General features: G+C 34.0%; 4 protein-coding genes across 4 annotated transcripts; 1 reads left to right on the top strand and 3 right to left on the bottom strand.

The window, feature by feature from the left end:
* The first annotated feature begins 1236 nt into the window (after nt 1-1236).
* LOC141689364 (cell division control protein 48 homolog C-like) lies at nt 1237-3773 on the top strand. The gene is made up of 4 exons (XM_074493638.1): nt 1237-1256; nt 2285-2492; nt 2618-2752; nt 3498-3773. Exons 2-3 carry the CDS (start codon nt 2340-2342, stop codon nt 2687-2689), a joined length of 225 nt encoding a protein of 74 aa, XP_074349739.1. The 5' UTR covers nt 1237-1256; nt 2285-2339; the 3' UTR covers nt 2690-2752; nt 3498-3773.
* A 15139-nt stretch (nt 3774-18912) lies between these two features.
* Nucleotides 18913-19958, bottom strand: LOC141692751 (peroxiredoxin-2-like). The gene is made up of 3 exons (XM_074497684.1): nt 19695-19958; nt 19404-19483; nt 18913-19276 (listed from the first exon to the last, which is right to left on the bottom strand). The coding sequence occupies exons 1-3, from the start codon at nt 19847-19849 to the stop codon at nt 19023-19025; spliced, it is 489 nt and encodes a 162-aa protein (XP_074353785.1). The 5' UTR covers nt 19850-19958; the 3' UTR covers nt 18913-19022.
* An 11620-nt stretch (nt 19959-31578) lies between these two features.
* Nucleotides 31579-32897, bottom strand: LOC141691454 (replication protein A 70 kDa DNA-binding subunit D-like). The gene is made up of 7 exons (XM_074496193.1): nt 32894-32897; nt 32645-32787; nt 32275-32554; nt 32089-32188; nt 31876-31997; nt 31704-31785; nt 31579-31618 (listed from the first exon to the last, which is right to left on the bottom strand). The coding sequence occupies exons 1-7, from the start codon at nt 32895-32897 to the stop codon at nt 31579-31581; spliced, it is 771 nt and encodes a 256-aa protein (XP_074352294.1).
* A 7633-nt stretch (nt 32898-40530) lies between these two features.
* LOC141691453 (uncharacterized) lies at nt 40531-43775 on the bottom strand. Its single transcript, XM_074496192.1, has 12 exons — nt 43527-43775; nt 42824-42901; nt 42352-42586; nt 42163-42259; nt 41932-42056; nt 41744-41825; nt 41539-41665; nt 41286-41440; nt 41067-41187; nt 40768-40974; nt 40616-40684; nt 40531-40539 (listed from the first exon to the last, which is right to left on the bottom strand). The coding sequence occupies exons 1-12, from the start codon at nt 43773-43775 to the stop codon at nt 40531-40533; spliced, it is 1554 nt and encodes a 517-aa protein (XP_074352293.1).
* Nucleotides 43776-72089: the final 28314 nt, after the last annotated feature.

The following is a 72089-nucleotide window of genomic DNA, read 5'->3' as shown; positions in this document are numbered from 1 at the left end:
ATCTATTTCACACATATTCTCTCATTTAAACCCAAATCGACCATGTTATCACAAAATCAAACCAAAATCATATAAACCGAGAACTTCATTCATAAAATCAAGTAATCATTTTGATACAAATAATAACTAAAAACAACTAGCATGCAAGCCATAAAAATCAACTTATTCCTTTTAATTACAAAACCCATTCGGGTTTTTCATATACACACGCATGCACACGCCATTTTTGACATGCAACCGTTAACTCACATATTTATCTCACCAAAATCCATTATTTAATAATTCTACTCAAGAACAAACCAAGTTACAGCTTGAATACACAAAATCTTATATGCATGCAAAGAATTTTCTTAAAAATAAGATTTTATAGTCCAAACCAAACTCAATACTAAATATAAGCAAGTAAATCATGGATCATCAATCAAAACTTATTTGGAAATCAAAATCCCATTTTATTTTTCCAAAAATTCGAACGACGCCAAGTCAAAACCAAAGAAAACACAACATATAGCACACTACACTTCTCCCACTACACCATAGATTGGCTTTCGCAACCAAATTTCTTATAATTATCTAAAAGACGTTGCTATTGAAAGATGATTTCATGTCTATTGTACGGGGTTTTAAAAACATTGCAATTGAATCAATAAGATTTGGAGTTTGTTAGAAAAAGTATGTTATTGCAATGCATTCCCTAATCGTTACAATAGATTGAAATTTTGGGCCCAAAATCTAGGTGGGCAATCTGAAAATTTCAAGTGGGCTTGGCGAAAAACATTTCCCGACTTATGAAATAAAAGAAATAATTAATAAAACACTTAAAAAACTAAATGATACACACGCTTAAAAATAAAAAAACACAAAACAAGCATACACAATATTGAAGAACCAAAATACACATAATTGAAGAAAACTCAAGCTAAAATGATCTATTTAGATGTTTTCGCTCACTGCAAGCAGTTATCGATCTATCTCTCCAACTGTTCTCTCTGGTGTTGGATTCAATTTCGGTTTGTTCATCTTCCCACAACAAGTTCTGTGCTTTTGATTCAATTTAGGGTTCTTCTCACAAAATTTTAGTTGGGGTTCTTCTCACAGATTTTCAATTTAAGGGTTCTATTTTCTAATTTAGGCTGTTTAATTAGTTTTTTTATCTAAATAATTGTGAGGTTTGAGTTTGTAGTCGCCTAAAAATTTGAATCAAAGATATTAAAATCTGGTGGCGTGGGCTTTGCTTCTCCCTTCACAAGTCAAAGGTATGTTGTGGGGTTTAGTTAATATCTGATTTCTTTGTGATATATAGGTTGTGATATTTCTACTTTGTATTTAATTCTGGTTCCAAAGGTCTATCAATTTCTGATATGTGTTGTTTATGATCTTGTAACCATTCAGTTCTTACTAGATCCCCCAATCTGTAAAATCTGATAATAGATTCTCAGTAAGTAATATGTCCTAATGGATGATTATTTGAAAGCATATTAGTCTAATTATTTTTCAAAATAATTAACATATTTTAGTGTAAGATCATTTTTTTCCCAAATTAAACTACGAGTAGTAAGGTTGCATTGCAGAGCAACGTAAATTGTTAATTTTGGCCAGTTATGGAGGTGTATATAACTTACTTTTCCAGTTCAATCACTCCACTCTTCATTTCACATGCTCCCCCCTTTCCTTGTCTTTTAGATTTTAGGCAGACATTGTCGTCTGCTGCTGGTGAACATTAAAAGATACGAATCGAGTAGGGGATTGCAGGGATTTATATGCAGATACCATGTATCTTTGATTTATCGGTTCTTGTAAACCGTTCTAGGAGGAGTTCTTACCAGGATCTTATAATTTCTCATAACGTTATCACGTATGCTGATGAGTATAATAGATATAGAAGTGTGTACGCGCGCGTTGGGCTTGTATATATGTCTGGCTCCCTGTATGCCACAATGGATGTGTGTATTGCTGCTACTGCTTAGGGCTGCAAGTGTTGAGTACCAACTAGATGTATCCAACTGTTTTTCTCTTTTCCCCCTGAATTACCACGATATTCTTTTACTCGTGTTTACTTTCTCAATATATGGATTTACTCACTGAATTCTTTCTGTAAATCCTACATCTTAGATCTATGCAAACTCTGCTGAACTCGTCTAGAGTCATTGATGAACAACGATCTGGTGTTTATGTTATTGGTATTATAAATAGTGCATATTCATCAAATTTAATTTGGTGTGGATAATAGTGATTAATATGTTTGGCGTAACACGATAATCTTTAACTTTATAAATCATATCAGGCCTGAGGTGATATATCGTGCACTTTTGCGACCAGGAAGATTGGAAAACTTCTTCATGTTCCATGTCCTTCTTCCAAGTCCGGATGACAGGGGGTTAATATTACAAGCCCTTGCTAAGAAGAAACCAGTGGATGCCACAATAAACTTGGTTGCTTTTGGTAAGAATGGTTCATGCAATAACCTGAGTGGAGCTGACCTTGCTGCACTAGTATGTCACAACTGTATAAAAGAATTTAAGCATAGTCATTTTCCTTCTATTTTGGTATTCTTTTGTTGTGTACAGATTGATCTCGCTCATCTACGTCATTGTATAATTGTTACTTTTGCTTTTAGATGGATGAAGCTGCGATGATTGCAGTTGAAGACGAGTCACAGGGACTGCAATGTTCAAATGGCAAAAAATAATATGTGACCACTGAACATTTGGAGCTGGCCTTTAAAAAAGTTAAGCCATCTGTCTTAGTAGAGGTATTCCTCTTGTTGTTCTGAATGGCATGTTTGCTTATTCTTAGTATTAATAATCTTCCTGTGATTTGCATATCTTTTGTGCAGCAAGACAAGTTATATATGCTAGATTTTCACAAATAAAATATAACTTGTCAGGTGTACTTAGTGCCATATCTACTTGATATGTATGCATATTTCATGTTAATAATGTTTCCACAAAGATTCTTGATTACATGCTGTTGTACGAATATTGAACACGCGTGCCCCTATTGTTCAAGGTAAGATTTATATTTTAATCAGGCATATGCAGAAAAAAAACTAATCAGATCAGGGAATATCATAGTTGATCTAACCTGTCACACACCCCATTTAAAACCATACTGATCCTTATATTACATTAATCTCACCTTCGGTGCACACACCTACATCCAACACCATGCTTTTCATCTTCGATTCCAATATCTGACAAGTTTCTCCTGGAAGACTTCCAGTCAAAAGGTTAAAACAAAATAAAATAACTAAAGAGAATAAAAAAAGTAAGCTATTAGTTCCCTTCTCATATGTGTGTGTCAATTATATGATCCCTTTCGTGATAAATCAGACATTACTAGAGCAGAATTTTGTTTTCAAAATCTACCCAGTTTTTGCAGTGATGTTTATATACTTAAAATTTTTAATTTTCAAGGAGTTTTACATAAGAATGGTTCAAAATGATGTTCTTAATGTCACTACAAAATTTTGCATTTTTATTTGTCAAATTCTGCAGGCCATAAAATATTGAGCAGAGCACAATGATTGTGGGAACTTGCATTGGAGTATACTGTATACGATATTTGACGAGGGTGATGCGGCAAAATTGGTGATAACGGTGAAGAGGATAATTGATCGTAGTTTTTCTATATAAAAGAATTGTTAGATGTTGCTCGTGCCGAGATATATAGAGATGAGACTCCGAAAAGTGGAGAGGCAGAAGGTGTATACCTGATTTTTGAAAATGATTAACTAGGAATATTTTGGTCTATGTGTAATTATCTTAAGATGATGTGTAAATTTTGACTTTGTTTTTTTGTTGAGACTTTTGTATTTGTTTTAGACTTGGTTTGTAAGTTGGCAGAGTAGTACTAAACTGATTTGCGTAAATTGCTATATTGTCTTGTGGATATACCAATTAAATTTGGTGGCATTTAATGAAATTTAAAGGTCATGCCTTTTTTTTTAAATAATTTATGTTGCAATAGAGGGTAAAATGGTTGCCATATGTTTCAAATTTTTGAATAAATGATGTTGCAATAAACTTAAAATATGTTGCAATTAACTTAAAATATGTTGCATAAGTCCATGTATTGCAACAATTATCATAAAAAGGTTGCAAAATAATGTTGCCATAAAAAGCCTAATGTATTGCAATGTTTTTGTATTCATTGCTATAAATGTAAAAAACGTTACTATAAACCGAATTTGTAACTTTTTTACTCTGTTGCAACATGGTCCTAAATTCGTTACCATAAACCCTTATGGCAACGAGACCAAATGTTACGCCTAATTTTTCAAAAAGAGTGGCCATAAACCCTATTGCAATGGATTTGTGCCATACGGCAACATATTTTTAGGGTTGCTATAGGCAATCTATGATGTAGTGTCCTATGATCATACACTTAGAAATTGAGGTTTTCTTAGATATAATCAAGAGAAGTTGATTTTGAAACTAGCTTAAACACTTACATGGAAATGGTATATGAGTAGAAGATTGAAAATGATGACTATCGGTAGCAAGATCTTTGAAGTTGGACTAAATCTTGATGTTGCATGCAAGAGAGAGAAAGAGGGAGAATGAGAAAGAAGAAGAGATGGAGAGAGAGCCGAGAGTAAAGAAGGAGAAAGGGAAGAGATGGAAGAAGTGAAATGAATGGAGTGGGGATGGAAATGACAAGCACTTGCCTCTTTTTGTTCTCATAAGTTAGTGGAAATGGGAATTTACCAATCTACCCTCCTCTCACTACTAGCACAAAATGCATGCAAGAATGATATGGTAATTTGGTTAAGTTGAAATGAGATAGTGGGGTAGGAATTGACATAACTATCCTTCTATTATATTGTGAGTGGAAATGCATGCAAGGGCAATTATGTAATCTAATAATTATTAGCAAACTTTTCTTTCTTCTATTTTCTTTTCTCTTTTTATTCTTAACTCAAAACGAATTTGGTTAATACATAACTCTCCCAGAAAAGGTGAAAATATTACAAATAACAATTTTAGAATATAGATCTTGAAATTATCTTTCCAACCATTTTTTTAAAAAAATTTGAGCGTACGGTTTATTTTCTATGAATTTTACAAGGTTGCGCTCAAAATAGAAATATAACTTGAGAAAATCATTTTAAAATACAACGACCACAAAATAATTTCATCTATTATTTTTATAAAGTCTCTAAGACTATCTTGGAGATAATAAAACAAATTTCACATTTCGACCATAATCAAATAATTTTTATAAAAATCAATAAAGGTTCAATACACCTCAATTAAATCAAATCAATTCCATAAAATTATTTAAAATCATCCAGATCACGTAATCATGCATATAGACAGGCAAACACATTGTTAGGTAATGAATCACACAGAGGGGGGGGGGGTGATGATGTGTTTTTCTGATTTTAGGCTTTCCTTTAAAGTTAATGGTTAAACAAAGTAAATTAAATCTTTATAGAAAAGTGTTCATGCAGAAATTAAACTTGCATAAAATAAAGAACACAAATCTTCAAAACTCACTTAATTTTATATTAAAAATTAAGACTCTTTTGCTACAAAATTTTTAAGCTCTTTGATGTTAAAGAGCTCAGCTTCTTCTTGAGAGTGATACAAGAGATTTTACCTAAATTGTTACTTCTAACTAGAGGACCAGTTTTTCCATTGGCACAACCTCAATCTCATTTGTACACTTGAGCTTGTTTTTCAAATAGTCATTTTCTTGTTTCAAGGCTTCAAGATCCACTGTCAATAATTCAGCTTCTTTTTTTCACTTTCAAGCTTCTTATTTAACTTTGTTAATCTGCTAACTTCTTCATTAGCAGCAACCATGCTTGTATGAATGTGAAACATTTATGTACTCATCTTTTCAACAATTTCCTTATATTGATTCATATTTAAATCAGTGGAGGTAAGAGTTCGTACCTGTGATTTAGATGAGGATGACTCTCCTTGCTCCAAGGCCATGAGTGCATAGTTTCTCAGTTCTTCATCTTCATCATTTTTAGAGTCATCCCAACTTTTACCTTCTGCAATATAAGCTCTGCTTTGTTGTTTCTTCAGAAGAGCTTCATACTTTGTTTCAAGTTCAAGATACGCTTTATCTTTCTTTGCCTTCTTGGGTTTCCTGCATTCTGTAGCAAAGTGGCTTAGTTCATAACAATTGAAGCACCTTATATTAGATCAGTCAACAGATCCAGTTTTGTAACCACTCTTGCTATTAGAATTGTACTTCCCTTCTCTTTCCAGCTGCTATGTTAGGTCACACACACTGTAGTGGGGGGGGGGGGTGATACAGTGTATAGCACAATCAAATCGAATTCTAATAACACAAGTAACAGAAAACAAACTTTATTCAAAACAATAAACTCTGTTACAGTATGGAACTGTCCTCTCTCAGTGATGAACAAATATCACGAGAGTTGCTAGGGTTACAATGAATAATCTTCTCGATAATGATAACACTTATAGTGTAAACCCTATGTCTGTGTTTATATACTACACAGTTACAAGATAATCGCTAATTGATATGGAATATAATTCTGCTTCCTAAAATATATCAATCAGATATCTTTTCTTCCAAGTATTCTATTCTTCATAGAATTCCTTCTTCATGCATATCTCTTCTTACGTTTGTCTTGATCTTCTTTTCCTTTCAATCAACCGCCTTCCTTATCTGAACGTTTCCTTTAAGTCCTGATATTATCTTCTGATAAATATCTCCTGAACCTTAAGTACTGATAACTTAAGTTCTGACTTCAGTATAAGTGCTGATTTCAGTTAAGTACTGAATTGTCCTGTTTAAGTAAGATCTGAAAAACTAAACATAAATCATATTAGACATGACATTATCAAATATATCTAACAATATCCCCCAACTTGTAAATTAGCATAATATACAAGTTTATCATATATTTGATGATGTCAAAAACATTAAGTACAAATGCATGAGAATTTGACTAGATAACTACAACTTACAGTCCTTAAAGCTTTACCAACTTTAACTTCTGATAACAACTTCAGTCTGTATTCATATCAGAATTTAAGCTGTTGTAGATCTTGACTTGGCTTCACTTTCTGATCTCTCTGATGTCAGGAGTTGTTCTGAGATAATTCTTTAACAAACATCTCTCAGCATATCTGAGTTCATCAATCATCCTCCTTTTAGCATCTTTAAGTTATACAGAATCTTCACCAGTTTGAATGATTGCAGCCCTGAGATCATTAATTTTAGATTTCCTTATGTCCTGATCCAGTCTGATCAAATATGCCTTGTCAGACTCAAGATTGAATTCCACAGCCTTGTAACCCAGAAAGGTAGTTATAATCTTAGCAGATTTAGGCTTCATCTCAACAATATCACCCTTGTGATCTCTGTACTTTGGAAGATATGTTCTATCAGACTTTACAGAATAAAGCCTTTTCTGTCTCTGAATTTGACTCTTCAAATAGTTTGCAGTACTTTCTATTATTTTGTCATTCACTTGAAGTAAGAATAATACATGTTCCAATTCTTCAAAATACTTCAGTGAAATGGAATTTTCCCTTATATGATAAACCCTACCCTCTGTCATGAAGTACAACAAGATGTGTTCTTTCAAGTAGGTATGGTAAACCATCTGTACAGATTCTAGTTGATTCAATCTTTTAGGAGTTGCTCCAATACCTGGTTCACTTAAGGAAGTTGGATCATTGGTTGTGTTCTGTATTCTTCTTTCATCAACACTACCCAATCCCGATTTATCTCTTGCTTCCTTTCCAGTAACCACTCTTGCTTCAAAACCACTTACAACAGTCTTCAAAGGTTGAGTCTGTTTGGCTTTGGTGAATCCTGGTAGGAGTATCTTTGAAGGTTTAACATGAGCAATGCCAGAGGTTTCCTTTGATTTATCTTCTGATATCAAGTTAACTTGAGCTATGTCAGAGGTTACTTGCTTCATTGAGATATCAGAACTAACTATATCTTTACTCTGAACAACTTGAGCCATGTCAGAGGTTGTCTTATAAATTTTTCTTGAAGTCAGAGCAAGATCAGCATCTTCAACAGTAATTTCTTCATTCACATGAGGCACATAAACCTTGATAGGTTCACCAACTTTATCTTTGCCCTTGGACCTTGGATCTATCTGCAATTGTGATTTAGCCTTGGTTGCTTCAGTTTTGGTTCTTTCTTTAATCACAATGCCTTTGGCCTTTGGAAGTTTCTTTTTACCAACAGAAGCTTCAGATTTAGATTTGACTTTTTCTGACTTAAGTCTAGCTTCTTCTTCCATCAGACTCTCAAAGTCCATTCCTAAATTCTCCTTAAGAAATAAATGTCTTGATAATTCTTCATCAAGATCCAAAAGCTCATCAGAACTTATCCTTTTACCAGTAGCAAAAGTAATTCTTTTTCCAGCATCAGAACTTGTCCTGTGACTTGTAATTTCAGTTCTTCTTGATGAGAAACTTCTACCTTGACCATGACCTCCACCCATTCCAGAGTTTCCCTGGTCATCTTTTTCATCATCCTTCCCCTTCAGTGTCTGATCAGTTTTGCATTTGGATTTAATTACTTTCTCTCCCTTTTTGGCATCAGCAGGTAAGAGAAGAGAGACAAGCAATTCCACCGAGGCTTGGATTTCATCGAGTTGAGATTGCTGAGAAGATTGATTTTTCAAAATATCATCAATCTGAGACTGTTGCTTCTCTTGGGTCTTCTCAATGTAAGCAACTCTGTCGAAGGTAGGTTGGAAGAATTTTTTCTTTTCAATTTTCTTAACCGTTTCTTGCTTGAGCAATTCTTCCTGAATTTTATGTAACTCTGCATGAGTTGTTGAATGGAGACCTTGCAGATGTCTAGTACTCAATGCAGTGACTCGAAGCTGTGTCTTGAAATCATCATTAATTAACATTTCATCAGCTTTTGCCAAGTGCTCAGCAAGAATCTTGTCAGATGGAACAAAGGTGACTGAGTTCCATTTCTTAGTCCACTCCTGTCCTCTAGGAGTTTCACTCCAAGGTACTGGTGCTACTCTTGTAACAAACTTCTCAACTAGTTCAGATTTATGAACAGTTTGTTGAGGTGCATGTCCTGAAGGACCAGCTTCATTAGCATCTGCATTAATAGCAGCATCACCAGTAGTATCAGCATTTGCAGCATCAGAACTGACAGAATCAACATCTTTTGATAAAACAACAGTATGAGAAGCAATTGAGGCTTCATCATCATTCTCTAAATGCTGATCTGTTTCCAAGTTCTGATTAACAGCCACATCCTGATGCTCACCTATATTCTGATCATCAACATCTAGATGCAGAGAAGGTGTTGTAGACAATTCTGGAGTTTGAGTAGCATCAGTAATAAGTGTTGTTTTATATAGGCAATAGAATGCCAGGAGATGCAAGGAAATTTAATGCTGACAGGTAGAAATAATTCTACCTCGTCTCCCTAGACTAGGAAGAATAAAAATAGTTATTGGAAGTGTAAAACAGGGTTTAATGCGCACAAGAAACAAGTAAATATTACTGTGCATGTACGTGTTCCACAAACCCTAATTGTATTGACTGTTAATATCTCACCCGTACATATTCTGATTTAAAATAAGACTGTTTTAGATTTTAACCATAAATAAGTCAAGTAGAGGATCATAATTTAATATAAGCACTTAGACTTATATCAGAACTTAACAGTCATTAGAACATGATTTCTTAACTCAAAAAATGAATGCCTATCTCTGTGATTCTTCACACAAATTCTGATTTCGGTTCTTCAGAACTTATTTATCAGAACTTCCATCAGAACTTGTCCTCAAAATTTATGCAATCTGACACATAAACTGTTCATCTAAAACAACATTGAACGCCACAGTAATTTTCATCATTCATATGGAGTGTAAGTGTGTGCATTAAGCAAAATATCAGTCAAAGAGTAAAGTCTGATTCACTTTAGTACATCTTAGAAATAAGGCATAATTAAGAACTTTACTAAAAATCTGTCATTATTCTGAAGTTTACTTTTGAATGAGTTCATGCACGAGTCCACCTCAACTGTTTTGTGCTTATTTTATGCATCTTTTAAAATTCCATTTTACAGTGGCTTCTCAGTGTAAGTGAGTCACGACTGCTTATCAGAATTTATGCTATTATCAGAGTATTTCTCCAGTAATCATAGAGTGTGAAAAGTCACCAAGAAAAATATTATTTGCTTTTCTGATGCATATTACTTAATACCAGCAATGCACCTGGTTCGTCCCTTCCACATTTTTACTCTAGATCTCAAAGGAGTACCTGATTTTATTCTCTTTTCTTTTACTTTTTCTTTTGATTAGTGAGGTTTATCAGCACTTAGTACATCCATCAGATTTACTAACATCAGAACTTAATAGATGAGAAGCATTATTCTAGTTTTTGACTTAGTAATAAGATAGACAAAGTAAACGTGACTAAGCTCAATATCAGAATTTGCTTGTGTCAATAGATTTCCACATAAATAATTACTTCTAACATGGGATCTCTAGTATGTTAAAGACTACTAGGTCAGCATCTAGCACAGTTATCCTCATTGGATTGAATAGTCACAGAAACAGTCATATCACTATCAGAGTTTAGAAATTCACATCAGACAATAATCAGTACTTAAGCAATTTCTAATTAAGCACAGAATACACATAGATAGTAATTTCTGTAAATACTGATCATAAAGTCTGATGCATCAGAACAAAAGCTAAACAGATTTAGAGAAAGAACCTGAAACCATTCCAAGTTCATTTACCAATCTTGTAAAGTAGCTTCACACAGTGGTTTTGTGAAGACATCTGCTAGTTGTTGATCTGTTGGAACAAAGTGCAATTCCACTATACCTTCATGCACATGTTCCCTTATGAAGTGGTACCTAATGCTGATGTGCTTTGTCATTGAGTGTTGAACTGGACTACCTGTCATAGTAATAACACTTTGATTATCACAGTAAATAGGGATTTTAAAATATGTTAACCCATAATCCAGTAACTGATTCTTCATCCAAAGAATCTGTGCATAACAGCTTCCTGCAGCAATGTATTCTGCTTCGGCAGTTGATGTGAAAATTGACTTTTGTTTCTTGCTAAACCAAGAAACCAATCTGCCTCCAAGAAATTGGCAGCTTCCACTTGTGCTTTTCCTGTCAATTTTGCAACCTGCAAAATCTGCATCTGAGTAACCTATTAGTTTAAAATCTGATTCTCTGGGATACCACAATCCCAGATCAGCTGTTCCCTTAAGATACTTGAAAATTCTTTTCACAGCTGTTAAGTGAGGTTCTCTTGGATCTGCTTGAAATCTTGCACAAAGACAGGTAGCATACATGATATCAGGTCTACTAGCAGTTAGATAGAGTAGAGAGCCAATCATACCTCTGTAATCAGTAATATCTACTAATTTACCAGTATCCTTATCCAGTTTTGTTGCAGTGGCCATGGGAGTGGATGCACATGAACAATCTTGCATTCTAAATTTCTTTAGCAAATTTCTGGTGTACTTGGTTTGACAAATAAAAGTGCCTTCTTCATTCTGCTTGACTCGAAGGCCCAGAAAATAGCTAAGCTCCCCCATCATACTTATTTGATATCTTGACTACATCAGTTTGGCAAACTTTTTGCAAAGTCTGTCATTTGTAGAACCAAAGATGATATCATCAACATATATCTGAACCAGAAGTAAGTCCTTTCCATGGTTGAGGTAAAACAGTGTTTTGTCTATAGTTCCTCTGTTAAATCCACTTTTCAGAAGAAACTGAGCTAAAGTCTCATACCATACTCTTGGAGCTTGCATATGGCCATAAAGTGCTTTATCAAGCCTGTAGACATGATTATGATATTTGGGATCTACAAAGCCTGGAGGTTATTCAACATATACTTCCTCCTCCAATTCTCCATTGAGAAAAGCACTTTTCACATCCATTTGAAAGACATTAAACTTTTTGTGAGCAACATAGGCCAAAAATATCCTTATGGCTTCCAATCTAGCAACTGGTGCAAATGTTTCATCATAATCAATTCCCTCCTGTTGAGAATATCCTTTTGCAACCAACCTTGCCTTATTCCTTGTAATTATTCCATCACTATCAGTTTTTTTTCTGAATACCCACTTTGTACCAACAACAGATCTGTTCTTTGGTCTTGGCACTAGGGTCCAAACTTTGTTTCTTTCAAATTCATTTAACTCTTCCTGTATTGCTTGCACCCAATCAGCATCTTGAAGAGCTTCTTCCACTTTCTTTGGTTCAGTCTGAGAAAGAAAAGAATTGTAAAGACATTCACTTGAAGTAGCTGTTCTAGTTCTGACACCTGCATCAGGATTTCCAATAATTAAGTCAGGTGTATGTGATTTAGTCCACTTCCTTGCAGATGGAAGGTTTTCTCTAGAACTGGATGCTCCCCCATGATTCATGCTATTTTCATCAACATTTTCTGATGCTCCCCCTGAAACTATGCTCTCTGAGTTGGATTCTTCAGAATTTAAGTTTTCAGAATTATCAGAACTTGGCTTATCAGAACTTGATGAATCAGAACTAGAAGAGCCAGATGTATGTTCTGATGCTTCTTGAGATGTGGTTGTATCTTGAGTATGCTCCCCTGCATAGGTGCATCTTCCTTTGGCGTAGTCACCACAGTTTCAATAATATCAGATTTTAATCCATCAGAGTTTGCAGTATCAGGATTTAGACTGTCAGGATTTTCAGTATCAGAATTTAAGTCTTCATCTTCAAATCTCAGTTGATCATGATCATTGAAATCTTCAAGTCCAGTAATCTTCTTATCATCAAAAGAGACATTGATAGATTCCATGACCACTCTTGTTCTCAAGTTATAGACTCTGAAGGCTTTTGTGGAAAGTGGATATCCAACAAAGATTCCTTCATTAGCTTTTAGATCAAATTTGGATAGTTGTTCAGGATGAGTCTTAAGAACAAAACATTTGCATCCAAATACATGAAAATACTTCAGATTTGGCTTCTTTTTCTTCACCATCTCATATGGTGTCTTCCATTATCAAATTCTTGAACTCAGTATCATTATCACTTCTTATTATCTTCACAGAATCTTTGACCAATTTATCCAGTTGCCTGACATGATCAATCAAGATAGATGCAGTTTCACTTTTTGTGTGCAAGAAATACACCCATGTGTATCTGGTGAACTCATCCACTATGACCATAGCATATTTCTTCTTTGCAATAAACATGACATTTACTGGACCAAATAGATCAACATGTAGTAGATGATAAGGCTCAAGAATTGATGATTCAGTCTTGCTCTTGAATGAGGATTTCCTTTGTTTAGCCTTCTGACAAGAATCACAAAGGCCATCAGGAGCAAATACTGACTTTGGCAGTCCTCTCACAAGATCTTTCTTGACTAGTTCATTTATATTGTTGAAATTTAAATGAGAGAGTTTCTTGTGCCAATTCCGGCTTTCTTCAATTGATGCTCTACTCATCAGACAGATTGCAGAACCATCAGTACTTATTGAAAGCTTGGCTTCATAGATGTTACCATGCCTGTATCCTTTCAGAACAACTTTGCCTGTAGATTTACTAATAACTTCACAGTGTTCTTCAAAGAAATCCACATGATAACCTCTGTCACAGATTTGACTAACACTCAGCAAATTGTGTTTAAGTCCTGAGACCAGAGCTACTTCTTTAATGATGACATTCCCAAGATTGATATTGCCATATCCCAATGTTTTTCCAATGTTGCCATCTCCATAAGAAACACTTGGGCCAACCTTCTCCACAAAGTCTGATAGCAGGGCTTTAGTTTCTCAGTTCTTCATCTTCATCATTTTTAGAGTCATCCCAACTTTTACCTTCTGCAATATAAGCTCTGCTTTGTTGTTTCTTCAGAAGAGCTTCATACTTTGTTTCAAGTTCAAGATACGCTTTATCTTTCTTTGCCTTCTTGGGTTTCCTGCATTCTGTAGCAAAGTGGCCTAGTTCATCACAATTGAAGCACCTTATATTTGATCTGTCAACATATCCAGTTTTGTAACCACTCTTGCTATCAGAATTGTACTTCCCTTTCTCTTTCCAGCTGCTATGTTAGGTCACACACACTGTAGAGGGGGGGGGGTGAATACAGTGTATAGCACAATCAAATCGAATTCTAATAACACAAGTAACAGAAAACAAACTTTATTCAAAACAATAAACTCTGTTATAGTATGGAACTGTCCTCTCTCAGTGATGAACAAATATCACGAGAGCTGCTAGGGTTACAATGAATAATCTTCTCGATAATGATAACACTTATAGTGTAAACCCTAAAACAATAAACTCTGTTATAGTATGGAACTGTCCTCTCTCAGTGATGAACAAATATCACGAGAGCTGCTAGGGTTACAATGAATAATCTTCTCGATAATGATAACACTTATAGTGTAAACCCTATTTCTGTGTTTATATACTACACAGTTACAAGATAATTGCTAATTGATATGGAATATAATTCTGCTTCCTAAAATATATCAATCAGATATCTTTTCTTCCAAGTATTCTATTCTTCATAGAATTCCTTCTTCATGCATATCTCTTCTTACGTTTGTCTTGATCTTCTTTTCCTTTCAATCAGCCGCCTTCCTTATCTGAACGTTTCCTTTAAGTCCTGATATTATCTTCTGATAAATATCTCCTGAACCTTAAGTACTGATGACTTAAGTTCTAACTTCAGTATAAGTGCTGATTTCAGTTAAGTACTGATTTGTCCTGTTTAAGTAAGATCTGAAAACTAAACATAAATCATATTAGACATGACATTATCATATATATCTAACATGCTATCTTTGTTAAATGACTGTCCTTTATTTTTGAAGTATCTTGGCTTCCTTACTCTAATGTTAGAGAATTTTCTAGCCAGATAGGTCATTGACTGATCTAGCTCATCCACTTCTTCAAGAGTATAGAACTCATCCTTTTCCAATTCTAGTATGACTTGCTCTTGTGAATCAATTATTCTCTGCTCACTTGTTGAGGCAACTGGAGTATGAGATCTTGGTTCATCATTAGATGTTTGGCCTTCATTTACTATTAAAGCACTTGAACCATCTATAACATGTCCTTGGCTAGATCTCAATGATTGCCTTTGAATCATCTCTAGTTCATAGGTTTTGAGAATTCCATATAGAACTTCTAGAGTTATTCTGCTCAAGTCTTTCCCTTCCCTGATTACTGAGATTTTCTGTTCCAAATGGTCAAAGAGAGTAAGCAAGAACTTTAGATTCACCTCTTCAGCTTTATAGTATTTATCATGAAGTTGCAAGTCATTTATCAACTTGTTGAATCTTTTAAACACATCAGTAATGCTTTCCTTAGGCTTAGCCATGAAACCCCCATACTGTGAAATCAGTATCCTTCTTTGATTAGATCTAACCTCCTCAGTTCCTTCACAGAGTATTTCAAGCTTCTCCCATATTTGCTTGGCAGTGTCACAGTTAACAATATTGTTATACATCAAATTGTCAAGTGACTCGATCAATATCAATTGTAAGCTGCTGTCCAGGGAGACTTTCTCCTTTTCAGGGTCAGAATACTCATCTGGATCTTTAGGAGCATAATGAGCTGGTATGACCATGTCTCCATCTGTGGATTCCTCAATTCTCACCACAGGAATGAAGGGTCCATTCTTGAGGATCTGAATATAGAATGGATTGGCCATCTTGATAAACAACATCATTTTCTTTTTCCAAAGAGTGTAGTTAGCTTTGTCAAAGGTAGGAATTTTGATGCTACTGATTTTCTGTGTATTCATTCTTCCAAGATCTTGAATCTGTTACTTTCATATTTTGCTCTAATACCATTTGTTAGGTAATGAATCACACTCAGGGGGGGGTGAATGCGTTTTTCTGATTTTAGGTTTTTCTTGAAAGTTAATGGTTGAACAAAGTAAATTAAATCTTGTATAGAAAAGTGTTCATGCAGAAATTAAACTTGCATAAAATAAAGAACACATATCTTCAAAACTCACTTAATTTTTATATTAAAAATTAAGGCTGTTTTGCTACAAAATTTCTAAGCTCTTTGATGTTAAAGAGCTCAACTTCTTCTTGAGAGTGATACAAGAGATTTTATCTAAATTGTTACTTCTAACTAGAGGACCAGTGTTAACTTTTTAACTCAGTTAACTGCTGGTTTACACAGTGGATAATAAACATGCTATTAGCTTTTATAAACTGTCACTTGTTATTTCTATTTATAGAAAAGTAGATCTTCCATTTCTGGCTTAGCATATCTTTAGCATCCCGTGTTTACTTTAATCTTCCTCTGTCAGTTAATCTTTGCCATCGATCTTGCACACTTTTCAAGCTGCTTTTTGTAGACTTGTCAATCCAGCTGTTGGATTGTTTGTTCATTGTTTATCTTGGATATTGAACTGATCTGCAATTCTGTACTTTGAGACTGTACCTCGAGATCTCCAGTTTGAATTAGTAGCACACTTGACATCTCGATAAGTACATAGGCTTATCGAGATCTCTAGCACTCCATATTGAGTTTAACTTGTAGAAGTCTTCAGCTTGTCGAGATTTCTAGTTTTCATATCTTCACTATGACTTATCGATAACTCTGAGTTCTCTAGTGAAGGAATGACTTGTCGATATCACCAATCTTCAGTTCTTTAGAATTGGCTTTTCGATATCTTCTTGAGTTCTCGAGTAGCTTTTCTGACTTCTTCACTCCCGGTGGATATTTCTCATCCGTCGAGTAGATATATAGCTCATCCGTCGAGTAGATATTGCTCATCCATCGAGTATAAGTTGCTCATCCGTCGAGTAGATATTGCTCATCTGTCGGTACTCTCTGGAGTTCTCGAATGACTCCTCTATAACATTAAATCTGTGACTTGTTGAGATCTTGACTTAGAATATTTTTCTCCAAACAGATTTATTCAACTCCAAACTTCTTCAAAATTCTTCCGAGGCATGATCTTCTTGATCTTCTTCCAGATATAATTCTTAGGCTTTACTGTTTTAGAAAAAAGACTCCAGTCCGCTCCTTTGCATTTTTACAGACTTTAAGTGTTACAAGTACATAATACAAATTTAGATAACAATGCAACTTACTTAGGGTTGACCCCAAGCTTAACAGATTACTGAAAATAACTGTTCATTAATCTTCTACTCAGATCAGATGTCAGATGTCCGTTTGATTTGCTTCATACTATGATCAGAGATGCTAATGACATTGTTAGCTCCAGTAATCTTTGACATCATCTATTATATATTACACACATATATTCACACATCACAACTCATATTCGATTACAAAATTTCCCTTTTATTATTATTTCCCTTTTCCGCGTAACGGGCTGCGTCCTGTCTGACTGCCCGACGCTGATCGTTTTCAATTACGCTTCTCAATCATATATCAAACTGGAATATAATATTCTTTTAAACCTTTCCACTTCACATAATAACACATAATTCACTTAATCACACTTTTATTTACATAATTTAGAATTATAACAAAAGTATACTTTATTCACTTAATCACGTCATGAATTTCCCACTCGCTACAACTCCGATCTCTCCTTATTTTTATTATTGTTAGTTCATCTCTTAATTCATCTCCCGTTAATTTTCAATATTTTTTTTGATTTATTTAAGTTTTGTTTATCTATCCTTGTGACTAGGGTGAGCATCGGTCGGTTTGGGCGGTTTGGAGGGTACAAACCAAACCAAACCGAAATTAGCGGTTTCCCTAAAATCCAATCCGAAACCAAACCGTTATGTGAAAAAACCAAACCAAACTAATCCGTTTAAAACGGTTCAGTTCGGTTTGGTTTCGATTTAAACCATTTTTCTTATAAAATTAAGTTAGAAATTAAATTAAACTTGAATTTGTAAATAAATATTGAAAATATGTATCATATTATAAAATTATATTTTCTATTATAATCATATTCAAAAAAATATATATAAATAATGACTTTTAAAAATAAAAAAGGCAAGAAGATGAAAAAAAATGTGACCAATTCATATGCTTTTATTGAATAAAAATAAAAATAGTGAAAACATAACACATACATATATATTTATATCTTAGAATAAAATATATTAAGATTAGTTTTTTTATATGTTTTAGTTTACATATATGTTGTACATTATAATTTTAGTATTAATTGCACTTTACTAATATATGTATATTAATGTTTAAATTTAAATATTCGGTTTGGTTCGGTTATATCTGTCGGTTTGGAACTAAAAACCGAAACCAAACCGAAAAAATTCGGTTTTTAAAATGCCAATCCGTAACCGAACCAAACCGTTATTAAACCGTAAAATTCGGTTTGGTCGGTTTGGATTGGGCGCTTTCGGTCGATTTGGCTAATTTATGCTCAACCCTACTTGTGACAATTTAGTTTTATTTGATTTCTTTGCAGTTCATCGTGTCCTGGATTACAGATCTGCAAAATTTCATGATTTTGATTCACTGATAAAGATTTTTATGGTAATGTATTTGTGATCGATTGCTCAAAATAATAGTTGAAAGATTACATCAATCACTTAAAAAATCGTTTGATTGCCTATTCAAGAAGGAAGGATTGAACAACGATATAATTATGTGTTTGTTCAATTCCGATCATATGTGTAGATATCGTATGACTTTTCATTATTATATTATTTTTCTTTTTCAAAAAAAAACTCTACATTAAACTGCTTCGAAGTTAATAATTATCTATTTATAAGAAAATTTGTATTGAAGAAAATATTTTATAAAATTTAACATAAGTATTAAACAGATTTTATACAATTTTTATTTAAAAGGCGTTACATTTTATAATAATACTTCTTTTCAAATTCTTATAAGCTTTTGGGCTCAGCCCCCAGCTACCCCAACCCAACAAAAGAAAAGGCTGTCATCGACGGACCATATAGCCATGGTCAAAACACAAAAGAAGGCCCAAAAGACTTCACCCACTATCATGAAATAAAATGCCCATAAACCATTAACAATTTTCGAAATATAAAGTCAAAACATTATAGAAAATTGTACTGATTTTTAAGTAGAAATCAACAAGAACTTATGACTTAGAGAGCCTTGAGGAGATCCTCTGCGCTAGAAACTGAGAATTCTCCCCCATTTTCCAGATTTATAGTCTTGACTTTGAGATCATCAACTACCGCAGCAAACCTGCGAGAACGAACGCCCATGCCTTTCTCAGAAAGGTCGAGATCGAGGCCTAGAGCACGAATGTATTTGGCAGATCCATCAGCTAGGAACTTGACAAACTTGGTTTCTGGATAAGTCTTTGCAAATGCCTTCATCACATAAGGATCATTAACTACAAGAAAGAACATGTTTATTAAATAACCAACTCATCTAAAATTCAAACGAATCTTATATTCTTTCACATTTTCAAATGTTATTGTCCTTCTGTATATTAAGAGCTTTATTTATAGAAATCATACCAGCTATCAAGATGATCTCACTAACACCCTTAGCCTTGAAGTCCTCAGCTTTCTCAATAAATCCAGGCACATGCTTAACACTGTCACAAATATCCGCAACAATTCAAACCCAAATTAAATCCAAATAAATATAAATGTACACATGTATATGTACACGTATTTACATTACATACATGATTTCGGAACAAAGTATATATCGTAAATACACAATTAGCTTCAAATCGTAAATAAATTATTGATCACCACAAATACGTATACATGAACACGAAAATATATGACATAAAAACGTACCTGCAAACAGGAGTGAAGCAACCGGGGATACCAAAGAGAACAACCTTCTTTCCAGCGGCAAGAGAGTGAATGGAGACCTCCGCAAGCTGATCATATTCATCATGATGCAACAGTTTTCCATCGGGAATCGAGTCACCAACAGCAATCGGTGCCATTCTTTTTCAGTTTTATCAGACTGTATGTTATGGAAATAGAACCTTTCGGATGTATAAAATATGATTGATTTGGCTAATGCTCTTTGTCTCTCACAATATTTACGCTGGACAGTTGTAACTGATAGGCCTTACTGAGGTTAGTTGCTATGTTTTCTTAATTTTTTTAGAGACCGTTCAACAATACCTAAATTTAGAATGTACGTAATGAATACAAAAATTAGGTGAGTATATTTTTATTTTTTGCAGATACTATTTTTTGAGAAAATTTTGTAGTTCAATTTACATCATACATCTACCCGAATCAATTAGGTAGGTAGAAATTATATATTGGCAAGACACTTTAAACTTAGAAACTTGGAGTCACATATATTATTAAGGAAGCAAAGTTTTTTTTTGACAGTGAGGAAGCAGAGTCTTAGATAGATAAATTAATTACATTATTTTTATCGTTTACGCGGTATTATTCCAATTCCCATACCTTTCATTACCATTCTCGAATACGTTTACCGAAATGCCCTCCAAAATGCCCTCGTAATTTATTTTATGATGTGACTAATTCCAGAATTTTATAAAAATGCCTTATTCATGATATAAATGTGAGAGGATATAAATTAGAATCAGGAGAAAGGTTCCCCAGCCCGGTGAATTAGGGGTCACACTAAGCATACAGGTCTAACTATTAGAACTGCTCTAATTAAGTTTCATATGTGGATCATTCTTTATTATTTCTCAGTTCATTTCAGCAAGCAATGCCCCTACAGAGTGTGTCGTTTGTCACCGCGTTTCTCAGCAGTAACAAGAACATTGTTTTCCAGCTAAGCAACAGCTGATTTACTGTAATTCTCCATCAGAAACTAAACTTGCAAGACATTGAATAGATTTTATTGACATCAAATTAGTTTCTAGAGCTATCCTAGTACCCTGTATAATATGAGTTTTCCAGGTGCTTTATTTTTTTAAGATATAATAATGCCACGACAAAAGAGAAAACTAAGAATAACGAGCACTCTGTCCGCAATGGATACACAATTTTTTTTTACTAATTTTTATATACAAATTCCTGACAGCTTAGTATAGACAATCAATGCATCATCAATAAAATCTGGACATTAAGTAAAGAGGCTCTCAGAGCAACCCCAGTGGTGGGGTAGTTCTGAGCAAAAAACCGAAAAAAACCGAAACCGAAACCATTAAAAACCGATAAAACTGAACCGCTTAAATCCAAACCGAAACCGAAAAATTATAAATCGAAACCGAAACCGATTTGCGGTTTCAGTTATACGTTAAAACTGAACCGGAAAAACTCGAAACCGATCTGAATTATTAAAATAAATAAATATATTTTTATAATATATATTTCTAGAAATTAATACATATAATATATGTATTAATTTAATTTGGTGAGGGGCAGGCAATGGATCGGATGGATATGTGAATGTTAAGGGTGTGTTTGGTATTGCTGTTGCAGACATCAACAACAGTTTTTCGCTGAAAAACAGTTAAAAAACTGTTTGGTAAAATTTAAAAACTGCTTTTCGGAAAAGTGCTTTTAGCCTAAAAGCTGCTATTAGAGAAAACAAGCGCCCCCATACTTTTAGAAAAAAACTGCTTTTAAGCTGTTGCGGGAAGCAGATGTTGATTTCACCATCAAACCTTACCGAAAGCATTGTTATTTTTAATTTTTTGCATCAAAACATATACTTATCAAAAAAATTACCAAACAGTTATCTGATTTTTACAACAGCACTTTTTTCAGCAGCACTTTTTCTAACAGCAATCCCAAACAGAGCCTAAATGTGTTAACCGGTTCACCAAGTGAAATGTGATGATATGAACCCGTGTTTATGCTGCTATTGGCCTAATCTATTTATAATTGCCTCAAGCTTACTGTACAATTTGATTGAACTCAATTAATCTGAATGTATTAGAACATGAGTCTTAGTAGTATAAACTAATATAATACAGGCATGAATACTAATCTGTATATATTACTCTAAATGATGATATATTATTTTTGAATGTACTGCTGCTACTTTAACTATCATACAGAATATGACTTGTGTATCATATTCTAACTCTAACAGGTTTTTACAAAATTATGGATATAAAGACCTAATATGTATTCTGCTCATCTATGCTGTGTCATTTTCTGCAGTAAAATTTCTGATTCAGCCTATATATTTTCTTATTTGGCAAAAAATGTACCTTGTATTTGTTTACTTAAAAATTATAGTAATCATATTTGTGTTGTTAATTTTGTGTGATGCGGTTTTAAAACTGAAACCGATCTGATTAAAACCGAACTGAAATTTTTAAAACCAAAACTGAACCGATGATTTCGGTTGCGGTTTCCGTTTTTAAAACCGAAACTGAACCGAAACTTGGGGGTCACTTTCCCTCCACCCAACTGACAAAATTTGCCACATCATCCCCAAGTGGGTTTGTGGAAAAAATGACCCCCATCCCTCCAATGCAAAATCCATTTTCCAGATTTTGTAGGCCTCTAATATTATTATTATTATATATTTAATAAAATAATTATATAATTTGGATTTAAATTTATTTTATTAATATTAAAATTGTAAAAATTAAATTAAAGTAATTAAAAATTTTAAAAATATTATTAAATAAAAAAACATGTCCCAATAATTAAATGCATCATATTATTAAAAATCATGAAATAAAAAAGAGCATACAAGAAAATATTAAATTTTAAACGATATAATAAAAAAGTTAACGATTCTCGTGGAACTGCGAGATATGCTCAACCAAGTCATTTTGTAGCTGACGATGTGCCCATTTATCACGCATCTGCATGCTATTTTGAATATATGTTTCATACGTCATAGAAGGTTCTTCACCTAAGTTTGGTTGTGATAAGCCATTTGTTGCATCATCATAAATCGGTAATGGACCAAATCGAGTGGCATATGTGTCCCTTTCATCTTCGACAATCATATTATGTATTATAATGCATGCCCTCATAATTCTCCCAAGATCTGCTTTGTCCCAAAAGCGTGCTGAACCACGTACAATTGCAAAACGGGACTGTAACACACCAAACGCTCGTTCAATATCTTTTCTTTGGCTTTCTTGATTTTTTGAAAATAATTTTCTTTTCACACCTTGTGTACGTGGTATTGTTTTAACGAATGTTGCCCATTCTGGATATATTCCATCTGTTAAGTAATATCCCATATTATAATTGCTTCCGTTAATAGTATAATTAACCTTTGGAGCACGACCTTGTAGCACATCATTAAATACTGGTGACCGATCTAAAACATTTATGTCATTATTTGATCCAGCAACTCCAAAAAATGCATGCCATATCCATAGATCAGATGAAGCAACCGCTTCCAGTATAATTGTTGCAACTCCTTTATGACCACTCATGAACATTCCTTTCCATGCTTTTGGACAATTTTTCTATTGCCAGTGGATGCAATCAATACTGCCCATCATATCAGGAAAGCCACGAGCATCACCCATCTGTAATAGACGTTGCATGTCATTTGAGTTCGGCTTTCGTAAGTATTCACCCTCAAATATCGTAATTACATTGGATACAAATTTCTTCAAACATTCAACCGCAGTACTCTCTCCAATACGAACATAATCATCAACAGCGTCAGCAGATACACCGTACGCCAACATACACATTGCCCAGTGCATTTTTGTAAAGGTGATAAACCTTTTCTTCCCACAGCATCAATCCTCTGTTGAAAGTATGGATCAATCATCATTTAGATCAATAACATTTTCGTGACCAAAGGCCGGGACTTGCGTTTCGGGAGAATTTTGAAAATTGATAGGTGTTTGTTGAGTTTCAAATTATGAATTTGAAAACGGAGGAAATGGAAACTGATATGGAGAATTTTGAGGATATGAAAATGGATATGGAGAATTTTGAGAATGTGGCAACTAGTATTGAGAATTCGGATTTTGAGAATTAAAGGTTAAATTTTGTGGGTTTGGAAAATAAGGATTTGGATATGGATATGGAAATTGAGGATTTGAATTTTGAGGATTTGAATTTTGATTTGAAGATGGGGTATTATTTGGATTCATCTTTTGCTAATAATTTTTTAAGAAGTAAGGATTGTGAATAATAGGGGTTTGAGAATTGATATTTATAAGAGAAAAAATGTTACCGTTTATTTATAAACGTTACAATAATAACGTTAACATTACTTTTTAACAGTAAAGGAAATATGCAAAAGCTATTAGCAGGAGAGAGAAATTAATAAAAAAAACAAAAAGCAGATGAAATGGACGGGTCTGGGGTGGTGGGACGGGACCTCTTTTCTATCTTACCTCCAATGCACTGAGTCTCTCTTTTTTTGTTTCTGAGACACATTGCGAGTCCCAATGCAGCAAGTGGGACTGCATTGGATGTGCTCTTAGATTGCGGCAAGTTAAGGAAAGTCGAGAACAAAGTGGCCAACAGATGCGAAAATGAGCATGCGCTTCTCCTAGTAATTTATTGATTACATCTCCAACCAGGTGACTTTTCGAGCAAGTCCAATCCTGGCTATAGTCATTACTATAATTTGGCACCAAAAAATATTTTTAATGCTAAAATAGCGTTTGAACTCCAATGCTAGTTCTATTATACAACCAAAAAATTTCATATTTTGCTAACATTTTTTCCAACGCATTCACTTTATTTAAAAGTGGACCTCCTTACACTCCATTATTAATTATTTGATAATGTGACAAAGATGATTATAACCATCTTTGGTCCTATACTAGGGACCTTTACCCGCGCGCTACGCGTGCTAGCAAAAAATTTAATTTTATTATTTTTTACGGTTAACACCAAATAAATAATTATTACCATTTCTTTTTATAATTTGAATATTTTATTTTTCGCCGGAAATCATGGTGTTGAGTTTAGATAAAAGTATCTCAAATATTATTGCCACGAATAGTTGCGATATGATGTTAGTTAATTTTTTTTGTTGCTAATATATAAGAGAAAAATAAAATTTTCAAATTAGACAATAACATGAATTACTTAATGTGGTTTAATTTTATGAAAAAAAATGTATAGATACCAAATTGTGGCCAAATTGAAATACAATTGACACATCTCCTATTCTTTTATCACGCACCAAAAAGTTTTAGTTTTTATTTTTACTACAGCTACAGAGTAACTATCACTTGAATAAAAAACGGAGGTATTATTGTTATTCACCGGGTTAATTTTGTTACTTCCTCCTCTATATGCACCCTTACATCATTGATTTTTTTTCCACATATGGTATTACATATGATACTTATGTGTTTATCTTTAATTTTGTTGAACATTAGTGATGAGTGATTAAGTAATTGTTCGAATCTGATTTCATTCATGCATGCATGTTCTTCATATCATAAAATCAAATAACTATTAAGTAAACATATAATGATTTAACATTTATAGATGAAATGAATTATATTTAAAAATTGGGGATTGAGTTTGAGTTGATAGAATATTTTATATCAAATGTTACAATCATGCATTTGAGCAATCCATACTGTAGCGACTGGAAATTCCGCGATGTGATTAAGGGAATAAAGTTATAATTCAGTATTGTAATTATAAATTATGTGCAAAATGAATTTTGTTGGTTAATTGTCTTTATTGTATACTAGTAACTGAGAACGTAAAATGACCTTTACAGTTTGATGAGTCAGCTACGCATGCTAGCAAAAAAGTTTTTTTTATTAATTTTTACGATTCGCACCAAATAAATATTTTTACCATTTGAAGAGTTTATTTTTCACTGAAATATAATGGTGTCGAGTTTAGGTAAAAGTCTGTCAAATAATATTACCATGAATAGTTTAGACAATATCAAAATTAAGTAATGTGATTTAATTTAATGAAAAAATAGATATACAAACAATACAACACTCACATTCATTCTTAGATGACATCACATATTCTGCATCTTAAAAAGTATGTATAGCGGCAAGTTATTAAAGATTTTCTAAACTTATGTACTGTATTGATATAAAGCATAATCATAGAATTTTTTGATTTTAATTAAAATACGTTAATAAAGCATTTATATTTCTATTCAATTTATAAGGAAAAGTAAAATATGAATTTAACATTTAAAATTAGGTTTTTAGGATGGACAAAATAGTTGAATAATACACAAACATATTCCAAAAATAAAAAAAACAAATCAGCATAACTCAATTACGACTCATTTACTCTCAATTTGAAACAGACAAAACTCACTTAAAATTCACAATTCACACACTCTCTCTTTCAATTTGAAGCTGATTCAAGTAATTTATGCTTAGAGCTTGAAGTGTAGCATTCAGTACAATAACTAATCCATACCATTTCATCGGGGGTACTCATTCTGAAAGAAGTAAGTTGTTCAATTATCTTTTACGTATTCTTATTGTTAGAATAAAAATTTGATGTTCGATTGATCGTTGAATGTAAATTGATGCGGAAATGGATCTAAAAGAAGTTCTGAATAAGTTTTGTTTGTACAAATATGGGTGATTTTTACAGAAAGGGGGAATTGGTATGTATTAGAATGTAGCTCTGTACTTTGTTAAAGTTCAATTGCTCATTATGTGATAATTGTAATTGTTATATATTAGAGTATCTGTTTTGCTTACTTTGTTCAAATTATGCAGTTTCTGGCATTGCCATTTTATGTAAACTATGGGAGTCACCTCCCTGGTGAGGTTAAGTTGTTAGGACCCTTGAATATTGTTTGGCGGGAAAATATCCGAGAAACTCTAAGAGTATCAAAAATCTGCCTGATATGATGAATTTCTACTTAATGAAGCCCTACCATATGGTTCTACTGGAATATGAAGGAGGAGCACAGTTCAAATTTCAAGTATATAATCCGTATGCGGTGGAAATAAAATATACAGAAGTGGTATGGGATTCTAAATTGACCTGGACTGATACCGAGCTAGAAAGACTGAGTACCACTTTTTGCTACAACTAATTTCTGCACTGTTCAGCACATACTTATTGAAGGCAAACATTTGTTGGGCACATCATTCACAGAGGTAACAAATAGACGTCCATATTTCAAAATTTATTTTAAAACATTGTCATTTTTTTAATGTGTTGTCTCTAATTATTTTGTTCCTTCTAGGTTATCAATTCAAATACTTGCGACAAATTGGGGTTATGTGAAAAGTCTCCAGTCATTACATTTTATTTTGAGGTTCAAGAATGGCCTATACATGTAAAATGGGTTACTGACGCAGTCCTTTTTACTAATGAGTGGAATTGGTTCATTCGAGATACACAAATTAAAATTGGTGATACCATTGCTCTCTACCATACTGATGAAGTACTGAAGTTTAAAATATGTGTTTTTGATGAATTTGTCATTCCAAAAGATGGAACTTATGGAGGTATCTTGTCATTAACAGCTTCTATTTAAAAACCCGAGATTTTGAAAATGTTTCCCATGTTGTATTTTAACAGGTGAGGCAGATGATGTTCAGCATTATATCAAGTTTTTCAAGGTTATTACAGATCATACGTTACAGTTCGGGGAACTGGTATGTTTGTACTTTGTTCTTGATTTATAAGGAGTCAATCACTAAAATGAGTTCTTGCAGTAATTGATAATCTTACTATGCAGGAAGTACCACATGTGTTTTACTGTCATCATGGTACAAAACTTGCCAATAACTTAAAGATTTTTCTCGGTGGTGGGATGAGTGCAAAATTTAAATTATGTTTTGCGGAGAAGAAGATTTATGGGATGAATCAGTTTTTACGGAAGTATGTTGTACGTGAGGGTTATATTATGTTTTTTAAATATTGCGGTAATTCAGACTTCCAGATTTCTGTTTATGATACGGTATGCGTGAATCACCTTCGTCATTGTTGTGGAACATACCGCTTTGAAGATTTCATGTTTCCCTCATATTCTGAAGAAGTAATTGAGATTGATGATAGTTTCGATGTAAAATCATAAGCACTTACTATTTTCTCTGTATGATACCAAAAACATAAGAATGGTTTATGCGTTTGTGTCATAGTAATTTTCGTCATAAAAGTCTTTTTGTGTTTCATATTTGAAACTGTTTACATTTGGTCATAAATTTTTACATTTGTGAGTATTTTGATGATAAATTGGGAATTGTATGTTGGTTGTCAAAGACTCACTCACAGAGAACTGTTTATGATGAGAGTTATGGAGACTTGCGGTTACCAAAGTTGTAGGTAACTGACTTGCAGTTATTTAACTGCACATTATAGAACATGCAGTTATCAAAGTTTGATGCTTATATAAGGGAAATGTACATGACCTCACACATACAATCACATTAACACAAACACCATCTCTTACACCTTCTCTTATATAGCGTGAAAAATGACTTCACACAGTGCAAAGAGGAAACGATGGTCAGGGATAAAAAATGTGGCAATGGAGGAGTTGAACCAATTGGCTGTCACTTGCGCAGATTTCAACACTGATCTAGAAGATGCAAATGTTTTCTTCTCAGAGTTGTATGCATCCATGGAAAGAAGGCAATCTGATTTGTTTGCTTGTTCGGTTGGCCTCCAGGAACAGTTAAAGTAATCTTTATATGTCTGTTTATTTTCATATCTTACCAATTTCTGGACGTTTGCTTCATAATTTTATCTCTCTCCTTTACAGCAATATAGAAGATATTTTGCAGAATGGATCAAGGAAAACACGTGGAGAATCATCCCAAAACAGCGACGAAATTCCACCATCTTATATGGGAAATCCACTCAGATTCCTAGGTGATACGTCCACCTCCCTACGTGGTCATGAGACAACCTTGAAACTAAACGCTGCAAAGATGATGAATGGCTTTCAAAAGTTTGGCGATGGGTGGAAGGAGCATCTTGCTAATTTGAATGGCCAGGCTGGTCAGTTGATTGAAGCAATTGGTAGAATTTGCATATTAGTGGATGATTATGGTCGTAATATATGATTCATATTTCAGTTTATTATTAGAAGAATGTTAGTATGTTAATGTTTAATCAACGTTACTATAAATTAGTGACAATATTATTCTGCAGAAAGTGTTTGTAAGATTATAGGATCAAAGTGAACATTGTTGTTATCTATATTCAAATTGCATCATTGTCTTCCAATCTACATGGAAAAGAGTATCATTTATTTTGTATGCTATTCCCATTTGTAATAGCAACATCTAAAATTATATTCACATGTCATAAGTAAACATTGATTTCGGAAATGACATATAACAAATGATTAGATGAGTAAAACATTCATATGAGTCTACATTAAAATTTATTCCAATTCATAAGAGAAAGTTTGGCTGAAGACTAAAATCTCAAAACAATCATCTTTAAGATGACAAAAACTCAAATGTAATGCAAAATATCAGACATTCCAGAACACAATCTGGCTAAATCTTATTATGAATAAATTGATTGCAAATGTGTAGGGAAGACTTCACGACAAAAGTAGTTTATTTAGACAGCTCCACCAAGTATGCTGTAGACACAATAGTATACAACATGTTCATTAGAGTTTATACAATTTAATCATGTTTATATCTCTCCCAGTACTAAAAATTTACATTACCCAAAAAGTGTTTATACCTTTGCCTCAACACCTCAACATCCGGATGATTAATATTGAAATAAATCTGTGAACATGATGAACTTCTTATCTGCAGTGAACCTATTAAAAGAAATTTACCAATAAGAGTTAGTTTTTACCATGAAAAATAATTATAGTTTCTAGTAAAGATATGTAGATTGACAGTAAATGGAACCATTATGGATTAGTGGCCTCATTTTTGTCAAGATCACTATTGGAGGATACACAACATTTACTTCTTGCGTCGTTGCTACATCATCAGTAAATTGATCCCAAGCACAAATCTGAACCACGTTGCTGATATGGAAACAAAGATAGACAATCATATTGGCATTGTAAAACACTGATCGAAACTACATTTATTGGGAAAACATGGTCTTACCTGCCATCAAATAACTCAAAAAGAAGAAACTTTTTCTCACCAAATCATGTATAAACTTGCTTTACTGGTTCAATGTTTTGAGCCATGCCAACAATATCTATGCAATGTCATCTAATTAGAATTTGCAAAGGATCATTTTAAATAAAAACAATTATGTGATAAGATACAGAAATACCTACAGCATGTACAGGGACCTCATGTTCAGAAAGTGACATTGCAAGTTCAGAAATCTCAGGAATAGTCTTAAGCTCAAACTTGTATCTTGGAATGGTATTTATTTCAAAAGGAACAGGATGGACAATGGTATCATGTGCGAAAATAATAATCTTATCAGAAGATACATGTCTCAAAAGTCCTGCAGGCTCCATTACTATAAAGCTGTGAATATCATATGTGTTTCCTTCAAGTATGATATTGCTAACATCATGCCAAATCACACGATTCACAAATGTAAAGACATGACAATCCTGCATAATATTGGCTCATTAAAAAACTCTTCTATATAAACATTGATCATATACTACTACTTTATAAACTGAACGACATTACCTCAGAATCAAACAAAATTAGATTAACACCTCGGAATTGCTGACTGCCAGAAAATGAAGGCCACATCCGAGTAATACGTACACAAACCCTCCAATCAGTCCTAGTGCTATCAACTGATGTAAGATTATTTTCCATGTCGACCATGACAAAGATGAACAACAACCAAATGATTAGTAAAAGGCTACACAATTTAAACACTCATAAAACATATGTTAAACATATATGTAAAAGGATTAGTATGTCAATCATGGATTTAGGTACATGATTGATGTTAATCCAGCTGGCGTAATCTTTATATATGAGTTTGTTAGGATTTGGATTCTGCATAAGTAATCCAATATTCTGAAAAATAATTATAATAACTTCACATGGTATAACAATGTCTACGACCTTCAATTTAGAATAAATCATCTAGTACAATATTTTCGGTAGTGATTTCTTCCTAAACATCTATTGCAATAATTAAAAGCTTAACAGGAACGAAAATTAAGACAAAATATGACTAACATTTTGCTTTTAATTCTACTTGGACTTTTTAATTCGTCAATTTGATGTTACCATTTTTTAAAGTTAAAATACCAAAAGTGGAAGGCAATCAGACATGATTAAGTCTGTTTTGTTATGCATCTCGTGTCTCATTATTTTCTTTCAATAATATCTAAAACCATTTACTACGTTTATATAGTTAAACGTTGAGAAAATATTAAGCATCAAATGTTACAATCAGGGATTTGAGCAATCCATTTAAATAGTTAAACGCAGAACAAACATGTTGTGTTGGATAATCATGCGAATAATGAAGAGCCGGTTTATTTGAGTATAGAAGATGCAGTACAAAATGCTGAAAATGAACATGATGATAATAAGGCTAGTGAACTCCAACAATAAGCAGAAATCAACAAGGGCATACATTCAATCTATCTACATATCCAACATAAAGTTTTAAACATAAACAATGACTTGTCTCTAAAACTTATTAAGATATTCTTAACGAAAATTCTGATTGAAATAAAAAGTTTTCTTTCATGCGACATCCGTGCAATGCATTCTCTTTCCAAATATCAAAAACTACCTTCGACTCTCTCCTCTGGAAAATGAAATAATAAAAAATATGTTACAATATTTAATTTCATATATTTAGTCACTTGTGTTCAATCTTATGGGATATTACTTCTGTAACAAATGCTATATTTACCTTATTTAATTCATCAATCACTATCAGCACCATCATATCCCATGCCCTCAAGCCTGTAACACACACAAATGTATTAAGAGATTTATACCCAAAAACAGTTAACGTACAAAATTTTCAAAACAATATTTTTACACATACCAATGCCTAAAGTTAAAAACCTCGTGTACTCCGGGGTTAATGTAGAATTCGGAGGCCGGAGTATTAGTGATAATAGCGACGCCTTAAGATCCAAAAATAACATGTTACAAATGTACAATGTGCTTGTCTAAGTAAATAATATAATAAACTATCTTAACTCCATAAATTTAACCTTTGTACATGATAACTTTGGCACTTGACAGAACAATAATGACCGGTGCCTCTTCACCATCTTCATACAGTGAAGTCATACTTTCAGTCAATGCACCCCATATATCCACTTTGAAAGAAACACTTGTAACAAAACACATAGAAATGAACAAAATTTAAATTTAAGTAGATACATTAGTTCAATAAATTTCTACACCTGTAACTTAATTCTTACTCTGGTCCTTGAGTAACATTGAATCGTATAAGAGGCAGAGCTCCAAAATTTGTCTCAATGTTCACCCTTGGCTGAAGATCAGCAACAACTCCTATGATATCTGATAAAGAACAATGTCATATACTTAAAACAAATGCACTTTTTACATTGTTGTGTTAGTATAAAGCATATGAAATTTATTGATACCTATGGCAAATGTCCTATCGAGAGCATAAGATTCAAGATTTATAGCCAACTGAGGTAAACTGACAAATTCAAAATTGTGCCTCTCAATGAAAATCCGGTCTAAGTCGTTTGGATACATAGTTTGGACTGTGGTTAAAGGCGTGAAAACAATTTTTAGCGCAGAACGAACAAGCCTCAAGATACGAGATGCGTGGGTAGTAATGAAATTTGTTATTTCATACATCTGACCCTTAACAATAGTGTTGTCAAGAGAGTTCCATATATCAGCTCTCACAAAAGCCTGCATATGATCATTCTTACAAACATGAAAATGTATACTCGCAACTATAAACGTGACAACGTAAAACAATCTGTTTTAAACATCACTTACCCGAGGGTCCAAAAGAATCAAATTACATCCAACAAAGACTCCTTCTCTATTATTAGTATGCCACAATCTTGTGACTCGAACTCTTATCCTCAAGTTTCGGCTGTAAATGTCCAGTGAAGAAAGCGAATGAACTATAACTGGAGCTGAAAGAATTGAATTTTAAAATATATATTAAAAGAGAACATAGTAGTAAACTCCAGAATTCATAAATGTTCACCATGTAATACAAATTGTATGCAGAATACTAACCCATGATGCTTGCAAGATGTGGTATGCAACGTTTCTTCTGTAGCTCTGAGTTATAATACAGGAACAACTATGACAATATCGTAATTAAAACAAAATTCTATGTAAAAGATTTAGATGCATATCTACAACTTTAATTTAGAGATATGATCAGATTACATGTTTTATGCCGCCAAAGTTGTTATAGGTGATATGTCAGGCTATTAATATGGAATGAAGTTAGTTACTCTGAAATATGTAAAGTCAATCGTGGAGTGAGAATATGATACTTCTTGATATTTTGATTGTACCAAAATATGTATATTTTAATTGTTAATTTTCTTTAGATGATTTCATAAATCAAATTATTAGTTGTTGCACAGAATCGTGAACATAATGATTGACGATTATTGAATATAATTGTCCTATTATTGAAAAAAGGAATTAAGTGTAAAGTAGACCTAAAATCTTCCATAATTAATTAGTATCAAGTACACATATAATATATTTTTCAACCTTAGAAGTTCATAATAGGAGGCTTAATCAATTCATTTTGTAGATTTGATCAAAAGCATAATGATACATTGATTTATAACTTGGTAACTACTTATGCAAATCTGTCAAGAATATTATTTTACCAACAAAACGATTGACGTAGATAGTAGAAATTTATTATTACAATATAACATATCATATTCATATACCCATACAGTGAACACGTAAGTGAGCCGATTACTATTTTAATTTATTAACAATTTCAGATTATGCATGTCTATTAAAGTCAATGGTTATTTGTAATTTGTATTGTGATGATATTATAGTGTGAAATACAAATGTCAAAACTTCATAAGAAAAAATATTTTACATATTAATTAGCTCGAATAAGCAGTAATGTCTGTAATCCGTAGTAAGAGCATATTAAATCTTAAAATATCCACAGTTGACAGTTTAATATGTACCAAAATTTCATAACAATATTTTATTTCAAAACATTTTGTTGATCAATAATTAATTGAAATATCTACATTTGTCTTAGACGTATATTATTATTTTTAATCCAATTACAATTAAAAAAAACAAATTGCAAAAATATATATAATCCGGCTCCAAATAAAGAAAACGATACCAATTGTATATTGGAAACTATTACAAATTTAGCATGGGAAGATGAGTGAACATATATAACAAAAGGACACATAATAATCTATTAAAGTCGAAGGACCTTAATAATGTGTATAGTGAGAATATTATGCCGTAAAATACAAAATTTAAAACTTAATAAAAGAATATTAAGAAATTAAAAATCTCGAATAAATAGTAATATTTATAATCCGTAATAAGGACATATTTAGTGAAATAAACTTTTTGTAACAAAAATACGAATTGTCAACTTCTATGTTAAGATTGCAACATATTGTTTAACAAAGAATCGTAGTTTTTTTTGTTATTCTTATATGGGCATAATATTGCGATGATATTATGGCGTAGAAAATAAAAGTTAAAACTTATTCTGCATATTAATTAGCTCGAAGTAATCAGTAGTAAGAGCATATAAATTCTCAAAAAAACTGCAAAATATAGTTTACATCGAATCACAAGGGAGGAAAATTTAAGAGTTTGTCGCTTAAATGCGCTTTAACTTCGTTCACGTGGTTTGCCGGCTATTGCGTGAGCCCATAATGTTTATCCAGTGCGCACCCGAAGAGTAGCGGCTGCGGGATACCTACGATAAAAAAATATGTACAAAAATTTGATAACAATATTTTAGTTCAAAATAATTTGTTGATCATTAATTAATTGAAATATCTATGTTTGTTTTAGACGTCTATTATTATTTTTAATCAAATTACACTTACAAAACATCTTATTGCAAAAGATATATAATCCAACAAAGAATTAAAAAAATATCAATTTTATTATTAGCATGGGAAGATGAGTGAACATGTATAACAAAATGACACATAATACTATATTACGAATTCTGATTATTTGAACTGTGTATTTTGAAGATATAATGGCGTAAAATATAAAACTTAAAACTTAATAATAATATTGAGAAATTAAAATTCTCGAATAAATAGTTTTGTTTATAAACCGTAATAAGGACAAATTCAGTTAAATAAACTTATTGGGAAAAATAATTCACGAATTATTAACTTTTATGATAAGATTGCAGCATATTGTTCTAAAAATAATAAATATCTTTTGTTAGTAGATAAATGATATTTACTTGCTCTTTTAAATGTTATTTTTAAACTTTTAACATATTCATAATTATGTAACTAAATTATGTAATCTTACTTAATATTCATAATTATGTAATAACTTATAATTCTTTTATTATATCTTCCCAACTAATTAAACACAAATCATAATTACACATAGAGATGCGTGCTAGTTGACTTTTTAGTGGTTCAATAGTTTTTGGTATTTTGATCAAAATAAACCCTTGCATGCAAAACCCCATTCAAAGTGAATACTACAACTAAACCGCAATCCAACTCTGCATGGAGCATCGGCTGATAACTTTTCCATCGGATCATTCAACGGTTGTCATGGAGGTATGTTTCTACTCTATCCTTCAATTAGGAACCTGATGATTGAATATCAATATCCAATAGATGTTTACTGTCTTCGATTTGTTCAATATTGCTCATGTTAATATACAAATATGTATAGTGAATAGCCTACATTTATGATTCTATGAAAATAGTTTTTAAGATTAGTTTAGGATTGATAATGTAATCTCGTGATAACATTGTGTATCGATTAATATTGGGTATTTTTTCATATAGTATTGTCATATTGTATGTTGACTTATATGGTGAAAAATCAATCCAATTCTTTTAACTATGTCATTGGTAGTCTTAATCTATTTTGGGTAGCAGTGTATGTTGTGATTTTGGTTATATTGGTTTACTACTGGGATAGTCATTATAGATATTCAACTCTGCTATATTGATTTTTAATAGTATCTGCCATGATTGTATTAAGAGATGTTTAGCATTGCGGCTGGACTTTGCATCTGACCTGATTCACAGTATCAAGAGCTACTTCAATATTCTGTAATCCATTAACGAAATGATCACGCTTGGATTAGAAGCCAAAAATACAATAACATTACAATTGTTGCATCGCACAGGTTTCGCTAATTTGCCAATTAGACGTAATAATTTGTTGTTACTAATTATACTTATGTATATTATTCCATCTCAGCAGCAAAACTGTGAGCCTGTTAACATTCCAGCATTCATCATTCAGGTCGATGCCACATTGCAACCTCTCATGGATGAATTGGTAAATAACTTACTCAATTGTCCCAATACATGTACTGACTATCATAATTGAATAAATGAATAAGTATTTGCTTATGTCTTCAGAAATTACCACTCTCCATTGTTTCTACATATGGTGAAAATCTTCTTGGTAATGGATTAATAATGCTACCAAATGGCCAACATCTACAATTCTCTTATGAGAAAAACAGGGAAAGCTTAAATGGAGTTGGGGAACTCAACAATTTGTTCAAAAAAGGCATTGGTTGTAAACTTCTTCTCTGCTATAAAGGTGAAGGAAATTTCCGGGGTCACATTTTTGATAAGACGGGATGTGAAATAGAGTATATCATACCAGAAAACCCGAATTTCTACGTGGCCAAGCGAGGTAAAAGTCTAATCTGCTCTTCACTATATGGCTGAACATTGCATTATTTTAAGTCATGATTGTAATTATACTTTTTACAAACATGATCAGACAATGTTGCTGGAGCTGGATGGAAGATTTTAGTTGAAGCTAATGAAAATACAATCTATGATGGCTTAGTTGTAAGTTATTTTCTTATAAACTTTTAAAATGCTTTAATCGGGCAAAACTTTCTATTTACATACTTGAAATACATAGGATAACTATGTTTTAACTTTTGATGCAGGATATTCCATATTCTTTCATGGCACGCTTTAGCAAGCATATTCCCGATGTTGTTCTCTACTGTTTTCCTTTGGATACAGTGTTTACATGTTATTTTTTCAAATATGACAAAAGGTTCTTTGGTCTCTATAAAATTCCAATATATATTCAACTCAACCTGGGAGATTTTATTGTGTTCACCAACTGGGAAGCTGGTCGGTTTGATGCTGTCATTTTTGACAAATATGGAGTGCAAAGGATGTATGCATATCAGACCCCAAAGCCTGGTGAGAACTCTAATAATAGAAACTCTGTTATACAGTATGGTCATATTAATTGACGATCATTGCTGAACTTACATAAACTATTTTTGGTTTATACTGAACTGATTGTTTACCTCCATTTAAATACACACATTTAAAGATACAAATGTTCTTTTTCTTAATGCAGAGAACATCCAGGGAAATTAGTTCGGGAATAATGGAATGGAGATGAATTCGAGTGAAAACATTTCATGACCATGGTTGCGTGTCTGCCGATATTCCAGTGTCTTTAACTTATGCTTTCAACAAAGAAATATAATATTGATACAGTCGCCAATTATTTTGGCATGGATTTCACTTTAGGATGGATCATTGCAATCATGGCATTTGCCATGTTTGGTATTACTGAATTGTTATAATTTTTTATAATTATCGACTGAAGATAACATTGTGTTTATGTATGAATTCCTTGGTTGATTCCATTAAGGTACTTACCTAATCATAGTATCAACTCATGGCCTATGAATTGCACATATGTACTTGCGGTTTAATGAAAGTGGATATAATAACCCATATGTAGATTTAAAAACTATGTGAGTTACACTTTTATTATAACTAATATCTCATAATACTCATAAAAACTATAGTTTCACAATGATGATTTCAATGACCACAAATTTGGAGACTCGGGGATTTCGTAAGTTATTTCCTTTTACAAACTGACCACATCTAACAACTTTAAGGTTATCTTCCTATGGCATAATTGATTCTGGCCAAAATATGCCCAATTATGTATTCTGCCTAATTTGTAATTGTGGTTTTGACATCACAAAATCTATAATTATATAATTGTTATCTATATCATATCTTTATTTATTGTAACAAAATATTGTATGCCACAATCTATCTTGGACTACATACCAAATTAACTTCATTTACATGTTCAAAACACATATATTACAACACATTCTTCATCTTAGTTTGATCAACAACAAAAAATAATATTCATTCAACATAAAGTCTAGAAATTACAAAACTTAAACTACCAAATATTTCAATTTCGTACTAAATTCAATAAAACTGCAAAACATCAATCACAAACATCACCAAGCAAAATCTTGAACAAAAGTAACTGCACTTTGTAATGACCACAACCTGAATTCCATATGTGTGACATGGTTAAACGTTGATTATAAAATTTACCTTCTTCACGGTACTTCTCTTTCACAGTTAACTCACAAAGTGAATACCAAAGCTGTTCACCAAAAGGATTACCTTCAATTCTGTTTATCGGGTCTTTATTTCTTGCATTTGGACAAAATTTATAAAGAGGAAGCAAATTGTCTACATCCGATATGTACCAGTACATATCCTCAAGCAAATGAACAATGTCTACTAACTTCGATTTAAGATCAACCATTCCAACGATATGAGACATTTCTTCAACAACCTGATCTTTTTCATATGGTCTGTACACGGCTCTAAAAAAGACCAAACTAAAATAAGATGGAAAATAATTACCGGAGAGAAAAGAGAGAGTTTGAAGATTATGATCCACATTATTGCGCATGAAAAGCATTCGAACCGAGTTATAAAACAATGTTTGCTCAACTTCAAGAGAAATGGCAAAACGAATAAAGCCATGAAATTGGTCACGCCTAACTTCTAGATAATGATTATGGTACTGGTATAGAGCATCCCAATTGAGCTTCTGCAACATCTCTTTAACTTGGATTCAGCTTGCTTTGGTGAAATAGGCCATCAACAACTTTCCAAATATGTGAAATCTATCAAGATCGTGTATTATGAATGCAAACAATATAGCTATAATATCAGTATCAATGCTGAAAATGTTAAAATTTGCCATGATGTAGTGAAGATAGTGATTTGGTAATGAAACAGAATTACAATGATAACTGATTATGATAAGGTCTAAATGCAACAGTTATATATGTAAAGGCGGGCAAACTTGGAGTTCTCCAACTCTGTATAAATATAAAGTGGTTTATGTATTCCAATTAACTGCATTGAATGTAAAGAAAAACTTTTCACTTTCTACTCTACTTTAAAGAGTTATAACTTCAGAAATGCGTAATGATTAAATGACAGTAAGTTGGATTATTGGAAAAGGGATTGGAAAATACTAATACATCATTATGACTTGTAATAATAGAAACAGTTGCCAAAATATTTTTGCCTTGTGGGAATAAACATAATCATGACTTTATTTGAATAACGTGTCAGTAACAAAATACACCATTGTAGGTAATCGAAAAAAATAGGAATGGAGAATCCATGTAACATCAAATCAAATATATTTTCACATTCACATATTTACTAAGTACAATAATTATTTACATTGATATATAAAACCCATTTGTACATTATTTTTACATTTTTACATAAGGATTCAGTACTTATATATAATTAACAGGAACAAACACAAACAATTGAACATGCTTAGAAATTTACAACAACACCATCTTGAACTGGTTCAGGGTTATCAATTTCAACATCTTGAAACCGGGCTTGTGGAGGGCCAATACCTAAATCCATATTAAGAAATTCTTGAATGTTATCAACAGGTCGGTCCAATGTCTGCAAATCATGGAGATTTTGTCTACCAATAGATGCCACGCGTCTTGCAACAGAGTTCCTTTGTGGATGTGCCAAATTAATTTCATAACGAATGTTATGATCATTAAGACGTGAAAGGATAAATCTGAAAGTGTTCCTAGTATATGGTGTTAATCCGTCCTCTCTGTAGTACTTGCATTTATGGTAAGCCTGGATATTATCAGTCTCAATGATAACACGTTCATACTGGTCTTGATATGCTCTACGCATTCCTATCAAAACAGCCCATAAAGCACTATTCAGATTAGTTAGGTCTGGAATGGTGCCATATGTTAATCTAAGAAGAAATCCATTTGAATCTCTCACAACAACGCCAATGCTATTTCTATTTTGGCCTTCAGGAGCATTCTGAACAAACTCACTGTGAACATTTATCTTGATCCAACCTTGAGCAGGGAATTCCCATACACGTTCAACATGTTCCATGATTACTTGTTTTGTGTTTTTGGTATTCTTACTAAAATGTTTAAAGACCAACGTTTTGTGACTGTTGGGGAATGGATGTTGAGTTTTATTTATAAAACGGTTTTTTTTCCTTAATAACTAACTTCAAACAGTTATAACTATATAAGATTAACTACCTGTAACATATATAACTAAAAGCAGGAATCGAAAATTTGGTGTTCCTCTTAACATTGCATTAAACATTAAAAATGTGATTATCCAAAATTATCAATTAAACGACAAACAAAACCAAAGAGCAATCTTCATAGATTATAATATAAAAACAAACTTGAAACAACCGAAAATAATGTTTAGAGTTCACTGTGATAAAGAAATATCATAAATAAAAGCTTAGGAAATTGGATTGCAAGATCAAATGTCGCATCCATGCCACAAAACAGATGCACTTCATCACTTCTCCTGTAATATTAGAGCATTTTAATGTAAGATACGCATACGTTAAGAGATTAAATCAAAAACTATTATTACTATTTACCATTTTTATCTTCTTACTGACAGATTTGCAAGATCCAGGGGTTTTTGAACTCTCGGCCTGATCAAATAACTATAATGCAAACGTTTAGTCAATAATATTTAATTATATTCCAAAATATGCAATAACAATAATTTATGAAAAAATTCTCATACCTCTGACAAATCAAGGGTAGGGAAATCAACATGATTAGATGATTCAGAAATTGACATGGCATACATGTTTGAATCATACATGTCTTGGGCCTTGATGATAAAATTTTCAGAAACATCTTTGGCTGCATGAACTTCAACAACAACAATAATTTCTTTCCCGTCCATGACATGCAGAAATGCAGGAAACACTTTAGTAGCTACCTCTTCCTGTTTTGATAATTAAGTCATCAACATAATTGGTCTGTATTGCAAACAATTTATAATATGGAAACAAATTTTAAAAATATAATTGATTGAACCTTTGTTTGCTTCAAATAAATATGTGAAGCGGAGCATCCTATGAGCCGTTTCACAACACGATCCATGAGAAGAATGCTCCATGAGAACGATTGATCCACAACAACAGCCTTTACACTGAATCTGTGAGTGAAAAAAATTATTAAATAATTCAACATATCCTAATCCAAAGAAATTATACCAACCGAATGTTAAATATATTATTTCCTATGTGTCAATACCTTTTTTCAGCAACTGGAAAAGTGCGATTACATTTACCGCATTTAAATCTATTCCCAACTTCAACAACTTCTAAATGACATTTGCTACATGAATATGAAAACCAAGGATGTCCTTCCTCCAACTTAGCAATTGTCAAACCACAATACAATTTCTTCTGCAAATGATAATTTTGAGGATAATGTTATAAATGAAAATTATATTGCATATAAATCTAAGATAATGCTCTAAAACTTTTGTCAAAAAAGAATTAACCTCAACACTGCCAGCAACATTGTCAACTAATGTTTTCAGATTTATAAACTCATAAGGAGAGGCCAATGTTAACACATAGCTATTATCCGCATCATCCCTCGATGGCTTATAGCCTTCAAGTTCAAGCCTACACATTATATAATATACATATCATATGCAATCTTGACAAAATATGGAAAAGGAGTAAATGTTTATAAGATTGTACCTATTTCTCATCTCAAGTACACACTCATCATCAAGATTGAAGTACACTTTCGAGGATGCCAAGCTGCTGATTTGAAGCGTATCTAAAGTTTTAAATCAATATGTATCTTACATAAAATGTAATTTAATATAACCGTGTATAACCTTACTGACAAATTAGTATATAGCATAAAATACTAAAGATCAAACCGTTGTATGTTCCTAGCTTTACGCTTGTCAAGATTACAATAACATTTTCCTCATGGTTATATTCCTCATATTGATCACTGACAACTTTCGCCATATCTCCCCATATACCAACCATGTGCTTGTTGCTACAATGTAATCAAGTAAACATTTAATTATTTATTGATCAAGGTCCCAAAATTGATAATGATGTAAACATTAATAAAAAATTGTATGTTGAATTAAAAGAATAACCTTGCATCACAAATCTTGAATCGAACAATATCCCTATCTCCAAACTTAGTGGGGATTTTGCTTACTTTAATAAAGTCTTCAACAACTCCAATTATATCTACAATATATAAACACCTGGATTGCAGTTAGAACTTTTATAACAATTGTTAATACGAATAATAATAAGCCAAATAGGAAAGACGAAGTAACCTATAACAAATTCTGGATTCTCTTTAGGACCATATTTTCTGGCTTCATCCATCAAATCACCCAAATCCATAAATTCAAATTTGTATTTTGGAATCATAACATAATCGGTGCATGGTTGGAAAGTGGTAGCATTTGTAAATCTTATAGATGTGTCTGTAGAAACAGGCTTTAAATTCCCAGAAGCATCCCTAACCATAAACGTGTCAATAATATAAACAGCTCCTTCAACAATATTCTTCCCAATAAGTTTTCAAGTATCAGCAAAAGCAAATGCATGAATATAAGTATTCTGCACATAGTATAAAGTGGAAAAGTATAATCATAAATATCCATTCTAAAAATGTAAACATAATCAATATAGAACGAAATCAATAGATTAGGTAGTTACATCATCATCAAGAAGAATGAGATTTCAGCCTTCCGTTATTCCTGATTCAGAAGACACAGTAGGCCACATTCTTGTAACTCTTGCCTTGATCTTCCAATCTGACCTAGACTTGTCAAGACTTAAAATGTGTTCAAATATGAGGGCTTCCATCTTTGCAAGATTCTATGAAAACAATTTGTAATTTATATTAAACATGATGATCTATTATTAGAATTTAAAAGCCAAAACTCCTGAGAGAGCTTACATGTTCTATTCTTAATCGAGGTACTGAACTTAGAATATCACACAGACGTGGTGGTCTTTTTGTAGTCCATTACCCTACATTAACGGGAATGATAATTGATGACATGTTGTTGAATGAAGTGCACGATAAACATATATTGCAGACTTGATCTTTCCCTTTTAATACGTGACATAAGGCCTGTAAAGGGATAATCCAATCAGCCTTTAACTGAATCATAAACATATCCTTTGATTGGATAAATTATAATTTGATACGGTGAGGATCAATGTGATTGGCTCATCATCATGTTAGTTAGATGGATTAGTGGGAACTAATTATACAGTTTTGTTATATACATGCCATTCTTTTTTATTATTTTTAAATACAATAAATTGTTTTTCCAAAGGAAATGACATAAAATTATAATAATAAAATCAAATTCAACTGTTAAACAAATCACATACCACGAAATAAGGATTTCAAGTACAAAATACTCATGGTCAACAATTACAATGATTTAGTTAAATCAAATATTATCATAATTTAGAAAAATTCTTCAAATACAACATTTGATGTTATATTTGTGCTTTTCCCATTATTGTCATCAATAAGAATATGTAGTCCTTCTGGAGACGTAACACGGGATATTGCAATGTATAACTGATCATGAGAGAATACGGGCCGAGGAAGATATAATCCAACTGTGTCCAATGATTGACCTTGGCTCTTGTTCACAGTCATGGCAAAACATATTTGGAGAGGAAATTGTGTTCTTTTAAATTCAAATGGCCAATTTGTGTCTGTTGGGACCATATCGATTCTTGGAATTAGATGTTTCGTACCAACTTGAGATCCACAGAGAATTTGACATTCTATACTGTTTTTTTGCGGCCAGTAACTATCATCCTTGTACCATTGCATAGACCCATAATCTGATTTAAATTCCTCATCAACATAACAACAGCTCCAACCTTTAGTTTCAACTCATGTTTAGGCATACATGACATATATATGGAGTTCAAATACTCAACTGGAAATGACAAACCAAAGTCATTATCGTCAACACCCCTGTCTTCAATTGAATCTTGGCTGAGATAAGTATGCATATTACCCGGAACTCTCTCAAGAATCTGTGCATTGATGTCATCAACTACAACGTTTGTTGGAGTCAAAATAGATCTCGATCTCAGATACTCCTGTGAATGCAAGTTATTCTGAAAATCTGGATATATAATGTCAATTAGGGTTTTAATGAGACTTTTCAAGGGACTCTTGACAACATATTCATCAGGAACTACAAACTCAGTTTCAACATCTGCACGATGAGTATCAATGCATTCAACTTTTCCGTCTCCAATCTCAAGTTTCCATTTATCAAAGTCAGCTATTACTTTATTTCTAGCTTCAGAATTACCTGAATGTAATCTCATGTTCTGAGTGAGAAGAAAGTCCTTGCAAGAGTTCCAAAGCCGGGATTTATTAAATGATGCATTCACTATTTCAGCCCTTCCAGCCTTAGGCAGAACAGGTAATATCTGTCGAAAATCGCCTCAAAAAACAAATGTAATACCACCAAAGGGTCTTTTTCCTCATTCTACATCAATGTCAACCATTATGTCTCGCAAGCTTCTGTCCACGGCTTCAAATGCATAGCGATGCTGCATTGGAGCTTCATCCCATATTATAAGACTTGTGTGCTGCATCAACTCTACAATATCTGTACCATGTTTTATTCCAGCAATAGAACTCTAATCTAATTTAAGCGGTATTTTAAACCTAGAATGAGCTGTTCGGCCACCAGGAAGAACTGTAGCAGCAATTCCTGAGCCTGCAACAGGAAGAACAATCTTTCCTTCTGATCAAAAACGTGAACAAAGAGTTTGCCAAAGAAACATTTTACCGCATCCACCGCTCCCGTAAACAAAAAACATTCCACCTTTATTTTTGTTTACATTATCAACAACTGCATTATATACATCCAGCTGCCTTGAGTTCAGATTTTATGAGCTTTGTCATGATTAAGTCTCAATTCTTCTTTATTGTAGCTAGTTTCCTCAACAATGAGACGATTGACAAAAGTGTGGAAAAATCGTTCGTCAGGAAATGGCATCATATAAAAATCTCTTAAGGACTTACCAACATCATTTAACAGCTTTTCAATTTCTGCACAAAAAAAATTGGTAAACGTTTCGACATCTAAATAAAAATAATAAAAATAATACTACAAAGTAACAAACGTATCATGTATTTAATACTGATCACACACCTGCTAAAGCATAGTTCTGGATTTCATACTCGGACAGTGTTAAATGAATGTTATCTAAAATCTTACGCCTAATATAAAGAACATCGTCTGACAATGCTGGCCAGTGTTTTTCCCATAGCACAAGCGGATCAGACACAGAACAATATGCCAGTATGTTAACAAACATAGCCCAAATTTGGGTTGGCATAGCTGAGAATGCATTTTCTTCCAAAGCATCATGCCATTGCTTGTCATTATTCAACAGACCAAGAGCACCACATGCTTCCTTATATGTATCATATGTAGTTCCATCAATAGTTCACAACTGAGAGAAAGATAAAGCACCTTTACATCTAAGTAACAATATTCGAAGATACAATAATTCACCAGTTGTTGCATGAACCTCTACTAACCTCCCAACCACATCACCTCTTTGTCTAAGCTTCCATTTAGCAGTTTTCTTTATCCATGTAAACTGGGTGGGAAAGTCAGAATACGTAAAATTTCGAGCTTGTGGAAATTCATTGTTAGCTACAAACCAAGCCTCTAGTTTACTTTTTTTGGAAGTCGCGTTATTGCACACATTCTCCAAATCTGCAGAACTCTGAAAATTCAGGTACTTCTGACCGGGCAAATGTATTGGTAAACGTTCGACACTTGGGGAACGATGGTGAATGTCAAACCCAAAAATCCTCCACGATGCCTCAGATGCACAAACATATCTACCATCAAGAAAATTCTTTACCTCATCCAAATTCTTCATGGATCTTGCAGTTTGTTCACTCCCTGATTTGTTACTTTTCTTCTTCAACAACATTGTAGCAGTGTCATGACCCTTTAAACAGTACTTGAAGAGATATTTCAACGATCTTGAACTGTTGCAAATTTTCAGATTTATATGACACTGAAACTGCAACAAAAGATCTCGATTGTATGGAACTACATATTGATTGTCAAGGTTGATCCCTTTTTTATTGATGACTCTACCAGTGTTACGCCTCCGATAAACAGGAAAACCACAATCGTCAAAATAGGTATTACCATTAAACCTGCAAAACAAAACATTACATGTTTTGAGATTAATAATAAAATAGAATTATTACCGAACATATGTATCATTCTATTTATTCACACCTCTTTGGGAAATGACGCATGCATTTTCCTTTAACCATACATGGAGATGTGTATAAGTCTTTACCACAGGGTCCATGCATCATGTAGTTTTTAACAGCTTCATATGCTATTGGATCAGAATTCTTATCTGGTATTTCAGCAGAAACCAACTGGTCAACCTTTTCAATAGAATTAGGTCTGCTTTTAGGGCTCAGCCAGATTAGCATATGCACGTGTGGAAAACCACACTTCTGGAATTTAATTACATGCATAACTGTGCAAAACATAAGTAAAGAAAATATTAAATCTATGCATGTGTGTAGATATGATTAAAAAAATTAAATATAAAATTGTCGGTGTCCAGGAAAATAAATTTACCTCCTAAACACTTTCCAAAGTAGTTCTTCTTTTTAATCAAATCTAATAGCTGATCAAGCTTCAGTTTAAACACGCGAGAAACAATATCCGGTGCATCAACAGGATCAATATTGGGCAACAATTTAAGCATTTCTCGTATCTCTGGCCACTTTGAGTTGCAAGTCATGGTGAGGAATAAGGATGGATGACCAATTGCACGACATATCGCCAATGAATCCTTAAAGTATTGAGACATGTATCGTTGGGATCCAGTGAATGAAGCAGGTAGTATAATATCTTTTCCAACATGCATTGGATCATGGTCTCCTTTACTGAGAGCATCACACACAGAAATATACAAATCAGCACAGATGGTAGTTTGATGCGTTGGAACCCAGTCTAATCTATATTGTTCAATGGCAGCAAACTGATCAACAACATATTGTTGCCACAAACGTCCAGCAAGGTGTGGCATTAAACCTGAAATTAATGAGACGATGGTGAGAATATGCACATAGCCATTACGCATTTTATATTCTAATCACATTGCTTACTTCTTACAAATACCTTCAGAAGTGCGTATCATAATCTTGTAACAATAATACTCTCTTAGTGAAACATGTCGCCTCTGTGTTGAGTCAGGATCAAGGTCTTCATCATCTAAATTCTCAATTTTAGAGTATTTATTGCTTATCAGAGGTATACGTTTATGATAACCCTCGGTTCCCCAAGGAAACAGTAGTGGATATTGCAACTGCATGAAATGTGGATCTGTTTTATATATCCTCTTCAATCCTTCTTGTTTAGAATTCACAACTGTGTCTCTAAAACCATCGGTATCCGTATCATCACTAACAATGAAAGCAGCAACTTCATCAGATGGAGTAATATGGTTTGGTCTACCGCTAGAAGATTGAGATGATATGAGGACTAACTTAAACTCATCCAGCTCTTCATTTTCAAATCGATTCTGAGCCATGCGAAAAGCTTTGACTAACTCATTGTTCTTGTCTAACATACCTAAAAGTTCCTCGATAAGATTTGGATCAACATTGTCAGAAGCACCTCCCATTGCATTGATTCTATTCTCAACCTCATTCTGCGTGTCGTATATGTAGAGCTGGCAGAATTTGGGTGAAGATCCATCTAACGGTACTAAACTCCTAACCAAATGATATTTTTGACCTTGTAAGCGAAAACAATACGGAGAGCTACCTCTGTTTATTGAGTTATCAATCATACCACCGGTGGAAGTGAATTGGAACATGCAGTTGTACACTCTTATGTACTGTTTAAAATGTCTCGATTTCTCACCACCAAGTAACAAAGAAGCTAGTGGTTCTGGTGGCGGCATTTCTTTTGGCAAATGTATCTGACCATTACGACAACACATAGAAAATGTGGGCTCTTTACGCGGACATGATTTATTATTACGCTCTTCGTTCCACATAGTAGCACCACATTTATTGCACAACTTTGACGGAGGACCAAGATCCATATATCCACGCCATAAATTCTGATTCAATATTACCTCTTCCATGTCATCATGATACATATCATCATTTCCAACATCTGAATCACTTGACTCTGAATCCACAAATTCAACCACATTGTCAAAATCTGATATCAAATTCCTCTTTTCTGGAGATGCTTGTTCTTTATCCTTTTCTTTACTCTTTCTTGACTTCAGTTCATGGGGATTATGAAAACTTGTACGTAAAGGAGACATCGCAGGTTGACTCATTCGTCCATGTTCAAATATTTTATTAGACTTTGACAATGCGTCACCATTATTCATAGAGGATGTACCAGGTCTTTTTTCTATCACTGCTGAAGAGTGAACAAATACTTCAACATACAAATCAGTGAATGGTAATAATGGGATCAATCCCAGCAAGGTAATTTTTTTTATAAATTCGCATATCAGGAAACATGTAATAACAAAACGTACACATGGGATCTGTATAAATCTTCTCAATATTAGGGCCACGTACCCTGCTTTCTTAGCTGCAACAAAATACACAAATGAATTTTTAATTGTTTTCACAACAATAAAAACATGAAATCTTATAAATGAACATGCATAATCATTTATTAATGTACATCACACAAAACTTACGCTATTGGTATTGTCTTCCTATTATCAACATTAGGACCACATAATCTACACTTCTTAGCTGCAGCAAGAAATAAAAATGGATTCTTATTGGTCGTAACAACAAATAAAACATAAAGTATTACAAATTTTATAAATTAAAAATTTCATAAACTGATTAATAGGTAACACACATGATTCTTCTGAAGGCGTAATCTTTTTTTTCTTGGTTATTCGTTAAAACACTGTTATTAATTGCTAAAATATTCTCAATATTGCGACCACGTACTCTACGTTTCACAGCTGTAATAAACAACATAATATAATGTTAGCAATTTAGTAAATGCAACAGAGCATACAAAAATCTTTATTTCAGTATAAAGTTATAATATAACGTACACGGTAAATTGGTAATATCTGAGAGTGTAGCAGGTTGATCCATGCGCCTAGCAATTGGAGTGTTATTCTCTTCAACTGTAATCCCTAAAATAGGTGAAATTTGTACACTGATAGGCGTGCTATTTGATCCACCAAGAGGTCTCAAACCCACACTTCTGCTCATACATTTCAAATCTACAACACAAAAAAGCAGAACAAATAGTCATACAAACATTCCCACTTCTACACTTTACATTGGTAAAAAAATCCAAATATCTGTGAAGGAAGTCCGGGTGGTTCTATTAGACAAAACATCAGCAACAAAATTAGATGGACCGTGTGGACTGGAATCACGCAATACATTTGTATTACTATTGAATAATGGCTGTAAAGGAGACCTAAATCCAACTACAAAATGCATATGAATCATGAGTTCCCAATATTCACTAATGTAACAGATAATAAACAAATATAATGGAAAACATACCAGATGATAATGCAGAACCTAGTGACTGTGTATTCGAGACTGTAACATTGGGACTCTGATTTTTTTTCCAGCACATACGTTTCTACACTTCACAACTGATCCAATGAGACGAATATAAGAACATGAATTAGATTACAATCTATATACAAAATGTAAGAGAAATAATGATATTCACCATTCGACTCAGAAACAGGAAAACTTGTGATAGCCTGGAACAGAGAAGATTGATTTGAGCCCTGATATGATGAATCTTGGCTACAAATCAAACGTTTCAACCCTACGGATAAAAACATAAAACCATTCAAAATCATATAACACTTAACGTGCATGATAGTTAACAGTTATTCATGATGAAATCAAACCTAAAAGTACTGTCCTTGTAGAGCCCGAGCCTTCTAGGGAGCGTGAATCCATGCTTGACAAGAGATCGGCGGAGCAAAATCATTGGATTGAGAAGAACAGCAGGGGAAACCTATTAATCAGTTACTACATTTAGCACCAGTTTGAGAGAGAAAAAAATTTGAACGTACTAATCAGTTGCTACAATTAGGGGGGTCTAGCTGTATAATAGGTTAGTTTGTATATGGGTTATAAAATATTTAAATCTTAAAAGATCCATGGATATGTGTATAATATAATGTTTTATGTGTAAAAAAATTAAATGGGTCATGGATAGTGGGTCATGGGTAAATTCATGGGTAAATTTAGTGGGTAAATTCTAAATGGGCATTAGTAGGCTTTAAGATAATATAGATATATAAGAGTAAGTATTCATTAATGCATTTATATATCTAATGTATCGGAATTGAATTTTATGATTTTAGTCGAAAGACTAAATATTGCTATATATTGAACTTGCTCTTAGATATAATGCATGTTTGGAAGATTCAAGTTTTTGCTTAAACGAGCTTAAAGCTCAATTGAAATTTCATGGGAATCTAAAATAAACCATCATATAAGTTGAAAATTGTTAAAAATGTGAAAGTTGGGAGGAGGGTTCATTCCCATTTTTATTTGACTATCCATGTCAATTTTGTATGTTTACTTTATCGTAACATTCATTTATATTTTTATTGTATATTTTTAAAAAGTTTCTTTTATTTTTATATTCATGTTTTACAATTATTATATTTTAATTTTAATTTTAATTTTTTAACTTCAAATTTTAAAGTTCTAATTTTTTAATTTCAAATTTTTTGAATAAGTTTAAATTTTATTTTATCATGTTGTAATCGTATAATTTTGTTTTAACCTGGAACCATTATATCGACTAAACTAAATCAATCTAATTATATCTAGTTTTGTTTTTTAGCCCGGATTAATAGTATAATTTATTTTCATCGAGATGAATAGTGCATATTAAATAGTTTTATCCCGATATCATTATCCTTTGCTTTTTAAATTTTCTCCTTTTTATTTTATATTCATGTATTAAAATTATTAATTCAAAATTTGTAATTTACATTTAATCTTGTTTCAAAAAAATTATAACTTATAAGTTATTATTTACCAAACACATTATCAACTTATAAGTTACTTATACCTAAAATTATCCAAACACTTAAATAACTTATAAGTTATGATGCTCATATCATTTTATACGGTGCTTTTTAACTTTAAGTCATAAGTTAAAAATCCCAAACGGGGCCATAACTATCTACTAGAAAAATATCACTCGAACCATCAACTCCCGTTAGCTATAATTATAACTATCTTGTTTTGATCTTGTAAATTTGTTGAATCGTGAATAAAATATTTTGATCTTCTAAATTTGTTGAATCATGAATAAAATATAAATATCCTCTAAAACACATCCAGTTCATCTCTCCTTCTTTCTTTCTTTTTTTGCTTCTCTCAAAGTACAAATTTATGCTTTCATCTCTTATCTTATTGTTCATCTATACTGTTAGTCCCTTAACAATGAAGCAAGAATTACAGAAGGGGGGTTGAATGGAATTCTTGAACCTTTTTCTTGAAATAAAAATGTTCAACTCGATTATTGATATATTTGTTTTGATTAGCACAATGCGGAATATAAACTTGAATGAATCAAAACACAAGTAATTAAAAACAAGAGTCTTTAAAAACTTTCTGGTGGATTTAAACAATTCCAACAGAGATATATATAATATATCGAGAGGAATCTGTGTGCAGAAATGCCCACAGCTGCTTACAAATTGAACTGCTGAGAAAACAGGAAATGCTAAAGATTAAGCTTACAAAGATTTCTCTGTTTTTTTTTCTCAGCTATCTCAGTTATTTTTCTATTTGCTACTCTCTTGGTTTATATAATACCAAGATTACAAAGTCAAAAAGACTGAACAAATATAAAATCTAACAGTCTTAATCTTTGCTGCTTTTTGTCCTCTATTACCCAGTTAATGGGCTTCCATAATGTGTTTGTATCCAACTCGACGGTTGTGTGTCAGCTTTCACTGTTCAACTGATGTTTGAATTCTTGATATGATCATCCGTCGACTTTCAGATCATCCGTCGATGACTTGATTGATCATCCGTCGACTGCTATGTTAAACATCCGTTGATAGTCATTTGATCATCCGTCGAGGGCTTTGTTAATCATCCGTCGGTAGCTATTTTGGCACTTGACTTCATTTCACTTATATATAATTACAAGACATTACTTATGTACAATTAATCAACCTATTCTGCATATCTAGTTAAAGTTAACATGACTTATATGCTACTACAAATTCTATACAAAGGTGCATACATCACTGTGCTACAAACTTATTATTACATAAGCTACTCACTCGATGGATAATAAGTTAATCATCCGTCGGGACTATAATGAGTTCTCCGTCGGGACTAAAATTCTTATCCGTCGAGTGCTACATTATTTCACTAAGTAAAATCTACTTAGATGTTTTGTTTAAGTGATCATCAAGTACACAATATATTCACAACAATCTCCCCCAATTTATGTCTACTGGAATTGTAGCCATAAATTAAGAAACACTTGATGATAACAAAACATCCTAAACATATATCTTTAAAGATAAGTAGATAAAACTGAAAGTGCTTCAATTAAACAAAATGTACAAGGTTTGGCTCACAATCAGTTCAAGACGCTCCTCTAGCCTGAGCAGATTTTTCTAGTTTCTTGAAGGTCTGGATCTTCTTCCAAGCTTTCTGTTGTTTTCTTCAATTTGATTCTGGAGCTGCTGTGGAATTCTAGTTCATCAGATTCTGAGAGATCTAGCATTTCTTGCATCTCCAAGAGAGTCTCATTGCTAGAGATACTCAATTGGTCTTCTAGTCTGAAGAATCTTCTCACACCCTTGTCATCCATGAATTCCATCGGCCAGTAGGGCCTTAGATGCACACTTCTCCCTGTGTATGGGATGATTAGAGTCTTTGGGAGTGCATCTTTAGCTCTAACACTCCTCAGCTCTTCAATCTTCTTCAATACTAGTCTTCTTGCAGTTACATTGAACCCAAAGTTTTTCTTGAAGGATGAATAGACTTTGATCAACACAGCTTGGCTTTCTTGAAGTATCCTGTGAAGAGGCCACTGCATCTCCCTTCCTCCTTTGTACTTGAACACCAACCTTTCAGGTAGGTTTCTGTATGCATCAATTGCCCTTACTTCATCCAGTTCATCCAGATAAAGGTTTAGATCTGAGAATTCTTTGATGTCACACAAGTACAAGTAGTCTCCCCTGTTGACCTTGGGTTGAGCTTTGACTACTGAATTGGATTTGAGAGGTGACAACTTCACTTTCTTGACTGCCCTTGATTTTGTCTTTCTTAGCTTAGTAAGAATTGGCAAGTTGAAGTCAGGAATTGGTAATTTATCCCACTATATTGGCTCATCCTTTGGCACAATAGGCTCTCCATATATGTTCCTGTAGGGGTCCACCACCCTTATGTCTTCAAATACCACAGAGGGCTTTGATGCTTGAGTTTTAGCTTGAGTGGATTCCTTAGGAAATTGATCTTCCAATTCCTTGTCAACAACATCCAGTTTCCTTTTTGTTCTTCTAGCCAGTTCTTTCTTTCTTGGGGATTTCTTCTGTTCTTCAATCTTCTTCTTTGATTCAGCAGCTTCAGATGGTTGAGAGGGAATTTGTTGAGAAGAGTTTACAGCCTGTAGCTTGGCCAAGATAGCAATCTGTTCTTTCTTTTGTTTAGACTTCTTTGCATCTAGAGCAGCTTGCCTCTTTTCCTGCTTTAATCTGGCCTTTTCTTCTTTCTTTGCTTGAGCAAACTGTGGATGTCCAGCTACCACACAAATTTCCTTTCCATTTATGAATATCTTAGCAATTCTCCTTTTTGAGGCTGAATCAGCTGGATCTTTATATAAGATAATGGATCTTGACAGAAGCTTTTTTTCATCAGGTTTGGGTGTCTCATACACAGTATTCAAGGGATTCTTCAAAGATGACTTTGGATAATTTGCCCTTGGTTTGAGAATTATTTCAGCCTTTTGTGATTTGATGCAGGAAGATTGTCCTTTCTCCAGATAGTTCATTCTCATCTCATTCACACTGATTGGCTTGACATGAGAGTGATGGATGGCTGACTTAACTGGCTCCTTGACTAGTTCAAACTTTTTCTGAATTTGCTCATCAATCTTTTCCCAGTTGATTAAACTCAACATTCCTTTTTCAGCAACTTTCAAATTTGCTGCTGCAGCTTCAATTAAATCTATACCATCTGCAACTGGTGGCTTGGAGATAGTAATTGAAGGTACAATTACTTTGCTGATTTGTACTTGAAGTTTCTCCCCCTTTGTTGATCCTTTCTCCCCCTTACTTGATTCTCTCTCCCCCTTTTTGTTATCATCAAGTTGAGGAGTTAGGCCTTGTGCTTTAGCCAGTTGCATGAGAAGATTTGTCTGAGTCTGTTGATTTTGAAGAAGAATAACCACTGAATCTTCAATAACTTGAACTCTGTTTTCCAATTTGGCTAGCTTCTTTTCAGAGTCTGATTCTCTCCTCAATCTTAGTAGTAGATCTTGTATGGTACCATATGGCATTACTGAATCCAGCTTCTCAGAGTTATAGGTCTTCAAGTCAGCTATATCTCTTTTCAATTCATCCACACTGAGATTCTGTCTTAAGTGTTGGATCTTCATTAGATGTAGAGAGTCTAGGTGAGCTTGAAGGACAGCCTTGGTACCAACATCTGAGGTTTCCTGAAGGGCCTGTTGAATAGCCATTACTTGTTTGACCAAAGGCACCTCAAATTGTCCTGGTGTAGATTCCTTTGCCCATGCCCATTCAGGTAAACTTAAAGCAGAACTTGGGCCTTCAGCTCCCCCTAAGTTCATGCTTCCATCCAAAGAACCAGAGTCATCATCATTAGAATTTACTCCAAATTCTTCAGATGGCTCTCCAGCTTGAGAAGGCATCCTGTTAACAGCAGCTTTATCTCTTTGAAGAGATTCTGTGGTGTGCACTAAATTTAAAGTCTGCTCTGCCTCCACATTGCCCTGAGCAGCCAACAATTGATAGGCTGGAACAGGGTGAGTAAAAGTGTCAGCATCCAAGGAAATGTTATCAATTACAGCTTTGTAATGTTGCTGAAATTGTCTTTCCTTTTCAGCATCATCCACAATCATTGTCTCGCTAGCAATGGCTGGATCCATCCTTATTTCTCCTGTACCTGCCTTTCTCTCATAGTCTCTCTTTTGTTGCATCAGGGTCTCACCTGGCTCCCCACCCTCACACCCTCACCTTCACCTACTAAGGTGGGACTCCTCTCACTCACTTTTACCAATCCTGAAGAAATGGATTGCTGAGATTCACTCTTTTCCTCTCCTTATTTCCTGGGAGCAACCCAGCCTCTCACTCAATGCACTCTCCTCTCTCAGTCTTAAGAGTGATTGTATTACCACTAAATCTTCTGCACTTGAAATTATTGAAGTTTGAAGTTGTGCAGAGACACTCGACGGATAAGTGATATCCGTCGGGTGAGTGGTAAAGCTATCCGACGGATAACTGCTGTTAAGCTTATCCGTCGGGATACAATCACTACTCGACGGATGAGCAATATCCATCGAGAGAGTAGAAATGAATGAGGTGGGAAGAGAAACTATTGTAGACTCTGTGTTGATTGAAGTTATTTGAGGCACAAATGTCACAACAGAATCTGAAAGAATTGGCAAGTGAGCCAACAAATCATATAAAAGATGATGCTCACTTGCACTAGATTTTGGCTTCCCCAACAGAGTTAAAGAATGGGAATCAGGAATTAAAGTGTTTATCATGTCCACTTCCAGTGAGTTAGTTGGTGAGTATGGTGTTTCAGTGGCTTCTATAATGAGAGATTTTGGCTGTGACTCCACATTTATTGGAGCCACATCAATCTGAATTTGTGAAGGTGCAGGGACTGTGTCTTTAGCACCAGTTTGCACTGTGTGTGTGCCCTGTGCATCCCCAGTTGTTTTGGATTTCTTCTTTCTAGTGTAAGTTTGGGGTGAGCTTGTGTCCCTAACCCTCTTAGCCTGTGCTCTTGGATGAGAGTTTTGTTCAATAGCCACATCCTTTTGGGAGGATGCAGCTAGAAGTGAGCTTTTGTCTTTTTTAAGCACTGCAGTTTGTTGGGAAACTGCAGTGTGGCTGGGCTGGGGTTCACTCATCTCTCCAACCTTATCCTTGGGGTTTCTTTGATGTTCACCCCTTCCCTCACCTATCTGTCCCTCCTTCACACTCCCCTCTTTGGCTTTGGTAGATTTTTCAACTGGTACCTTTTGAGAGATACCAGAAGGGGTTTTCTTTGATTTAAATTTGGAAATTACAGTTGTTTTGGCAGCTTTGGTAGGCAACTGTTTGGTCATTGTCACAGTTGCCATAGCTATGCCTGAACTCAGAGAATTAGAGGAGATTGGAATGGTTGAGGGTATGGATGAACTTACCTCACTTACCTGAGGTGTCTGCATTGCAGGGAAATAGAACATTGGCACATCCCTGTGATGGTTGGCTCTGTTCAAGTCTGCAATGATTCTTCTCTCTTGAACCCAACAAGCCAATTTGTTGTTTGGGTTCTCAAGTACAATCTCTTGACAAAGATGGTTAGCCAAAAGCATAAAAAATGTAGCATAGTAAACATTCTTTCCTCTTTTGGCTAAGTCACCTAGTTTAAAACCTAACTCATACACAATAAGGTCACTGAAATTGTAAAATTTGTCTGTAACTAGCATGTATAACATGTTAAGCATGGAAATGTTCACAGAATCAAAATTACTGATTTTTCCAGAAAAGACTTTAGTTACAACATCACATATGTAACTCCATTCCTTCCTAAGACCTAGTCTTCTAATATCACTTAGTTTTGTAGTAGGAAGTGCATAATGAATGGAATTGAGAATATCGACAATATCACTGTCAGTGTGTGGTGCAGTTACATTATCATCAGGAATCTTGAAACATGCTTTTATTACATCACTATTGATACATAACTCGTTACCTTTGATAGTTAGAGTGATGGTTTTGTCAGTAGAGTTGTAGATTGTTGTTGTCCACATCTCTTCAACAACTTCACAGTAAATTGTGGGTGATTGCAGCATGGCATAACTTAGTCTACAGTTTTTCACGAAGTCCATCATCTTATGATAGTCTTCTGATTGCTGGATACCCTTATTGACCAAAACAGTGAAGTTGTTCTTCTCATAGATGAACCCAGTCTGTGACATGATCTTTACTACGGGTGCCATTGTTAGAGAATTAAAGCTTGAAGAGAAGGAGGATTTTTGCTTGAGAGAGAATGAAATAAACACAGTTGAATTTGAGAATGATAAAAGAAAATGATTAGAATGAAATAAGCTTTTATACTTTGCTCAAAAATAACGGATAAAAGTAACAAAGAGAAGTAAATTACCCAATAGAAATTGCCTAAATTAGCCGTTTTAAAAATAAACTGTAAAAATTCCACTCATTATCCGTCGTGTAATGCTTACAAACTGTAAGTATACTCGATGGATAATGTTCAGGGAATTAACGGTTAAGATTTAGACACTTCGACGGATGAGGATAAACTGTTATCCGTCGAGTATTAAAAGATTCCAGAAAAATAGTTGATTTTAATTTGCACATTGTATATCGATGGATGACTCAACTCGATGGATAATGGTCATCCGTCGAGATGAAAATTTTGACTTAGCCAAAATTTCATCCAAGACTAAAACATCAGTTAAATTTCTGGCTACTTTTCAACTTGCAAAATAACTCAGATAGATTCAAGATTAATTAAGCATACCTAACTCACTTACCAACCTAGAAAAGGTGGATTCATCCAGTGGCTTGGTAAAAATATCTGCAAGTTGCTTCTCACTTGGAACAAAATGTAACTCTACAGTACCATTCATTACATGTTCCCTTATGAAATGGTACTTGATATCTATGTGCTTTGTCCTTGAATGTTGCACTGGATTTTCAGTGATGGCAATTGCACTTGTGTTATCACAGAAAATAGGAATCCTCTCAACTTGCAAACCATAGTCTAGCAATTGATTTTTCATCCATAAAATCTGTGCACAGCAACTGCCAGCAGCAATATATTCAGCTTCAGCTGTAGAAGTAGAAACTGAATTTTGCTTTTTACTGAACCAGGACACAAGCTTGTTTCCTAGAAATTGACAAGTTCATGTTGTGCTTTTTCTGTCAATTCTGCAACCTGCATAGTCTGCATCTGAATAACCGGTTAGATCAAAACCAGAATCTCTAGGATACCAAATGCCAAGTTTTGGTGTTTCTTTGAGATATCTGAAAATTCTCTTAATAACTATCAAGTGAGACTCTCTAGGATCAGCCTGAAATCTAGCACATAAACATGTAGCAAACATTATATCTGGCCTACTAGCTGTTAAGTACAGAAGTGAGCCAACCATGCCTCTATAGCTTGAAATATCCACAGACTTTTCAGTAGTGTTTAGTTCAAGCTTAGTTGCAGTGGCCATGGGAGTTTTTGCAGATGTACAATCCATTAGATCAAACTTCTTTAAAAGATCAAAAATATATTTAGTTTGACTAATGAATATTCCATCACTAACTTGCTTAACTTGTAAACCAAGAAAGTAAGTTAGTTCTCCCATCATACTCATTTCATACTTACTTTGCATCAGTTTGGCAAACTTTTTACAAAGTTTCTCATCTGTAGAGCCAAAGATAATATCATCTACATAAATTTGAACAAGTATGCTAGAGCCATTAACATTTTTGAAAAATAAAGTTTTATCTACAGTACCTCTTGTGAAGTGATTTTCCAAAAGGAACTTTGATAAAGTGTCATACCAGGCTCTAGGTGCTTGCTTTAGTCCATAAAGTGCTTTCAGTAGATAATAGACATACTCTGGAAAATTTGGATCTTCAAAGCCAGGAGGTTGACTAACATACACTTCTTCCTCCAAATCTCCATTCAGAAAGGCACTTTTGACATCCATTTGATAGACCTTGAAATTGGCATGGGCTGCATAGACTAAGAAGATTTTGATGGTTTCAAGTCTTGCAACAGGAGCAAATGTTTCATCAAAATCTATTCCTTCTTGCTGGAAATAGCCTTTAGCAACCAATCTGGCTTTGTTCCTTACTACTATGCCATTTTCATCCATCTTGTTTCTGAATATCCATTTGGTGTCTATTGGATTCTTTCCTTTAGGCTTGGGTACCAGCTTCCATACTTTATTCCTTTCAAATTGGTTTAGCTCCTCCTGCATAGCTAAAATCCAATCAGGATCTAACAAGGCTTCTTCTACCTTCTTTGGTTCTTCCTTTGACAGAAAGCTGCTGTATAGACATTCTTCTTGAGTTGCTCTCCTGGTTTGAACTCTAGAAGAAATATCACCAATAATCAGTTCAAAGGGGTGATCTTTTGTCCATTTCCTTGGTTGAGGTAGATTAGCTCTAGATGAAGAGACCTCAATGTTGTCTTGATGTGTGATTGAGTTTTGATTTCTAGAAACTCCCCCTGAGTTTGTGGATCTTTGATTTGAGAAAGGGGTACTTTCTATAGGTGACCTTCCTTGATTTCCTGCTCCTTTAGATAACCCGACGGATGGTGAATTTTGAGTACCGACGGATGAGGCAGGTTGTCTTCCGACGGATAACACAGATTGCCTTCCGACGGATGAAGCATTATATAACTCGACGGATGTTGAATTATGTACTTCATTGGTGGTAGATTTGTCTACATTATCCTTAGACATTGTTTCTTGATCACTCTCATCATCACTGACCATCTCAACATTGTCGAATTTGAGGCTTTCATGGTAATCTCCATCTTTTGGTTCTTAGATTGTAGACTCTATATGCTTTACCAACAGCATATCCAATAAAAATTCCTTCATCTGCTTTAGTTTTTGAACTCCATTCTATTCTTTCTTTCCACTACTCCATTCTGTTGTGGAGTCCTTGCTGATGAAAACTCATGCAAGATCCCATTTTCCTCACAAAATGCTCTCATGACATAGTTTTTGAACTCAGTTCCATTGTCACTCCTGATTCTTCTAACTTTGAAATCAGGATGATTGTTAACTTGCCTTATGTGATTGATGATGATTTCACTAGCCTCATCTTTAGACTTTAGGAAATATGTCCAAGAGAACTTTGAGAAATCATCTACAATTACTAGGCAAAATCTTTTCTTTGAAATTGACAATACATTGACTGGTCCAAACAAATCCATGTGAAGCAGTTGCAGAGGCTCTTCAATTGCTGAATCAAGTTTCTTCCTGAATGATGCTTTGATCTGCTTCCCTTTTTGGCAGGCATCACACAGTCCATCCTTTGTAAACTCCACTAGAGGAATGCCTCTTACTAGCTCTTTCTTTACCAGCTCATTCATGGTCTTGAAGTTTAAATGAGATAGCTTCTTGTGCCATAGCCAACTTTCATCTTGACTTGCTTTACTGAGAAGACAAGTTACAGATTCTGCTTTAGTTGAGTTGAAGTCAGCTAGATACACATTTCCTCTTCTCACACTAATGAGAACCACTTTGTTGTTTTGATTGTTAGTCACAACACAGGCTTCTTTGTTGAAGGTTATTGAGTTGCCTTTGTCACAAAGCTAGCTGATACTCAACAGGTTGTGTTTGAGACCATCCATTAAGGCAACCTCTTCATTGATGACATTGTCCTTTGAAATCAAGCCATATCCCACAGTATATCCTTTGCTGTCATCTCCAAAAGTAATACTTGGGCCAGCTCTCTCCTTAAATTCTGTGAGCAGGGTAGAATCACCAGTCATGTGTCTTGAACAACCACTATCCAAGTACCAAAGATTCCTTCTGTTTCCCTGCACACATCAAAATCAAATCAAGTTGATTTTGGTACCCAAGTTTCCCTGGGTCCTGCCTTGTTAGCTTTCTTCTTCTGTTTCTTAGGTCTTAACTCATTTGACATAGGAATTTCAGATTCTTCCTTAGTCATTTGGGTTGGGCCTTTGAAACCACTAGATGCAACAGAATTATCATACATGTTATGGCTAACAGGAAATGGCATGCTTGGTGCAAACATGTTATTCCAGTAAGGCATGCTAAATGGCATTTGAGGCATATTGTATGCAGCATAATATGGATTAGGTGCAAATGGCATATTAGCAAATTGTGCATTCATATTCCGTCTAGGCATAACATTAACAGGCATGGGAGGCATGGCATTCATGTTAGGAAATTGAGACTGAACAGACATGGGAGTAGGCATGGCAGATTCGCAATTAACAGACAAATGATTTACACTACCACACTTGACACAGATCTTTCTAGGGGCATATTTATCAGGTGTGTAGTTATTGTGTTTGTTAATCCATACTTTACCATTCCTATTGTTTTTCTTTTTAGTCTCTATTTTTACCTCTATTTTCTCAAGTCTGTCACTTAACTGTTTGACAGTCATGTGACCAACATTAGCCTTTTTCTCTTTCTTAGCTTGACTTGACTCTCCTGAAACAAAGTTCTTGGAAACAGACCCATACTTATCATTTAGCTTGGTTAATTTGGCTTTGCTAATGGGTTTGCTTACAGCCGACGGATGAGGATTTTTATCATTCGAAGGATAACACTTTTTGTTATCCGACGGATAGTCCTCATCATCCGTCGAGTCTATATCTATCAGCAACCCATCTACCAAGATAGGTTCTAGTTTCTCCTTATTCTTTTTCCAGGCTTCATCACAAAAAGACTCAATTCCTTGAACCTTGGTGATTTGAGCATGAACATCTCTGGATGTTTTCCATGCTTTAATCAGCTCTTGTTCACGATCGAGCTGCTTCTTTAAAATTTCTTCCTTTTTCAAGGACTCAGTTAATTCCTCCTTGGCAATCCTACACTCAATTTTTAGTTTTTTCAAACTCAACAAACTGAGACTCAAGCACATTATTCCTCTCACTTAAAAACAAGTTGTTTTCTTTGATTTTAGCATTTTCTTTAGTGAGGGACTTAAGTGTAACACGCAATTGATACAATTCTGTAGACATGTCATTTATGGCATCATTACACTCAGCTTTAGATAAATGTGCAAGGTTTGTAGTGATTACCTGATTGCTTGAGGAACTTGTCTCTGTTTCATCAGACTTGGCCATAAGGGCTAGATTGACATAGCTGACATCTTCATCTTCATCCAAGCCATCAGCTGCCCAGTCATTCTCTTGTGTAATAAAAGCCCTTTCCTTTTGTTTGAGTAGATCAAAGTATTTTTGCTTGTAATCTACAGACTCAAATCTTTTCTTACAGGAATCTGACTTTCTACACTCATTTGCAAAATGCCCCGCCAAGCCACATTTGAAACATTTGAATTTTGACTTATCCACCATGTTTCTATTTGGCTTGGCTGCTCCAAAGTTCTTTTTGAACTTGAGCTTGGAAAATCTTCTTGAAAGGAATGCTAGGTGCTCATCAATGTCCTCCATGTCATCTTGGCTCAATGAATCTTCATTTTCTGTAGCTAGCCCCTTACCCTTGCTTTCACAGACCTTTGAAGTTGATTCCACAGCTTCCATCTTCACTTCCTTCTCGTTTTCCAGATCAATAACTAGTGCAATGGATCCTCCTTTCTTCTTTCCTCTCTCCATTCTTTCATCCTGCTCTATCTCAAGCTCATAGGTTTTCAGAATGCCATACAGTCTCTCTAAAGTAAACTCCTTATAATCCTGTGAGTTTCTCAATGAGACTGTCATTGGTTTCCATTCCTTTGGAAGAGATCTGAGAAATTTCAGATTGGAGTCTTTAGTCTGATAGACTCTTCTATGCAACTTAAGAGCATTTAGTAGTTTTTGGAATCTACTAAAAATGTCAGTGAGTGATTCACTTTCTTCATTGTGAAAATGCTCATATTGCTGAATCAGGAGCTGCATTTTGTTTTCTCTTACTTGCTCAGTACCATCACAGATTATCTGTATTGTGTCCCAAATTTCCTTGGCAGTCTTGCAGTTGATGATGTTATCAAACATGTCTGCATCAACACCATTAAACAGAATGTTCATGGCCTTTTTATCTTTCCTGACTTGTTCAATGTCAGGATCAGACCATTCATGCCTTGGCTTTGGAATAGATGGCTCATTTCCTATTACAGCTCTCATTGGAACATGAGGGCCTCCTTCTATGCAGTCCACATAGGCCTCATCTTAAGAGAGCATGTGAAGATGCATCTTTACCTTCCAATGATGGTAATTATCTTTATCAAGAAAAGGAATCTTGACTCCAACATCTTTCTTGTTCATCTTGCTGAATTGTTTTGATCTTTAAACTCTTTGTAGATTAAGAGCTTGCTCTGATACCAATTTTTAGTCCCTTAAGAATGAAGCAAGAATTACAGAAGGGGGGTTGAATGGAATTCTTGAACCTTTTTCTTGAAATAAAAATGTTCAACTCGATTATTGATATATTTGTTTTGATTAGCACAATGCGGAATATAAACTTGAATGAATCAAAACACAAGTAATTAAAAACAAGAGTCTTTAAAAACTTTCTGGTGGATTTAAACAATTCCACCAGAGATATATATAATATATCGAGAGGACTCTGTGTGCAGAAATGCCCACAGCTGCTTACAAATTGAACTGCTGAGAAAACAGGAAATGCTAAAGATTAAGCTTACAAAGATTTCTCTATTTTTTTCTCAGCTATCTCAGTTATTTTTCTATTTGCTACTCTCTTGGTTTATATAATACCAAGATTACAAAGTCAAAAAGACTGAACAAATATAAAATCTAACAGTCTTAATCTTTGCTGCTTTTTGTCCTCTATTACCCAGTTAATGGGCTTCCACAATGTGTTTGTATCCAACTCGACGGCTGTGTGTCAGCTTTCACTGTTCAACTGATGTTTGAATTCTTGATATGATCATCCATCGACTTTCAGATCATCCGTCGATGACTTGATTGATCATCCGTCGACTGCTATGTTAAACATCCGTTGATAGTCATTTGATCATCCGTCGAAGGCTTTGTTAATCATCCGTCGGTAGCTATTTTGGCACTTGACTTCATTTCACTTATACAGAATTACAAGACATTACTTATGTACAATTAATTAACCTATTCTGCATATCTAGTTAAAGTCAACATGACTTATATGCTACTACAGATTCTATACAAAGGTGCATACATCACTGTGCTACAAACTTATTATTACATAAGCTACTCACTCGATGGATAATAAGTTAATCATCCGTCGGGACTATAATGAGTTATCCGTCGGGACTAAAATTTTTATCCGTCGAGTGCTACATTATTTCACTAAGTAAAATCTACTTAGATGTTTTGTTTAAGTGATCATCAAGTACACAATATATTCACAACATATACTCTTTATGAATAATCGAAACAATGTGTAATTTGGTGCTAAAAGTACCAAAGTACCAAAAGTATCAAATTTTGATACTTACCCGATATAGGTTGACTTCTATTCTCTATAAACTTTGTTTTTAACACAAATTGACTTTTATTCTTAGTAAATTTTATTTTCTTTTTAGTTAGTATTCATCCAATTGTCTATTTATTTCATAAAATAAAAATATTTTTTAAATAATTTGTAAATTATATTAAAAATTTATTAAGTTGCGTTAAATTAAGTAAAATAACTTATACTTAATTTTAATTTTAGAAAAACTACAAACTACACTACAAGAAATTTGGCTTTTATCTACTAATTTTATGTGTAGGTAAATCTACTGTATTGGTAGGTATCAACTTTTACTTACCAATAAAAAATTGGTAGTGATTTGTAGGTAAAGGTTCATAAAGAAAGACTCTTTAGCTACACATAACTATATTAGTAGGTAAAATATTGGGGGTCCCATTAAAATTGACTCATCATTAATGAGTCATTAATTACTATTCCACGTGGCACATAGTCATCCATGACGTGGTGCCTTGTCACCGATTATGTGGCACCTTGTCATCGGTTACATGGCTTCTAGTCAGACCACGTGGCACCTGGTCAATGAGCGCGTGGCACCTGGTCGGCGAACGCATGGCGCCTTGTCAACGTTAATGTGGCGTCCTTGTCATCGAACACGTGGCATCTTATCATAGGACATGTGGCGCCTTAGCTTCAGCCATTTGTCAATGTAATAATTACCAATGTGTAGCTTCTCTGAAAGCGAGTTATTATTTATTTATGATTATGCAATTTTTTTTAATAATATATTTTCCAATTTTTATGCCTTTTTTTTACAAATATTTATGCAAAAACAATAGTTTGACGAGCACATAAATATCATGAAGGTCTTATTGAAAAGTGAAATAAAAAATCCTTATAAAAATATATTATTCAATGTACACCATCATTCCTTGAGGTTTAAACAATAATATAATAGAAAACATAAAATTGTATCCTAGTTTCCTTGTTCCTGATGAGAGGCTTCATTTTGTGGAGATGTCACTAGTTCTGGCAGGAGATTATTCTTGCGTAGTATGTCAACAACATCATTGAGACGATCAGTGGTTTCATTAAGTTGTTGTACTATTGCTTGATAACTTGGTTGGCTTGACTCAACATTAGTACTATGACATGATTTAGAATTTTTACCACGAGTAGATCTTCCCCATCCTCGTAAGTATATTGATTGACGACCAAGAACTGACTCAAAATTTCTTTATCAGACATTTCCTCTGGAAAATAAGCACCCCTAATTTCTAGCATATGCTCCTAATTAAACATTAAAAGGTAGTTATTATGATACATAAATATGCATATACAATAACATGTAAGATCATTATTTCAAAATATATTACAAGACATGGTATTTAAAAATGTTGACCTATGAATAATTGAGTAATTACTTACATATAATTGTTCTAGCTCTGGTCCAGTCCATCCATTTTCATCATAATGATTTTGACGCCACATGTCAATTTGCCCGGTTAAAGAGGTTAATTCCATTCCACGTCGAATATGGTGTCGTGGTGTAGAAACTAACCCATTTTTAGAATTTCACTTCCTTTTAGATCGATTAGTGATATTTTTTGATGCTCTTTCCTATCAAAAATAATAAGCCAATATCAATGACAAAGAACGTAATAATTCTATAAGAGAAGTGTTTTTAAGAAAATACAAGTCACCTTAAATTGAACCGTAGACCAACGATCACATAATATCTCCCAATCTTCTTGTTGATCATCTCTAAAGCCTGGATACCGCTTCTTTTTAGCCACTACAAGATCATTTTCACCTCCATTACTTTTAAAGTATGAATGTAACTTGTACTTGTAACTCTTCCAAGCTTTTCTCATTTGTTCATCAATACATAATATAGTTGTCTCATCATGTAAATTGATGTCAAAATTTTCCTGTTAAACATAAGAACTTATATGAATAACATTGATTATATTGTACACATTATTTGCATTTAACTAGTAGTTGGTACCGGTATTTAAAAGAATGTCAAAAACAGTGAATAGATTCTAAACTAAATTAGCATGTACTGGTATATGTAGCACGACATCACATAATTATCTACTGTATCAGATTATCATATATTAAAAAACCAACCTAACCAGACTACCTAACAATACACACAGTTTATGTACTACTTATCGAGATGTTGTCCTGATGCCCTCCTTGACCAACAATATATAAAGTATATGATTTCATGGCTTCTATGCTTAAATTTAGACATCAAATTAACCATAAAATATGTTACGAATGACACTCTTCGCCTGCTCCCTCCCCGCTACTGCTCCGGTGGGTTCCTTTAACCAAGCCACTACTACACACATGGCAAGCTATAATGGATTCTATAATGCTGGAAAATATATTTGCCTAGTCTTTTATGTGATGGCCTCAACCCCGGGGTCAGGAGTTGACGTCACTAAACACAATTACCAAAAATATAAACAACAGAATTATTATTAAAATATACTAACTTGACCCCAAACCAAGATCTGATCCAGGTTCAAGTATAATTCAGGTTCTCATTATTACAAACTCTTTATTCAATATCTAAGACACACTAACTTTATTCAGCAACTCTTCAGACCTCATGGTCTGATAAAACTACCTCAGAGGAGCTAGGTCCAGTAGGGGCGGAAACACGGGTCGGTCTGACTGATCTTCTAGGCATCTGCGAAATATACATAACAGTTTGCAAGGGTGAGCATAATCGCTCAGCAGTACCAAATATGAATAACAGATTAAAACAGTAATGTAACAATAATGGGAACAGAGCTGTAATCATGATATCAATATTTTATAATGATAATCAAAGCAACTGGATATCACTAATTAGCATGCTTTGTGAAAACAACATTGTAGTGTGCTGCGTAATACCAGAGTCAAATTTTAGCATGCTAATCATTTTATAAAACCGCTGTATCAATCGATTTTGCTTTCATATAATTCACAAATCCCAATCAGATACATAGCGGATATGTGAAGACAGCTGATCAGGCTATCAACACCAGACGGCTCTAATTGCCATCCCATTTACCTATTCCGGAACTCAGAGACTAGCTAGGTCTCTGACCTGCTGGACTAATCGGTTTTATAATGCGCGCAACCGAATTAGCCTCTTACGCCACCTCAATAGGCCTACTCTGGCCCCAATATATCCCATATCTGACCGTTTTATCCAGTTTTCAAAACACGTGTACCTATCTCATTTTTAAAATCATTTAATTAACCAGCACACATATAAAATCCGTTTCGCAATTCATTTCATTTGAGACAGGTACCTTTCGAAGTTACTTTTCCCCAAAACAATTTGAAAACAGTGATTTTATAACTACAGGGGATACGTAACTTAAAATGTTTCTGTTCCATTACGAGAATAAAACATTTAGCTATTCATATGCACTGAACCATAAAAGAATGGTCAGGGGTACTTGCCTTGCAATGCTTTACAAACCCTGAATAGCTTTCACGCTGACTTTGATCCTGGAACAACCCGACTGGGATCTACAATTATAGAAGACCCTAATTAGTTATACCGACATGCTTGATATCCTCAAATCCTAATGACCCAAATCCGACAACCCGACTCATATTATTATTATTATACACATAATCATGTAATCACATCTCTCGAACATAAATAGGAGTAACACGTAACACATAATTATGTACGATTACAAATATATTTTTAGAAAATTTTGGCAGCAACTTCTTTATTTATAAGACTACCCGTCGATTATAATCGACGTCAACAATTCTCAACAATCCACAACATTATTCCGAACAACCCAATACCAATAAAAATTAATTATCTAAATCCAAACATATTTTACATAATTATTTTATTATATTTATTTATAGAATTTAGGACTCAGAACATCGTCATCACCGTCCACCGTTGACTCACCGAAGTTCATCGTCAACGGCGACACAATTTATTGGCGCCCGATATAATACGGGTTCCCAAATAAATCATACCGATTAATATATTTTTTTTCACCACGAAATTCTTTTATTTCACAAATGATACTCATTTATTTCTTTGCAGAAAAATTAAGTAAATAAAAAGAATCAAAATCAATTTACAATAATCAATCTGCTACACGAACAGGCCCAAACAAAACAATCCAAAAACCCAACTGTAAAAACAAGCTCACAAAATAAGCCCAATAGTAGAGCCCAACTGCAAGCCCAATAACCAGCCCAACCAAACACACAACCGCATCACTGCACAGGTAACACACGCGTCACCGCGCCTCACACACACACACACACAAATACACACACACATACACACAGGGCACACACGTATATATATATATATATATATATGTATACCAAATATATAAATCAAAGCCAAGCCAACCGGAAAACAGGGGCGGCTCACCGGAGAGATTGCCGGAAAAATAGAGAAATGGAGAAACGAAGCCCAGGGAAGCAAAGTAAAAGGAAGAAGATGGAAATCGAGGAAAGGAGCCGAGCAAAAGCAAGAAACAATCGAGAGAGAGAACAGAGAATCGAGAGAGTTCAAGACATAGCTGAATGACCAAAGGGAAATAAGCCAAGGAAATAACAGGGCATCCACACGTTCCTGTTAAAACATGATACGTGTTGGTTTATTATTAATCCAGACTTCTGAATCCCCGGAGCCCAATTTATATCCCGACATATATATTTTTAACGAACCAAGTAGTATTAAAAACATATTGAAATAAATTCCAACTAATCCAAAAAGATCCTAAATATTCCGAACTAATTAAAACATAATTTTCAAAATTTTAAAAATAATTCCGAAAGCGCACTTTATACCCGCTCTTTAACAAACAACGAAACGACGCGCGGGTGAAACGATTCCCATAATTAGATATGGATTTTAGCATTTAACACACTTAGAAAATTATTTAAAAATGAATAATTAACAAAATATTGATTTCTCAATTTTATAAAGTCCTAAAAATAATTATTGAAATTATAAAATTAGAAAACCAATTTTAAAGACAACCCAAATATTCATGGAATTAAAATTATAATAAAATCACTTTTACAAGCAAAATAAAATCATGTAACTCACTAATAAATCACACAATTCAATTCCACATATCAACAAATCATAATTAATTAAATAACAATCAATAACCGCTGCCAAAATCAATACACATCTTTTATTTATTTACTTAAACTTATATTACACTTCCAAATATTAGAAATAAAATAAAAATACACGAGTCGTCATATTCCTTCCCCCTTAAAAAGATTCTGTCCCCAGAATCTAATTCAACTAAACAAATGAGGATATTTATCAAGCATGTATGACTCCAATTCCCAAGTAGACTCTTCTACTCGAGGATTTCTCCACAAAACTTTTACTATAGGAATTGACTTATTCCTAAGGACTTGTTCCTTACGGTCTAGGATCTGAACCGGTTGTTCTACATAGGACAAATCTGGTTGAAGCTCAATCGGTTCATATTCTATAACTTGATTCGAATTAGGGACATAGGGCTTCAACATAGACACGTGGAACACATAATGAATGTGCTGCCACTGTGGTGGTAACGCTATCTCATAAGCGACCTTTCCCACTTTCTTCAAAACCTCAAAGGGTCCTATGAATCTAGGACTAAGTTTACCCTTCCGACCAAATCGTACTAACCCTTTCCAAGGCGATACTTTTAGTAACACCAAAGCTCCTATCTCAAAGTCCATGTCTTTCCTATACAAATCTGCGTATTTTCTTTGTCTATCTTGAGCTGCTTCCAATCTTTTCCGAATCAACACTATGGCATCTCTAGTCTGCTGAACCAACTCAGGGCCTAACACTTTCTTTTCTTCTACCTCATCTCAGTACAATGGTGATCTACACTTTCGTTCATACAAAGCTTCATAAGGTGGCATCCTTATACTGGCATGGTAGCTGTTATTATACGATAACTCAATCAAAGGTAGGTGCTCGTCCCAATTACCCTTAAAATCTAGAACACAGACTCTCAACATATCCTCTATGGTCTGAATTGTCCTTTCACTTTGGCCATCCGTCTGAGGGTGATAGGCGGTGCTCATATTCAATTTCGTTCCTAGGCACTCTTGGAATGTCGTCCAGAATCTGGAATTAAATCTAGGGTCATGATCCGACACTATAGAAACAGGAACTCCATGTTTGGTAACTATCTCATCCAAGTATAACTTTACTAGTCTTTCCAACGAATACCTCTCATTAATCGGAAGGAAATGCGCCGACTTAGTCAATCTATCAATGATTACCCAAATAGCATCATGATTCGCTCTCGTCTTTGGCAATCCCACTACAAAATCCATAGTAATGTCTTCCCATTTCCATTGGGGAATCTCCAAAGGTTGCAACAATCCACTCGGTCGTTGATGCTCTGCTTTCACCGTCTGGCACACGTGACATTTACTTACCCAATTGGAAATATACTTCTTCATTCCTGGCCACCAAAAATTTCTCTTCAAATCCTGGTACATCTTGGTACTACCAGGGTGGATAGAAAACCTAGAGTTATGTGCTTCCTGCAATACTTCGTTCTTCAACTCTGTTACATCAGGAATCCAAACTCTGGACGAAAACCTATATAAACCTTGACTATCTTTCTGAGTACACAACTCTTCTCCTGTCAAAGTATCCAACTCTTGTTCCATAACTTCTTCTTGACATCTTCTAATCTTTTCCATCAAGGCCGGCTGGAAAGTAATTTCATATAGTTGCTCTTGACTTCTGTTAGATCCTCGAACTTCAATTTCCATTCTTTCTAAGTCTTATGCCAACTCTTCCGTAATCTTAATCATATTCAGCCTTTCCTTTCTACTCAAGGCATCAGCCACTACATTGGCTTTACGTGGGTGATAATTAATTGAACAATCATAGTCCTTAATCAACTCTAACCACCTTCTCTGCCTCATGTTCAGATCTTTCTGCGTGAATATATACTTTAGGCTCTTATGGTCTGTATAAATGTCGTATTTCTCGCCATACAAGTAATGACGCCATAACTTTAAAGCAAATACTATAGCCGCCAATTCAAGGTCATGAACTGGATATTTCTGCTCGTGAGGCTTTAGTTGTCTGGAGGCATACACAATCACTTTGTCATGCTGCATTAACACACATCCCAATCCTTTCAGAGAAGCATCACTATAAATTACAAAGTTTCCCGTCTCATCTGGTAATGCTAATACTGGAGCCGTCACTAATTTTCATTTTAACTTCTGGAAACTCTCTTCACACTTTTCCGTCCAAACGAACTTCTCATTCTTCCTGGTCAACTTGGTTAGTGGGGATGCAATCTTCGAGAAATCTTTCACAAACCTTCGATAATATCCTGCTAATCCAAAAAAACTTCTTATTTCCGTTGGTGTCTTCGGTTGCTCCCATTTTGATACGGCTTCAATCTTTACCGGGTCTACTTTGATACCTTCTTTACTTATTACGTGACCAAGGAACTGTACTTCCGTCAGCCAAAACTCACACTTAGAAAACTTAGCATACAATTGCTTTTCTCTTAACTTTTGAAGGGCAATCTGCAGATGTACTGCGTGATCTTCTGGATTCTTCGAATATATGAGGATGTCATCAATAAATACAATAA

This window comes from Apium graveolens, chromosome 10 (assembly GCF_009905375.1).
Source record: "Apium graveolens cultivar Ventura chromosome 10, ASM990537v1, whole genome shotgun sequence".
NCBI lineage: Eukaryota > Viridiplantae > Streptophyta > Magnoliopsida > Apiales > Apiaceae > Apium > Apium graveolens.
Note: the sequence above shows the minus strand (reverse complement) of the source record. Positions and strands in the feature narration are given on the sequence as shown.

What these genes read in the sequence shown, in the direction of transcription:
- LOC141691453 (XM_074496192.1), bottom strand. Translation starts at nt 43,775, where the DNA reads ATGGTCCCAACAGACACAAATTGGCCATTTGAATTTAAAAGAACACAA. An exon ending in AAAGCTAGGAACATACAACG is followed by an intron (nt 41,826 to 41,931) that starts GTTTGATCTTTA and finishes TTAAAACTTTAG; the next exon opens with ATACGCTTCAAATCAGCAGC. An exon ending in TTTCCAGTTGCTGAAAAAAG is followed by an intron (nt 41,188 to 41,285) that starts GTATTGACACAT and finishes TTTCACTCACAG; the next exon opens with ATTCAGTGTAAAGGCTGTTG.
- LOC141689364 (XM_074493638.1), top strand. Translation starts at nt 2,340, where the DNA reads ATGTTCCATGTCCTTCTTCCAAGTCCGGATGACAGGGGGTTAATATTA. An exon ending in GAGCTGACCTTGCTGCACTA is followed by an intron (nt 2,493 to 2,617) that starts GTATGTCACAAC and finishes TTTTGCTTTTAG; the next exon opens with ATGGATGAAGCTGCGATGAT.
- LOC141692751 (XM_074497684.1), bottom strand. Translation starts at nt 19,849, where the DNA reads ATGGCACCGATTGCTGTTGGTGACTCGATTCCCGATGGAAAACTGTTG. An exon ending in TGCTTCACTCCTGTTTGCAG is followed by an intron (nt 19,484 to 19,694) that starts GTACGTTTTTAT and finishes TATTTGTGACAG; the next exon opens with TGTTAAGCATGTGCCTGGAT. An exon ending in TGAGATCATCTTGATAGCTG is followed by an intron (nt 19,277 to 19,403) that starts GTATGATTTCTA and finishes TCTTTCTTGTAG; the next exon opens with TTAATGATCCTTATGTGATG.
- LOC141691454 (XM_074496193.1), bottom strand. An exon ending in TGATTCTTTTGGACCCTCGG is followed by an intron (nt 32,555 to 32,644) that starts GTAAGTGATGTT and finishes GATCATATGCAG; the next exon opens with GCTTTTGTGAGAGCTGATAT. An exon ending in CGATAGGACATTTGCCATAG is followed by an intron (nt 32,189 to 32,274) that starts GTATCAATAAAT and finishes GTTCTTTATCAG; the next exon opens with ATATCATAGGAGTTGTTGCT.